The sequence below is a fragment of the Pagrus pagrus genome (genome assembly GCF_965226575.1).
Source record: "Pagrus pagrus genome assembly, chromosome: 24".
NCBI lineage: Eukaryota > Metazoa > Chordata > Actinopteri > Spariformes > Sparidae > Pagrus > Pagrus pagrus.
The window spans coordinates 18,122,974-18,194,025 of NC_140206.1; the positions used below are offsets into that span (position 1 = coordinate 18,122,974).

The following is a 71,052-nucleotide window of genomic DNA, read 5'->3' on the forward strand; positions in this document are numbered from 1 at the left end:
TTTTATTTTTTATGTTGGTATTTGCAGTTGGTGATACTTGGGAAATGTAGTTTCGTAAATAGTACATGGTCTGAAAAGTTTGGGAATCTCTACACTATTCACTTTATATTATTCAGAAGGACTTTCAATTTAAAAAGACAACAGGCACCGATCCCAGTTTTTACTTTCTAAATCTCCTAAAAGCTGTCAGCGGGGCAGTACAAACAGGATTGTGTTACAGTGTAAAAATTGGAACACAATTTCAAAGCTTTCACATATTGTAACACACACAGCCAATACACTATCCACTTACAGGAACTAAATCATCACTGGCACTCACAGGATCATTTGTAATGGTTTTAGAAGGCGCTGTTGTCCTGCTGACAGGAACAACAGGCCAGACATCACTTATATCAGTTCTTTTGGAAGGCAATATCAAATGTTTGGAGGACGGTGGCACTGCTCTATTTTTGCTCTAAGTATTCAAGCTGAAAAGCTAAGTTGCTGCTTGCTAACAAGAAATGTGATGCGACTTCGGAACACAACCAACAATTTAAGGTATGAAAGTTTTTCTCGATTCAGGTAAATGTTTTTTACATTTCTACTTTTACCAACTCTTCCTGAAGCCATTTCCTTTTGTTCACATTTTTGAAAATGCTCAAAATACAGAGCTTGTGTATATTTACTTTGTTGCTTCGCTCCTGTTTGCAAAGAAGAACAGGGCATACACCTCGTCAGACAAAGACACAACCGGCAGCTGAGTTTTTCTCATGTTTGTTGAGTTTTTGTTATTGAGCAGTCGAAGTTCACAAAACCACAAGTGCAGTTAGGCCGGATGAAGAAAATGCTCTGGCGAGACAGAAGCGATGAAGTCAGCAGTGTGTTGCAAAAACAGAATGGGCTCCATGTCTATGTGCTCCATGTCTACGGACCTGTGCTGCCATCACAGCAGCATCTGATCCCCGTGACAAGTTCACTCTGCCTGCTCTGTTTCCTGCAGAAAAAAAGCATTATGTCTGTCAAGCCCAGACACTGATGCCATCATACTAACACAAACAATCCCTGTTTTTCTATTTCAGCACAGCATGTCATATGTCAGGTCTGGCTTTCAGTGTCAGTAGAGCGACATGGAGGGAGAGACTGCCAGTGGTTACAGAATTTCCCATTGGGGTTGAGACAGCAAAGGTTCTGGATGGGAGAAATAAGCCCAATTCAAAGCCATTTTGTGCATACAAGCCACAATTTGTGTATTATCTCTGTGAAACATTAATGAGCTTAGGTTTTTTGTTGTGGCTTATAATGGCAAATGCTGTTGTTGTAGCATACTGACCTTATGGTGACTAAACTAATGGTCTCACACAATGGAACAGAAGAGCTGACCATAGATGTGCCATCCCTCTGTCACATGCTACAGGGGAGGTTCAGGGTATGATGGTAGTGTCTGACTGTTCAGTTCCACAAAATCAAAAGTGGATTAACTTTGTTCACACTTCTTTATAAAAGGAACCCATTTATAGCACCAGACTAACATATAGGAATAAGTTATAGCACTTAGTGTATGTCCGTGTTAATACAGAGATTTTATATAAATATAATGTAGAAAATAAACTTTTATAATATAGTATGTGAAACACATTCTCACTCCTGTTGGGTACAATGGTAGAGCAGGTTTGGTTATTAGCAATTAATAATACCCATAGTAATTATTAATAATAATAATAAAAGCGTTAATATAAATGAATAAACACAGGGCACCACCCTGGACTCAGGGACCAATAACCAAACCAAACCAACCAAATATTTGTAAAATATTTAAAATGAAAGGAACAGTGAAGAGAATTAATCCGAGCACTGACTGCTGTTACCACAATACACGTGATAATATAACTTATTTATCACAAGCAAAATTGATGAATAAAATAATAATACTTCTATTAATAAGTAGCCAACTACAACTACAGTGAATATAAACCTAAACACTAAAGCAACTCAAGCGACAAGCAAACAAGCATGTGGTGTGTGTGTGTGTGTGTGTATGTGTGTGTGTGCATGTGGCAGAGTGATGATATTGTGAAGATCATGTCACGCGAGCTCAAGATGGCGGACATGATCTAATGGGAGCTAACGCCATGTGCCGGACCTGGATATGTCACGCCAGGGCTGTTCAGTGGAGGTGACTGTGAACAAAATAATGGCGGAATGGCGCCTGCCGACCTAACACGTTGGTTTTTGGCAGAGCTGAACTCTGGTGTGTGTGATACTAATACACAGGTGTCTGGGTGAACTATGGCGTGGAGACAGTTAACGCCATGTGATCTGTTCACCAGAGGTGTGTGTGGATGAGCGTAGGTGTTTGTACGTGTGGGCTAGTAGAGCGGAGAAAGGCGGACATACAGTGTCCGCCTTCCTCCTGAGGAAAAGTCCACTGTATGACCATCCAACAACCTCAGCCGGCACCTGTAATCAGTCATATTCCGGATACATACTGTCAATCCATCCAGCCATTACCTAAAGCTGTTTATCCTGGAAGCCGGACTTTGAATCCACCCTGTAGCTATTGCAGCATGAAGTCAAATTTGGCCACCATGAAAACTTTAATTTTGAATAAAAATAAGTTCTTTAGACGTCTGTAAGTGAGGTTGAAAAGATGTCTACAATTACATTTTTAAAAACTTTAATTTTGAGCCCTGTAAGGATGTCACTTCAATAATGAAAGCTGAAAGACGTCTAAACAAGATATCACAAAAGCATTCAGTCTGAACATCTTTTCAACATTGACAAAGACGTTGACTTGTTTTTGCTCACTGGGATTGGATGAGAAGCTGCGTACACCTTGGACGGCTCACACGGGAAACAAAAATACATACACAAATAGAGAATCATATCAACCATAACAAAGGCAGAAAAAAGTTCAATTCATATGCTCTTACCTCCTTCATATGCACTCTGTAATCCTTTACATACAAGTATAATCCTTGGCCCATACATTTTTGTTCATTTTATCGGTCTGTACTGTGTGTCAGCTTCTGTCAAATGTCAGCAGCGGAGAGAAGCATCGTGGATTCTAAGCCCTGGTATCACATATGAAACCTGAGGCTTTGTGCGAGGCCTGCTGAGGGCATCGGCATCCACCCTCTGAATGAATCCCCCTGAGATGGAGACTGAACATGTGAGAGTTGCAGCTCATCCCTCATTATTGATATGTAGAAGGCCCTGTAGGCCTTCTATTCACACCACCCTGTGATTCCTCACTGTCAGTTTTTCTTTATGTCTGCTATTTGCATGATACACCAGGGATACAATCCCTGAAGGGGAAAACACGAGCGTCGCACTTGTCTTCTGCTGCTGGAATATCACACTCTGTCTCTCTGTTCACGGACTTGTTAGTGTAACAATGAGCAAAAAATGATGTGATGGCAAATAGAAGTCCGTTGACTGTTGAAATTACGGTAATTAGAGGGGGCCATTTGTGTAGTTTGCATAAATTAAGAGTTTCCCTCATCGCTCAACAGGATTTGTCCGTGTTCGGGAGGGAAGGCAAAACTTCCTCGGCAGCATTTTTTGACAAGGGCCAAAATCAAAGCACAGTAACGATTACTAAAACATCAATAATAGTTAAAGAGCACATTCCCCTTGCTAATTAGCATGCCGGTGTCACCTTTTCTCCGACTCAATAACGTGACTGTGTGCATACAGATCATGTGTGGGTGTGAAGCGCTCTGCTAATGACAGCATTAGGCATCGTGATTATTAACTCCAGATCTGGTCAGAAGCCCAATCCATACATAATTGTATAATATCTTCATAGCCCACAGCTGATTAAAACTGTGACCACGGTAGTTAATGTGTCATTATGGAGCACACAGTTGAACCATATGCTGCCTACTGTGACCTTGTTGACCAGTCAGGCAGTATATGAAGTTAGTGTGGAGATAAATGAATAAGGTTAATGGGTAATGTATATTCAGGCACTTGACCAGAGCTTGGAGACATTTTATTCCCGCAGACTGCCATGATGTCTGTCCTCTGTCACACACATGTAGAGCAGAAAAGGGAGGAATTCCTCAGAAACTCATGGAAATGTTGAGCTTTTTTTTTGCATTCCATGCTCACTAAAAAGATAAACATTTCAACATCGAAAGTAGTTGTAGCAATTGTCCAACTTTCATTAGTTAATATTGTTGACCAAGTAATTTATATTGGTTTGGTTTTTAAGACAATCACAGCTAACCACGTCTGATAGAAAATGTATTTGTATACTACGAATTTATTTGGAAAGTGATGTTTTGAGAGGCAACATAATTGGTGCCTGTATTATCAGAACCTGGTGCCAAGAGGGTTTTTTCAAATAGAAGGAATTTGCCTTGTTATTTTAGTGCGCAACAATAAACATGGTAGATACAAAGGGAAAAAATAGAATGCATTACTACAAAATAGGGAAAAAACTTACTTTATTAAATGTATCTAAAAGATATCTGTTTCAATAAGGTTTAGGTCCACAGCTGTGGGCAGTGTTTCAAAAAAGTTTATCCAGCAGTGGAAGGGGTCAGCTAGAATTTTTCCTGCTGCTTCAGGCTACTGAAGGATTGATGGAGCAGATGAGGACGACTCAATGCTGGCTGTGTAGAAGTGCACCATCACTGACTTTTGAAGGTTGAACTTACGCTGTCACAGAATGTACATCCTCTGCTGTGCCATCTTGGTGAAGAAGTTTATGTCCAGTTCTCAGGAAGCACAAGAACTCCTCAATATCGACTGTAACACAGCGAATACTCGAATCACATTACTCGAGTTTGATCATGGGGTTATTAATTTTTAATCTTGTCTACTCACGCGCTAACCACGAACACGCGGCATCCAGCTTGGTGAGTTTTAACGTCTAGATGACTGCAGCTTCCAGCACTACCTGAGGCTGACTGCCTGTCCATCTGTGAGTGGCAGCTTCTTAATTGGTGTTTTAAAATCAATAAATAGTAAGTGTGACCAGCAAGTAGACTGAATTAACCTGTCGTACCACATTGGTATGAACCCAAAACTCGGTAATCTGACTGCAATAAATCAAAAGGATTCCAAAATAACAACATCATAATGCCGTCTTGTAAAAAGCCTGAACTCATGCTTCGTCAGGTCTGTCAGCTAGACGACTAGCAAACAACTTTTAAAATGCTTGTTCCCTGAATGGAGTTCAGAATCGATCAGAGCTATGCTGTGCTGAGATATATTTCCATAACTTACCAGGTAGTCTGACTTCCTCCACGGCGGCTTCTTATTTGTCCTGTCTCCATACAAGTAGATGTGTTATCATACAGCTCTAGCTGTCCGCAAACAGCCGTTGTTGTTCATGTTCAATGTCCGGACATAAGCGGCGTGAACGTCATGACGTCACTGTGAACATCAACGGCGATAGGCAGCGTCACGTGACAGCGTCCGCTTGAGTTCAATATTTTCAACTCACGTGACTGCACGCTTGATGCGATTAGACTTATCGTTGACTTTGTATGTAATGTAGTCATACAAATAACTCTCGTCACATTTGGTCTGAACTTGGCATTACTGCTTGGTGTTAATCGGTGGAATAGTGTGAAACGGCTGGTAAGAATACGGATCAAGTCATCCATGTGCTTTCTAATGTTCAGACATTGCTTCATACCAGTACAAGTGGTCAAAAACACCTCAGGGTACCTTTAAATAAAATGTACAGTAATAACTATTTTAGGCGCTTGGCCCATATGGAAGGAAGTCCACTTTAGTATGCCATCTTTATTTCAGTGATAATCGGAGCTGTTGGATCAAGGCTCTCATGATCAGCACTGTCTGCAGAGATGATCTAACTTCATTAGAAATGATAAGAGACTGCCCTCACACACACGTAGACACGCACCTCTCACAAAAGCCTGGGGCTTTATTTTGTATCGCCACAGATCGGCAGCTCAACACTTCAACCGGACCGTCTCAAAGAGATAAGAATCTTAAATTCTCCTCTGCTGTCTGTTTTATCTGCAGTCGCTGTTAATGTGGCTCATTATGCCCGTAGACTGGCTTTTAGCCGGAGGTAGAAAGATGGAGGCCACCTTCAGTCTCTCCACACCTCACACCAGGATGCAGCTCATACCTCCGCTTTCTCGTTCCAAGAACGTCAGCAGAAGTGTGTGTTTTCAGAGCCATGTTTATCCAGAGAGAGCTGCTGAGCTCGCTGCTGTTTTCCAGCTATATCCTGCTCTCTCCCTGTCCTGTGCATCAACACCTGGGAGCTGTCTTTAAAAGCATCACTCAAGAGCTCGGGGATGGGAGCTGCTGACAGAAGCAGTAGTATTACTCATCACCTCCACCCACATTTCTCCAGCCGCTGCTGTGATGCATAACATCTCCTGTTTCTAATTGGTCCTGTGGTTGGCCTGCATGAAGACGCAGGTTCTCTGCTCAATAATTAACAGAGTGTATCACTGCAACTACAAGGTCTATTTGAATAATCGTAATAAAGGTATCATAAACACTTGAAATACTTGTTCAGATGTGTAAGTGTAAGTATAATTGTCACTGGGTCCTAAGCACACAGCATATATTGAAGCTTTTACTTTTGAAATACAATTTTAGAATGAATCTTCCTGAGGAATGAAGCAGCTGCAGCTCCAAATCTCGAACATACCATAGCAATAGTGAATCATAACAATATTACAGAGGTTTTAGTACAGAATACTGAGACAGATGTACAAATGTGCCATTTTGACTGATTTTGGCAAATTTTGGCACCATCTGTGCCATTTAATATTTCTCCGGTACCAAACTATATATTTCACCTATATGTCACCATAGATGCTCAAAAAATAGCCCAACTGGGCTCCGCTGGTTAATGTATGTTAACAACACGGCTTGCAAACCAACAAAGTTTTTATTTATTAATTTATTCATTGTCCATAAAGTCCATGAAATAGAACGTTATAAAAAAATAAAATATACATGAGTTTACAGAGTAAAAAATCGATGATGAAAATAAGAAAAACAATATTTTTTTTGTCCACAATCTCCTTTAGTTCTTCACCCACAATGCAACTTGACTGCCAACTGGCAGTTCAGAGATTCTGGGGTGTTATGCTAGCAGAGGAGCGAGCTATGGAGGTCTGGAAAGTAAGTGACCACCTGAGGACATTCATCAGACACATTCACACAGCTCCCTCTGGAGACACAAATGGCTTTATGTAACTTTCTTCACAAATAGTGCTCGTCATCTGTTGTTTATTGGCCTATACATTAACTATTACCTCTGCCAAGGAGGTTATGTTTTCCAATTTGTTTGTTTCTTTTTCAGCAGAATCACGGAAAACCTACTGGCTCAATTTTCATGAAACTTGGTGGAAGGGTGTAACATAGGCCAAGGAAGAACCAGTTGAAGTTTGGAGCAGATCCGAATGACAGACGGGATACATAACTTTTACTAACCATGTGAGATAGCGCTTCTGGCCTTGGTAGATTAAATGCCATACATCATATATAGTGCCAAGGCATATACTGTATAGTGGTTGCACTTGCAGATTTGCATATTGGAGTGGACTATTGGCCTTGCGGAGGTCTGTGCTCTCCAAGTGCCCTTCTGGTATTGTCATGGCACAGGCAGTACCGATAAAATGATTTGTGTTAGGTCTCAGGGATCTGGTTACTAAGCCTTATGGCCGTACCAGCTAACAGGCCATAACATGAATGCCTTGTGTCATTTTCACATAACCAGATGCAGGCCTTAGCTGCAACACGTGAGCTTGATTGTACCTCTTCACTCATTGTCTGCAGCGTCACTCACGTGCGTGTTCTAGACTGTTCTCCCAAGTCATTTCAGCACATGCGCTAAAACAGTTTCCGTTCATTGTCAAAGCCCTCCAGCAGCCGTACTAATTATGGTGGGAGCAAAGAAGAAAGTCGAAGATGTTTTTACTGTAACGTGTCACAGAAGTGACAGAGAACTGGCTCCTTTACCATTTCCAACGTGGTTTCTTTAACATTGACAAAGTTTAATCATGTGGTTATTATAGTAACCATGACATTAAAGGTCCCCCAACCTTAAGAACTTCATTTTAACCTTAACCACAAACTAACCAAAGATAAATCAGTCAAAGTTCAATCAGACAATTCACAACAACCACTCAAAACCAACAGGGCAGAAAACAGCTGAGGTTTACAGCGTTCTCCATCTCCTCTCTCTCTCACTTTGCTGTTGTTCCCCTTCTTTCTGTGGATTACTACCATACCAAAAGGTATATTTACAACTACGAAAAGCAAGCAGGCTAACCAAGTCCTCTGCTCCATTTCTATTTTAAATGTGTCCGAGCATGCAGTTATGTCACTGCAACAGATATTGTGGCATATTGAAACAGTAAAAGTTAAAGCTGTACTTATAGATATAGGACGGAGGAAACTCTCCAGAGGAAACTTAATTCAGTTTCTCAAATAAATATTTGTAGATACTGTAGCTCTGATGGAGCTCAGGAATCATCAGGAGGATGACCACTTCATGAACCTGAACCTTTTTGATGTGCAGAAGAACAATAATTAACATTAGATTCTGACCATTCCTGCCGGCTTGACGATAGATTTAAATAATCAATGGAGTTAAGCCGCTGTGCCTCGTGCTTAAATGCACACAGAGGACCCATTTAATGTTTCTGCTGCTGGGGGATCGCTACATGTAATGTCATCAATATGTGTCTCTGTATTATTATTCAACCAACCCGCACCCCACCTGTCATTAATCACAATGTTGATTTTTATGACCAGGCGTCCTGATCCTCAGATTATCCTGCAGAAAACTGCAATCCCCACATCACTATATATGAACCCGCCCCTGCATTGCACCTTTAGAGGAGAATTAACCCCAGAATTTTAATAATGTTGATAGCATAATTCCATACTCATCAATGCAGGCTAAAGAGACAATACAGCTATTAGTATTACACTTCAATAAACTTGGTGTACGTACAAAGAATTAAATAAATGAACAATCAAATAAACAGAACCAATAGCAGTTATAATTACTATTAATTAATTAGACCCTCCTTGCACATGTTGATAAGACTCTTAACCTCCAGATGGTTACACAGTTTCCAAACCAGAGCTGAAGTCAGATCGCTGTAACATTACCAGAGTAGAAGGAGTTAATAGCTCTTTCATTAAATATGCAGTCAGAAACACTGCAGCACCCCGACAAATCAGTCTTATCTGATAAGAAACATTTTTGAGGGTCAAACTGAGTGTCCTGAGATTCCTTCCTTCCCTAATAAAATTCCTGGGGGACATTTAAAATGGAGAAGGGCATCACCGCTGAAGGTGTAAAAGCTTGTTTCACACCACAGTGCACAACAAATAGGCACTCTGGCAGTGGTGAGTTGTGCGCCTGAACTGATTGCTAACCAGAATGCTCACCACTCCAGACCAGCGGCCAACGCTTTATCAAGGCACACAGAGCTTCCACCTTTGCACTTAACACTACATTATGGTTCATAACTCATAATGGAGACCTCTGGGAATATAAACACCCTAAAAAGAGGAACTGGTTGCTTTGCCCTAGGAGGAAGTGTTATTACTTTTGCTGAGTCATGAATAATGGATCAAGTTGCTGTATAATCCCTGTGTGATAACTACCATGATCGGCGTGGAGGGAGAGGCTGAAAATAGAGGCAGAAAACAAAAAAAGACGGATGACCTCTTTTACAGGATCATGAGAGCGATGCAGCAGCAGCCTTCCCCCCCGATAACCCCCAACCTTCCCTCTACCAGCTGTGACATACTCGCCCTTTTACATTCACATCATCCGTTTTGTTGTTTGCAAATCCATCCACCTTGATAAAGTGTGCTCTGCGAGCATGCAGGGGTCCGACTCGAGTTGTGGAGGATCACTATAGCAACAGCGGCTATGGGATGTTTTATGTTGGCTGCAAAATCAGCCCCCTATCCACTGCATAGATGGATATCGGTAACATCTCTTAGGTAAGTGATTGTATTACAGCGGTTGACGGAACTAAAGCACATCTATTTCAGAGCAAGGTTCTTTGGATTGTGTTAGAGAGCTGAATAACAAGCAGATCCAGGAGCAGCCGGTCCAGCAGCTGTAGAGCAACTGCTCCCCCAAATGACAGCAGGCGGTACTACAAGTCTCCTGCCTTCAAGCTCCCCCTGAAGAACTGCTTGTTGTCTCGGAGGACACACCTACGCATCAGATGTAATTCACCGTGCTCACACACACTCTGCACCATGTACCCCCACAGACACACACTGCGAGAAACAGCTAACCTGCACAAACACAAACACTCCCCCACACAGACAAATGTATGCACCTTACTCATGTCCACAGCAATGTTTAAAAAAAAGACACCATAACTAAAAAAAAAAAGCAGCCTTTCTCCTCCCATCCTCCAGTTTCTAATGACTGCCTTTTGTGGCCCTTTTTAAGGATGAAGTACCAGCCGTTGTCAGCAAACTGGCTGGCTGAATAGATGTTGCTACCATGGCCTGTGTTCAAAAAGCTTCTTAGAGTCAGCCGATGTGAGGGAGAGATTTCATAGAATCAAATCACTTTCTGGGCCAGTGACAATCAAAGTCCTTCAATTGTCTAAAAATCTCTGTAGATTTAATAATTGTTCTGACAGACAAAATGTTCAGTTGTTCATGTCAGTTTATGAATTATTTTATAACACAAGGTCTAATAGTGAAGTGCTATTTATACAGTGATACAACAATAATGTGCCAGAGTTATTAAGTATGCCTGAACATCCTTGCATGGTAAACTTTAACCTTTGTTTATACTGACAATATATTTGGTTTGCTATAAGGGTTGTACATATTAAACTTGGTAAGCCTGCAGTTCACCTGCTTCGCCAAACTCACTCCTCTCATGTCAGCTCTTCCATTGCACCATACACACACTACCTGACATGCAGTTGGTGTGATCCCATCTGTGCCGCACAATGCACAACGGCCTGTAGAATGTGACACTTTTGTTCTGCTTCCTACTTCTGTTTGCAATTCAGTCCAAGGAAAATTTTCTATTTTTTGGTTCCAGCCTCTCAGCTTCCTCTCGGCTCGACTTCTGAATCAATTTACTTTTGTTTGAAATGCTGGGGAAAAAGACTCCCGCACACTGTCCACTTCACTTGCAATTCAGTTTAATGACAACGACGTTTCGGTACTTAGACCTTCATCAGGTTATCTTACAAGACAATGGGGGAGGCTGTCTTAAGTAGGGTTGTAGACTCATGTGGATCAATCAGACAGACATCCTTCAAAATCATCCTTCATCTCCCATTGGTCCACAAAAGGGTAACAGGGAACCTGACGTCACATATCCACACTTTGGTAAACAAATCTCAGACACAGGTGTTTTTCCTAAGGAAACTACAAAGGGAGGTTTTTTAGCCTACAACTATCTACTAGAATAGGTTAACACGTTTACTGTCTGAGAAACACAGTCCCATTATACTGTCCAGGTGCAGGATTGTATTAACCCTCTGTCTGAAACGCTTCGCTGTAGCCCCGTCCTCTTTAAGGCCATCAGTCTGACTGTTCAGCTCACACAGGTCAAAGCCAGCAACACTCTTTGTGTCTCCAGTCAGCGATGCCAGTGCTTTTAGCTTCCAGTTAGCTGCACGTCTACTGTGAATATCACCACAAAAACCTCTTCTAAGCCCAAAACATCACCCCTGCATATGTTTTGTTGGGCAAGTTTCTTCCAAAATGTAACCTATTACATTTTACTATCATTTGAGAGGAATGAGTTACTTCATAATATTACGGTCTGCAGAGAAGTGCATTACTAATTACACTATTTTTGTACTACTTTCACCAAATTTACAGCAGAAGTACGACTAGGCACTACAAAATGGAAATAATATATACATACGTAATCATATAAATGTTTTAACTTTTGTCAATATGGACAAAACACACACACTGTATATGGTTAGATCACTTAGATTCTCCACAGTTCCTTTGTTCAGTTAATTTAAAGGAAACCTCAAGAGAGAATAATTCATTCAGATTTGCAGACGTGGTAAGCAAAAGAGGATCAAATAGGGTTTTTCATCAAATTAAACCAAGCTATATATTATTAAACCAAGTTGAATATTGTCTAATGAAGTCCATCGCTCACTGCCAACTTCATTTCTCAATCAAAAACACAGAAGACATATTTTCTATTATTCCTGCTCAATGTAGTTGGGTATGACTGTTTTCATTATGTTGCTACAACATGAAAGTGTCCCCACCGTTTTTTATTTAATTGCACAACAGGACAGCCTCCCAGTTTGGAAGGCCAACTGGCTCTTTCATGTATCTTCACTGACATGACAGAAGCAGCTGTTAATGGCCATCAACATATCAATCACGATGGTAGCAAATGATTTTCTCTATCCAGTGGTGTATTGATGGGAAGTTGGGTTGCAGGGGAGCCAAGCTATTTCCATGCGTTGTGGTCCCACCTCCCACCTCATCACAGGCGGTTTTAGGGCCCAGTCAGATAGAGCGCAGTTCTGCAGTGAGAGGCAACTTTCCAGTTGTTTTCTAAACGCAGCTGGTGATGATAAGTTTTGAATGATAGTAGAAGGTTTTATAATCAAAAGAGACCAGATTAATCCAATACTGTCCTCCTCCATTTTATAGATAGACACTGTAGATCCATAGATAAGCTTTGTAAATGCCTGGTTGCACTTCTGCGGTAACTTTAGTGAATGTAATATAAAAGTAGCGTCATTAATAGCATATTATTCTACACAGATTGTAATATTGTAAAGTAACATTACTTTCTAATGATGGTAATAAGTACTATGTAATACATTACATTTAGGAAGTAACTTAACCGACACTGCATTTAAAGGGTCAGTTCACCCTAGATCATAAAGAAATATATTTACTTGTATCCCTTAAGGTATTTTTCTCTCACGGTTTTGGTTTCATTTGCGGAGGTTTTGAGATATGCGTCTTCAAAGATCTGTGGCCACTTCACCTCTTCACCGCCTCTTCACCTGCAGACATTTTGACATGTGACAGTAGTAAAGCATGAGTGTAATTAATAAAGTGAATGAGGGCTGAATTCCTTTTAGCTTATTCCATTTCAGGGCTCTGGTACCTGTCGCACTGTCACTGTCTCTGGGACAATAGAATAGAACAGAGCCATTGTTGATGTCATTGGTAACACCCATGCTTTCTATCAAGAGTCAAAATGTCTTCTGCTGCTGCTGCTGTTACAGTAGAGGTCAATGGGATTGTGTTTGTGGTGCTAACAGCATTGAAAAATCTGTCACAAAAAAGTTTTAATATTCACTCATCCTACTCAGATAAGAAAGAATCCAACCCAGTGCCAAGAATTTAGAATGCACATATACTACTGTACTGTACTATATACTACTGTATATAGATACAAGTCAGTCTTCTCACTGATGGTCTTGTTTGCTTAAGGTCAAATAGAGGCACCAGTATTAGATTGAGACTTTAACTGGTTTAATAACCGGTTGAAAGCCCCTTTCAGTGTTTTAAAAATGATTTCACTTTGCAGTCTGTTTTTGACACATAGTTAGAAATGGGGACAGGCCACCAAAAAATGAAGATTGTCTCTGGAAAACGGGGACATCTGGTCACCCCATTCTGATGAAAGTCATCAGAAACTCCAATTAGTTTCCTCACATCTCTCTCTCTCAAATCATCTTGGTATAAAAAAAAAAGTAGAATAATAAAGCCTCAGCATAACTGTGAATTTTAGGGCTCATTAGCATCTATTTGCACCTACTTGTGTCTTGAGTTTATTTAGTCACGGCACCACTAAAGTTTGCTTTGCATTCATAATTTGTGTATCATTTTAAAAGCTTTGGCCATCTTTGATTTGAGCATTTACTTTGGTGAGTGCAATGTTCAGAACTTACAGAAATAATAACAACCCAAGTTGTATTAAACATGAGTTTTTACTTGGATAGTTAGATCTACAGAACTGTTGTTAACAGTTTTCATTTTTCAGAACTTTATAGAGAGCAATTTAATCCTGAATAAGGCCCTCACAAAAACAAACACAAGTAACAAAAAAACAAACACATAACAAACACATAATAAGCTTTCACATCTAGTAAACAGACAAAAGTGAAACCAATTATACCTAACTCTGTGGCCTTTTTTTGCCTCTGTAAATTATTATAAGCCACGCAGTTCTTATTACACTGAACAGTTGTTGCTGTTATAACTTTACTTTAAACACAATGATGTGACAGCTAATTAAAGAGAAAATCTCCCACACACAGAATATGTCACAAACTGTTCTGCGGTTAACAACAAGGTTTCTCGATCAGAATGAAGGAAAACCTCAGTTTTATATTTGTATCAACCCCACTGACACAGAAACAGTGTAGAAATGCTGGTACAGTATATAAACTGCTAGAGTAAAGAAAAAAAAACATGTCAAGCCAAATGTCATTTTTTAAAGAAAACTACAACGCTGAGCGGCGGCTTGACTTTTACGGAATAGTGGCCTAACCTTTTCAGGTCGGATTCACAGGGGAATAGAAATAAGTGAGAGAAAGGGCATCTGCATTCTGCTCAGTGCGCCGGAGAGAGGCTGTTCTGCTCTGACAGAGCAATGTCAAAGCTATGTGATGACTCTTGGACCGCATCTAAAAATATACTCATTAGATTAGACTTTAGCTGAGGAATTAATACAAGAGACGTCTACTAGAATTTGGCTTTTGGTACAAACATAGTCATTGTCACACTACCAGGCCTTGCTGACTTTCTCCTCTCTTATAAACACTAGGCTGACAAAAGTAACATAAATTCAGGTTTCTAAGTGCTGTATTGTAGCCAACTGGACATGTTTCAGACTTCACCCAAGAGGCTTCTTCAGTTCTAACTAACTAGAGGAGAGTTGCAGGCTCCTCTGTGTGGGAGTGTCCTTACAGAGTCATTAAGGACATGTGTGAGCTCTGAGTTTCAGAGTCGTTAGGGCCACTTGTGGGTCGTTGAACCTAGCCCTGGCAACCCACATTAGTCTTGTTGGGCCTTCATGTGGGTAGATGGATAGACATAGACATAGTTATATTTTATATTAATGTAAATCAATCTTGGTATTGTGTTTGTGTTGTTATTAGTGTTTGGACAGATGCTTTGGCAACATTGTTGTTAAACTTTCATGCCAATAAAGCCACCTTTGAATTGAATTTGACTTAGATGGATTCTACCTACTCAACCTAACACTCTTCAAACCCAGCTGGCAACAGATGTCAGTATAACATCAGAAAGACGTTGGACAGACGTAAAATGTTTGTCGGAAAATGAAAATCAGTCAAAACCCAACGTCAGCTTCACATCAAGACTAACATTGGAAACATGTTGAATTTTGGTTTGAAAAATTGGGTTGATGTCAGAACGCATCACTGGCTTTATATCAACCTCCAATGTTGTAAACATGTTGCATTTTGAAATTCGGGTTGACGTCAAAATAGAGAATAGAAGAATTGAGCTTCTTCACACAGTCACACGCTTATCCTCCTATGTCACACGTTGAGAATGATATATTGCCCCTTTTTTATTTCTTCCCCCTCTAATATATTTCCTCACTTGCTGCTTGCTGTACTTAGGGCCCTATTCTGCCTCTGATTGGCTTACCCAGATATTAACCCTAACCAATCATCACTCCTCATGCCCAACTCCAACCAACCCAATGAAAGGCAATGAGTACCAGGAGAAAACAATCTTTAGCCAACAGTCTGCAAACATTTAAAAAAATATTGTGAGCTGAGTAATGACCGCCTTTCAACTGAAGTGGAAGGTCAAACGGTAGGTAACCATCTAATTTTGATATGAATTATGTTCTTCTTCTGGATTAATAAAATGCATTGTAAATAGTCACCACAATTTACAGACTATGGGAAATAATATCGATCCGGAAAATAATTTCTTCTGTAACATAAATAATAATAGCTGCTACTACACAGAGGAACAGTATAATCAAACCATTAAGACAGTTAACTGATTATCAGTAATCAATGTTTTTACTTGTACTTTTTCATCTGCAGGGATTTCAATGTTGATCTGTTGAATCCAAATAAACAAAAAAATACTGAAGAATTCATCAACACTATGTACAGTATGAGCCTATTTCCAAAATGACCAGACCCAGTAGAGTAACATCCTACTGTGCCACTTTAATAGATAACATATTCACTGATGACATAGAAAACAATACAAAGAGCGGACTATTAATTAATGACATCAGTGACCATCTACCAGTTTTTACAGTCTATGACGTTAAACAGTAAAAAACTCACCTTGGCTAGAAACCAGAATACAGACCAATGAGGACAGAAGAATCAATGAACAATGCACTCAAACATGATTTACTGGCACAAAATTGGGAAATATTATACAAGGAAAAGGTTAGTGACAGTGCATATGAAACATTCTTAAGAATATTCAGATCATTATATGATTCAAATTGTCCCATAAAACAATATTGCAGAAAACATAAATATAGAGATCATCCATGGATCACCGGGGATCACAAAACGCCTGCAAGAAGAAAAATACACAAAGATTTCATAAGACAGAGAACTAAAGAGGCAGGAAATAAATATAAAAAATATAAGAATAAGTTTACTTATAAGAAGATGTAGGAAGGAATACTACAGTAAAATATTAGATGATATTAAAAATAATGTTAAAGGAATATGGAATATATTAAATAGTATTATTATACATGGTTCAGGACAAATAAGTTATCCTCAGTATTTTACTGATAATGATAATGAAAATTTTAATATGGACATATGGTAAACAGCTTTAATGCATTTTTTGTGAGTGTTCTTAATGTAGACTGTGTATGAACATCTTTCTAGTCACTAATTTACTGATAAGATTTCTTGCATGTTCACTGGTATACTCAGAGTAAAGACAGAGGGGCTGCTCCTACCTGCCAGCCAGCCACACCCACCTCCTCACCTGACTCACCTCACCTGGACTCTCAGCTGCAGCTCATCTGCAATCAAGCCAGAGCTCCTCCAGCTCACTCACTCCTTGCCTGATTGTTACAGAGGCAGAGAGAGCGGCTGGCATGGAGGTGAGTGAGAAACTGAGCAAACATTGATAAAAACAGTCTAATCCTAGTGTTAATTTAAAATGAGATATTCCTGTAAATCTGGCTTCAAACGGCCCCATTTCTTTTGCCAGCGACTGAAATTCCCTTCCTTCAAAGTCTCACTCCAAACCTTTGGTGAAACTTGGCAGACGTGCTTTTATGTTGCATGGTTTTCATGTATTTCAGGCTTAAGCAGATGGGTATGTAGCACACATTTTATTTGTTATGGGAACAAGGAACAGATAAAAACCAATACTTCTCCTAATGGTCCAACGGTGTAAATGTAGTGCAACCTTTAATGGTTGCTACTGGCGACCGGGAGGATGACGTATGAAAGGGGCCAGAAACAACTGACAGGAATATCCATTTATTCTGTGCTGCCCCTTAGAGTAGATGGTGCCAATATGAAACATTACAAGAGCACTGAAGCCTACCAGTACCTTCAAAGTGGTGAAGAGGGCTGTAAGTTACTCCACCAAGTGAAAGATCCGGTATTTTGGAAGGCTGATGTTCAGCTCAGTCAGTCCAGCCTCTGCCCAGCCACATCAGCTGATAATAAGAACTGAGATAAGAAATTCTAGGTTGTCATCTCATCATGATTCAAGTCGGTGGTTCAGTTCTGTCATGTGTCATGTTTTGCTTTTCATTTTCATTACCTCCCTTTGTCTTCTCAGCCTCTTTCTGTGTTCACCTGTGTCCCATCAGTTAATCACCCCCTGTGTATTTAGGTCCTTTACTTCCCCTCTCTCTGTCAGTTTGATTGATCTGTTGTCATGCGTCTCAATCCTGTTTAGCCCTGTGTCCTTCCTGTTCCTGCCTGCATTTCAAGAGCTTTGGTTTGTACTTTTATTTAGTTTGTTATGTTCCGTTATATTCTGTGGTGGATATTTTGGTGCTTGGTGTGGGTTCTTTTTCTGTTGTGCTTGCAGAGGTGCATTGAGAGGCTGGGCGGAGCTTCCCACTACAAAGCTGCTGTCACACGCTCACCTGCAGCAGGTTGGCAATCAGCACCTGCTGATAAAGCCCTGCTCTCCACACAGCTGCCAGATCATTTCATCAGTTCGATGTGGTACAAGGCTCCTGTTAGATCATTGTTTTCTATGACTTCTAGTTGTGTTTTGCTCTCTTAGATATCTAACATTTTCACATGTTCTCTCCATGACCAGTGTTCACCAGCACGCCGACTTCGTGTTTCCAACGCCAGCTCTCTGCACTCCACTTCAGCCAGCGGCCTGACTCTGTGCTCACCTGAGTCTCACCTCGCCACGGACAAGCGCCATCGTGAGTGGGGACGCCGCCTGGGACGCTCTACACCTTCACTTTCTAAACCATTGTGAAATCAATAAATTACCTTTTTATGACCTACTTTCAGCCTCATTGTCCGCTTTTGGGTCCACACTCCACCAACCGAGCATAACATTTGTATTTTTATAGTTTTTTGTTCTTGGTTTAGCGTTGCCTGTTCCTTCCATTTTAGTTGCTGACTTTTGTGCTTGGACTTTTTGGACTCAACTTTATTTACAGCTTGTTTTTTTGTTCTGTTGCCTGCCTGTGTGTCGCGTTTGTGTTTTTTTTTTTTTTTGTTTAACCTTAACTTATTTGTCTTGTCAACTGCAAAATAGAATATTGCAAGATCATTTACCCATGCGATGTAGCATAAGAACAGTTGAAACTGTGCTTTAATGTACAAGTTATACCATTTGCATGTAAAAATGAGCCAGCAGAGATTTGGTCACATTTTCAGAAGACCTAATAAATTCAGATTTGAACCAAACTTCATGAATGTTTTTGTGACAAAGTATGTGTTCCACTCCATCACAGGAAAATGAGAGCTGTAGAAATAACTGGTAGTGAAGACATGATATACATGTTCTTTGTCTATGTAAGCATGTGGCTGTATATTTAACAAGGAACTCAATTCAAGATCTACTTATTGGCCTTTTCCAGGCCTTTCAAATGGATGCCATTGGTGTCAACTCAGCGGTCATAAGACCACTCTTAATTACCAACCCCTGTCCGATGTTTTACATTGAGGATAACTGGAATGTGTATATGCTATAACTGAATCCAGAATTAATGAAATGAATCAAATGAGCAGATCAGAAATGTAAACATGATAGAAAAGAGACATAGTCTGTCTAATCTAGTCTGAATGTTGCTTCTTAAACTGTTCACTGTATTTTAATACGTTCTATGAGCTCTAAGGTAAGTTATATGTTCTTTTTTTTGTTTAAGGCCACTTCACTGTTGTGGCTAATTATACAGGCATCCCTGCTCAGCATTTTCAAGCCAACTGCGATCAATAAAAATATCAGCCCACTTTGACTAGGGGCCTAAGCAAAACACTGGAATGGCTAATGTCAGTCTGTGGATGTCTTTCTTGGTATTGATCACTGTTTGCGCTCTGAGGGGACTTGCTACGTGCTCTCATGCTGTGATTGAGCATTGGAAATTGAACACAGAGAGGGAGAGAGAATGCCTTGCGGCTGACTGTTAATAATCAGTTTGTATGTTGTTCAAATTAGTCAGGACATGACATCTGTCTCCTTAGAGACTTGCCTGCCCTGCAGCATACAAGCATGAAATGTTGTTCCATGTGTTATGTGTGAAAAAGATCCCCAATGAAAATTCTACGCACCAGAGAAATGTGACAGCAGCAGATTGGAAACAAAACATGTGTGAATCCCCTGGTTTATTTAAAATAAGATTTAGCTCGCCCAGACAGCAGCTTCTTACTGACAGAAAGCAAATAATGCCGCTGCAATTATTAAAAATCTCACCTGTAGCAAGGCAATCTTCAAAATGACAAGCCTGTGAGTTTTTAAAGATAAACCTCTCATCCCTGAAATGACTATTGGATTTCAGGGATCAACATGTTTGTTTGAATCAGTGTAGGAGCATATTTGTAGGGCAAATCCTGAATCATGTAAACATGACAATGAATACAAAAACAATAGTGAACATGATCATGTGATGGTCTCAAATGATCCTGGCAGGCTGCTTGTGGCTAAAGCAACACAGCCCTTTAAAGTGAAGTGTGACAGTGTCTTTCTATTAAAGAAGGGTCAATTTGCTCTAACCAAGCAGAAACAGATGCATCTGTCCCCACTGTTTTCACTTTCAGTCGGTACAGAAACCAACGTAGCCCTGCTAGGAGCAGTTTGTAGAAGGAATGAGGTGATGAGTTTATTTCTGTAAATCAATCAAAGCTCCAATTATACTTTTCTTCAAGTTATGTACGTGACGTAACTTAACTACACTACATAGTATGTTAAAACAACCAACTGTTGACTTTTGGTTTCATACTGAACACAAACGGTGGTCTACAGGTTAAAATCCCAATGACAGTTTAACCAGACCATCCACTCCATCCTCCATCCTTTGCTGACTTCATACTTCTTCACCTGACTTCCTCCTGTGCTGCTGTCATAATTACTACAGCCACTAGAGGTTGCCAACTAACAACAAACATCAATATGGATGATAATAAGCTGCCTTCTTAGTCAAGCTATGTGGTTGTTTTCTGATAGGGATGGGCTGTCTAGGACGCACATATACAAACTTCATACAGAAGGAACAGGTGTATACAAAGCCCTTTTTGTTGATACCGAGGCCTAGATAACTTCAATAACAAAAATTAATTAAATGAGTCTATGTTTTCATTCATATCATCAGTGCAGTCCCCAACCCCTCCTTCTCTACGCTGCCTGCACTTTCCCTGTCCTCATAACTGCAACTTCCACTATGTTCAACATCTATTTGTGTTATTTATTTTGGGCATATAACATTACAACATCAATAATTTAGATCCACTTAGCCTACCTCGTAGGAAGACTATACTGCGGAGGGCTGGCGCACCCAGATGTTCCTCTTTCCAAGGATGAATTAATGGAAGTCCTCACAGCTCATCTGTAAATTCATCTCAACTTTGATTTCGACCAAGTTAAATGAGTTAAAATCACTCCAGGCACCTTTCATGGTGGAAAAAACACACTTGTAGTAAGCACTGCTAACAGGGATACTTGGCACAAAGTACAGGAGCTTGGCATACTGTACTGGGAGAAAGCAGACCTGTTCTTTAAAGCTTGGGCCCAACGCTCACCTCACCTCACCTCAAGGTGAGGCAGACCTCTTTCAGAACACAGGTCTCATTCTAGAGCTCATCCATGTCTAGAGTGCCTTCCATTTGGGAACAGCCCGACATTTCGAAACACCTCCATTCCGAAACCCCTCCATCCCGACACATCCCACTCCGACACACCGCTGTTCCGAATCCGACTTTCAACTTCCAATTACTTCCAATATGGTTAGGGTTAGGGGTTAGGGTCAGGGGTACCACAATAGCCTTTTCGGAATAGCGGGGTCTTTAGAAAAAATGAGAAACCACGCCATTACGATGAATGGAAGTCTATTTTCGGAACAGCGGGGTTTCGGAAAGGCGGGGTGTAACCCTTCCATTTGAAGGGTGTATACGACTGCGGTCAGGTGCTGGTAGTTGATTCCTTGATTTTCATTGAGGTTGAAACACAGGATATTGCACAGGTTTTCAGTTTATGAGCTAAGGAAGACTCTGCAGAGCCTTTGATGTTGAAATCAACAGAGGAAGAGGCGAAAATATGGTCAACGTTTGCTCCGAATTAAGCTTTTTTTTGCACTGCTGGAGTTGAAAAGCCTTTTATCAACGAAAACACTCGGCTGAGGTAAGACTCTCACTCTCCCATTCTGAGAATTGAAGCCAGTGCAGGAGTGACGAAAACCGTTACTTGAATGGCCACTTGAGGCTGGCTCCAAAAGTGAGTCAATCCCCATAAGAGCCAGTTAAAATGCCCAACTTTGCAGCAGAAACAAACACGTTTCCAGCCTGGTGTAAACAATGGTTTTGGCCTCTATACCAAATGTATCCCTTCATGACAACTGTAGGGGGATGAATCTTTATTTAACTCATTTGAACTATATTAGTTGAACATAATTAGGGGCATTGCTGCTTTAAGTGACAGGTACCCACGAGCTGGCTGCTCGGCTTCAGCTCAGCTAATTTCAGTCAGTGAACTGATCTCTGATCTCTTGGCTGTATTCATAGTGTTTTTAACGCAGATATCAGACAAATAATATGACTTTCTGTGTGGTTAATTGGACTAACGCCAGGATCAGACAACACAAATTTATGCCGATTTTCACACATTTGGATCGTGGCCGACAAATTTCCAGTGTCGGGTCCGATTATGAATGTCGGGAACGACGAACAGATGTGTAGTGTAACTTAATTGAAGGACAGTGATAATCCACGACACCACGACAAAAAGTCTAGCATGTCAGAAATGTTTATATCTTCCTGCCTAGTTTGACATCTCCTACAACATACTCCTTGATGTTGACCAATAGGGTGACAGAGTGCTCTGACGTGTATATGTAAAGTAGAGGAATGGTTCGTTGAGCTTTGGCAACAATACCCCTGCCCTTTTTGATGTTTTCTCGAGGGACGACCGTGACAGAGTCAAAAAAGAAAAATGTTGGTGGGAAATAGCAGAGGCCCTGTGAGTAACTTGCTTGTCCGAAAAGACCACTAGCATCAAACACAGCACTTCTGTAGCCATGATTGACAATTTCCTGTCCCGACTCCCAGATGATTGGTCGGGGTCATACTCGTAGCTTGCCAGTTTCTGACCAAGACACGGCAACAATTTATGCCACCTTGATTGCTTAATCTGACGTGGTGACCATCGCGAACTACATAAATATCGTGCAGTCTGATTCCAGCATAAAAGAGTGAGGGCTGGCCACCTGTGTTTTGCCTGCAAGCTCTGGAGGAGACTGGAGGCTGGAGGCTCCAGAATCTGGAAGAAAACACCAGGAGCTGAGGAGAGGACAGAGCTGTTTAAAGTTTTGGGATTAAAAAATGGATATATAGTATCTTCACTCTCGCCTGCCGTAATGAGCCACGGAGGTGCCGAAATACACTTTAATGTACAGTTGCCCACTTAATTGACTGCTGAATGGTGAGGAAATGTCTCATTACCTTAGCTATTTAATGACAGCAGAGAAGAGATGGGGAAAGGAAAAGATGCTACAGGCATGAACGCATCACCACCCTGGTTAAAAAGGCACAGAAAAGGCTCTACTTAAGGAAACTTAAGAAGGCTCAAGTCCAGAGCCAGATTCTTGACAACGTTTACAGAGGAGCTATGGACTGGAAACATCACAAACTGACATGGTTCTTGCATAACCCACCAAAAGATACGCAAAAAAGATACAGAAGTATCCACTGCAGTTTCTTTCCTCTGGCTGTGAGACTCCTCAACTCATCCTCCACACCCCACTGTATAAAATGATTTGTTTTTCATTTTTCCTGCTATGCAGTATGAAGACTAAACTTAGTTTCATTTTACAACCCCAGCGTTGTAAAATGACTATGAATTAACTTTTACTTTTAACTTTTCTCTCTTGAGTCCCACAACTTTATGGAAGTGCTATACTAAAGTGCAATTTAATGACCGCTCCATTACTAACTGTGGGCGCACAGCAACCCAGCTGCACATAATGCACTAGAGAAAGTCGGTATGTTAATCTTAAGTTCAAGAGGCTCTTCTCAAAGAAAGTAAGATCTGAGGTTGGTCAATGGGGGCACAAGAGAGGATTTTACACAGATTGAAAGTCAGTCTGTTGCTCTCTATGCCAGATTTACAGCAAGATGCTCAAGTGGTTGTAGTTCTTGAAGACCATGTGTGAAGTGAAACAGAAACAGCTCATATGAAGCCCATATCAAACTTGAATATAGTTATTGACAAAATCTGTAAGGCAAGCCTGGAGACTGTGTTCTAGTGGAATGTAATGTCACATGGACATGAAACAAAGGCAAGATGAGAATGTGTTTCGGAGCTAATAATGATACAAAAGCCCTGGTGTCTGTTCCTCCCGGTTCAGAGATGGATTTTCAGCTTTATTTTTGGAACAAAAGATAAATATTTAATCAGTCTGAAAAACCCACAGTGTGAGGACACAGTGTTGTAACTAGCTTCAAGGTTTGGCAAGTAGCAATAATTCATAACCATTGCTATTTGATGTCTGTAATTTTATCAGTAAAAGATGGGGTATTCTGTGCCTGCTAATGGGATGAATATCAGAATTAAACATAAGTATATCTCTGATGAAAGGAGGCCCAACAAATGTGGACTCTCAAAGAAACTATGTTTTAAATTTAATGGCCTCTGTTGTTTGAGTTACCATCAGACCTACTGTCAAGTTAGACTCCTTTTCTTCCTGTGATCTGGTTGGTTTTGTGAGGTGACTTTTTCTCAGTTAAATATCAGTGCATTTTTTGATAGCAGCCAAGCACCACATCCTTGTAGCACAGCGACGAGGAGTACCACCGTCTCATATCAATGCAAGGGAGTTAGACACGCCCTAAATGCACTTGCACCATGCGCTTTAGACCATTAGTCCTTAGACTCTCTCACCCGGAGTAAATCTGGATTTCTTCTGGTTTGAACAATGTTGGAAACATTAAGTACACAATTCAACAAATAACAAAGGTCTAGTCATTTTCATCATCTTAATGCAGAATTCTTACATATTATATCAATCAGCTCGTCTTAGTTTGGTTTAAAGGAAGACACCTGAATCCAGAAGGTGTAAGGTTGTATCTTTCTGTTCATACGGAAAATAGGTGTAATAATATTTCCTTTCTTGACAGTTTTCATTTATTTAACACCCACAGGAATATATCAGCAATCAGCTAGCTGGAAAATGTAAACATCTAGCCCGACCCTGACCACTCTGCCAGCTCCATCCCCGATATATACTGAGACCCTATCACAATGTGGGCAGGATAGGGTTTAATCTGTGTTTGATCAATGTCATTACCCAGATAATGTGTCTAGATACTGATCATAGCTGATGAGATGGGGTCATGTTTTTTAAAACAAGCATTTCTTTCAGGGATGATAACTGTATGGTGAAGAAGAAGGGATGTAGTGCACACTGAGGCTTACAAACAGGCCAGGCTGTGTGTTGGTCATTTGTTGTGACATGTCCAAATCGAAGCAAAGATTTGGGATGCTGCAGTCTTGTTGTTGGATGTGAAGTTGTCCAATTACACCAAGAACCCAAAAGTTTTAGCTCTTTTCTTTCAAGTACTTGTCCCATTGTAGAAAGCGATTGAGTTTCGACTGGGCCTAAATGTGATACCGTTGGGGTTTTTTTTTTCTTCCTCCCCCGCCTGTGTATCCGTTCGAAGAATCACAATTACTGTTTTTCCTCCTTCCTCCTCCTGAAGGATATCCAATTTTCCTTTCCTTACATAGTTTGTCCTCCATTTTCCAGAGGAGACACGGTAAGATTTCAGAAAGTGCCAGAGACGACGGGCTACTGCTCAATCCTGTGATCGATGCATTTGTCCTTCTTTGTACATATGCGCTGCCTCTGGATATTAACATCTGAACTCAGGCCAAAACTGTGCTGTCACTTCAGCCTGAGCTCAATCTCTGCTCAGATTTAATTCAATCAAGGCTGCTTGTTGTGTGTTTGTGCAGGAAAGCAGCACTCTTTGTTGTGTGCCAGTAACTAATCTTTAATTAGCCTCAAAGGGCCCGGGCTTTGCAAACAAAATTCTTCTAATACCGAGCCGACATTATGATGAATCATGTACCAATGGTGAGTAATCTCTCTCCTCTCCTCAGTGATATGACAGGTACATGTTTACACTGTGTTGATGTGATTGTCCTAATGGCCTTTCAGCGAGCCATCACCTCTCCCCTCTCATCTGTCACATCCAGTCTGTTTCTGTTTTTCTTCTTCTTCTGTCCTCACACCCACATGCTATCCTTCCATCGCTCCCTCAGCCTCTCAGCTCTGCTTTCAATTTCACTTTGATTTCTCCCCACTATTGCTTTGGCTCCGCGTTTCGTTTTTTCGATCTACAGGAACTATTTGATCTTTTAACAGATTTATTTTATCTGTATGACCTTGCGATGTCTTTCCAGCACCACTTGTGTGGGGATATAGAGGGGAGAGGTGGAAGAGGGGGTTGCCTTTTCCTCAATCTGCCCATAAAAAAAAGCCTTTAAAACTTTATCAGCTGGCCCGAGCCCTGAGAAGTATAATTACCCCCACTGTTTCCAGCTAAACACAGAAACACACAGCCCACTCCTCACAGTGGATGAGACTCAGATAATGTTCCCTCCAGCAAGTGCCTCTTAATTATAACTTTTCTCTGGATAATGAGAATGATATCTGAAATTGGACTTCTTCATTTCTTTTATCCTTGAATTTCATGGATTCTGGGCTTAGAGTATGTCCCATACATGCGCTTTCATTGCCACAGGCTTTCCACTGACGAACCACCAGCTCCTTTATCAAGGGGAATAATTAAATCACAGCTAAATACTAAAGAATCAGGAGTTTTGACCTCTACTGGTACTCGGACAATGTTGAAGGAGTCAGGGTAACGTTGCTTTGCTGCACGTGTTGCTCTCCTTGGCTTCTGATTGAAAAGAGGCTCTGAATAAACAGACAAGGTCACATCACAGCAGCTGTAACATTTTTTTCAGCTGTGTTTTTCAAAACCTGTTCTACTCTTTTATTTGTTTCATTTTACTGTTTACTGTAGCAGCACATTCACTCATGGGAAAAAACAAACTGCTTTCTTGCATCCAATTGGAAAATCTCCGACAGGACACGTTATTTAAGCTGCTTTAGGGCCTGATCACACAGGGACTCGTTGTTAAAGATCGTTGTGTAAGATAATATGAGATCGAACTTTATTAATCCTGGATAAAATTCTTGTGCCAGAGATTGCCACAAAAAATGACAGTACAATAGAAAAAACAGGAACAACCAGGAAGAACGTCTGTGGAGCTCGGCTGCACGCACATCCGGCCTTCAACTTCTAAAAACTGCTAGAAAAAAGCAACCTGCAGCCCAGGTGAGGAGCGCCCGCCAGGCGCAGCATACGCTAGGAAAAGAATGGTACTGCTTTGTTCATTGTGTTTCTAGCGATGCGTCTCAGTGTGATCGGGTTTTCTGCCAATTTTTGCTGCTTCCTCTGCTGCTTCCTTTGCAGCCTGACTTAAGGCCTCTGCACACCAAGTATGTTTTCTTTTTGTCTGAAGTCACGTTTAAAAATAAATACAACCTCATGTTGTGTCAATCTTGTTTACACACTGACTGAAACTTTTGTCCATCATTCATTTTTTATGGAACTGGTTCGGTTTTCTGTGTTTTTTTTTTACATCCGTCAAAAGCCTTTAGAGGGTTGTCTGACTCTTCAGAGCCATTAAAGGAAAGAAAGAGTTTAGTAAAACAGACTGATCTCAGGACAGTAGTTGTTCTGGGATCAGTCTGTTTTATTAAACACCATGATCTTGTCTGAATATGTCCAGATCCAGGTGAAACCAGCGTGCACTCTTCTGATGGCCCAACCTTACACATAGTAGTTTGTTGAAATTGGTGGTATTCTTTTTATTGTGTGGTTCCATAGACCACTGACATCCTGACATACACCCGGGAGTGATCGGGATCATTCTGAGGTCCTTCATCAGCAGGTGAAACTCTCCTTGTTCTTGTGTGGTTTTCAGGATCGGATGGACACAGTAATTATTTCTCTTTGTTCAAGAAGTTAGAGGACCACAAAATCATCTTCACTACTTGATGACATTGTTTTGTGAACAGTTAAATAATGTAATCTTACAGCATGCTGCAGGGTTTCTCTGCTCAAATGATACATCATTAAATTAATAACACATTGACCAGTAGTGGACTGGCATGAAACCTCTATCACACCAGGGACTTTATATAGAAACCCTTACTGTTTTATAATAATAATCCAATTACATAAAGTATTAAACGTGTGTATGCGTACATTTTTGCTTTGGATATTTTAATTACAGTTTTTACTCTATCTTTGTTTGAGCAATATTACTAATCCTTGACTTATTGCTAACTTTAATTATGTATAAGGACTCAATCATCATTCTACAACTAATAGACCTTCAAAGAAGATCACTCTGAGAATAAGGAAAAAAAATAAATGTTTTCAGTCAAATCATCATTAACTCATCGTCGTGAGAGCTCGTCATGCTGTGACTCATTCCAGACAGTGAAACATTTCTGCTGCCTCAAAACCATCAATGGCATCTTCGTCGACTGTTCACCAAACAAAATGCATTATCATCCCTTCCATTATTTCAGCAGCCCACAAACACCATTACCTCCTCTGACTGAGTTAAGCTCTGCTCCTTCTTCACAGTGTGTAACCCACCTAAGCCACTTCAGGCTATACATAATCATAAGCAACACTAAAGGAGCGGGAAATTTGTGCTGACGTGCCAGGAAAGCAAGGGAGAGCAAAACGCAGAGAATCCATGGAAAATAAGTGCTGACTGAAGGGTTAGCAGAGGAAGAACTGCACTCCAGGGACACTGCTTTAGGTGGAAAAACGACACGGTAGCTAATAATAAAAGTGCACTCTGGTTTATTATTTGGGTTTTTATATGACATCCTGTGGGAGGAGTTTCATTATTACTTTTTGGGTTGAAATTATAGCCGCTTTGTTCAAATACTATAAGTATTTAAGATGTTCAGGATCTTCATTCTGGAGAATGTGTGGCTTATTCCACACAAAGACATGATTTTTCTTGTGTTTTCGAAGCAGCTGTGGATGAAAGGTGTGTGTTGTGTCAGACCAGTGTCCTCCAGTCTTACCTGACACAAAAGCTGCCACAGCAACAGACTTTTAATTGGGCTCCTGTGTTTCTGTGAGTTAGAGCTTATGTGCTGAACAAGTTGTATCGTGTATCATCAAGAGGCCACAACAATTAAACCTTATTGGTCTGATATGTCAAAGGAGACAGGAGTCATTCCTCACATGTACAAAATGATACAGAAACATGTCTCTACTGTGAATGGGCCACTGAAATCTGTTGGGTAACCAGACCAGATCTGACACTCATCCTTATAATTAAAGTTTAAAACAGAATTTGCAGAATAAAAAATGCTGTAATCTTGAAAAGTATGTACATTACAGAAATGTAATGTATGTATTACAGACTGATGTTGAGAATGCAGTGTTGCAAAGTTTCTTAATAGAACAAAAACAGGCTATTCAGAACTCAGAAATTGGTCTGTCACAAACAGCATTATAGAGATGTAAATAATCTATAAACATAACACAACGTTAACAAAAAAACTGTTAGCATTGTATTTCTTAGCGTGCCTTAGAGGGAGGTAACATTTTGGAAAATTTACTGGAATAAAAAAGAGGAATGTTAACATGAAAGCCTTAACCACTGATCTAACCAGGTGGATCAGATAACTGTATGCTATGCCCCAAAAACCTGCCTGACAGTTTATCACTGCCTGGCTTGGCTCAGGGTCGTGCTGTATTCGGGTCTGAGTATTTTTTGACTGCAATGAGAATATGGAAATATGGATGGTTTTCAGGGCCAAAACTAAATACATAAATAATGTAATTATAATCATATATATTTAAATTGTTATTATAACATTAACAATTATATGAAAACATGCTTATTTATTAAAACGCATTTATTCATACATTTACTTATCATTTAAAGTAATTATTTACTCATTTATTTTTATAAAACTATATATTATATATTTTATTTTATTTGAGCATTCAATAATCTAAACATTTATGTATATATTTGGCTTCGGCCCTTAAAACCCTCCATATATATCACACTGGACAGGCTGAACTAAACAATGGCTCATTTTCCTGTTAGACCACTTGGAAAAAACTCCCCCACACAGTAACTTAGAGTATGACATTTAACAAATGTATCGCACAGACCTTGACCCCCATCAATACTGAATCGATACTGCATGTAAAACAATGAAGTCAATTAAGGCGGACTGAAGGCGGATCAAATATTCCCTAACGGGGAGGTTTTATTTTGAAAATCGTGAGCGGAAGCGGTATTGTTTACCGTTTCCGGCCACTATCCTCCGTAGCCACCGATTTGAGCTGCTCAGGAGCCGGTGGTGTAGTTTAGTAACAAACCTTGGCACGTGTCCTTTCATCACACCGCTGGTCTCACCTCTGTAGCTAACAGTAGCCACAACTCGTCAACATGAGCTAACGCCAGAGGTTTTCCATGTGAGACTGAGAGCACGGTACGTCCCCTCTTCCCTTCAGCTTGACTAACGTTACAATGGTAACGTGTGCTAGTATTTTTCTCTGCTGTTTTTCCGTGTAAATGCTACTGACCAGTTATTATGTAATAATTATTAATGACCAATGTGATATTCACTAGTGTTATAAAAGTCCGAAGGAACCACAGTGAGTTCAGCACCGTTGTCAGCTCGGTCTGTTGTCTCTCATTACACAAACTTTCATCCATCAGTGTGTGTCCTGTAGGTGCAGACGATATGAAGCTTTACTCTCTAATGGACACAATGTGTCTCTTTATGCTTCAGCTGACCTCTACAGTGCAGAGATACTCAGTGGTGCTGAGGTGTGATATGTTTCATTGATATGTTTCACAGGCTTCTACACTTAACCTGATCAAATCATACAGAATGACGTTTCACATAAACATGCAAGGTCTTAAAATTCCTCCAATATTAAGTAATGGAGCATATTTGATCATCACATTATTATTATCATATTATTATTATCATTGCTGTTGATGTTGTTGTTACTGTCATTACTAGTAGTAGAGTTTTACCAGAACTAGTTGATTGGTTTAGCAGAAACCAGCAGAGGTTTGGGTCCCTTTTAAAAAACAGCCTGTGTATTTCACCTATCAGTGACAACATCAGGACTAAACAGTGAATTCACTAAGGCATGGACACAGGACCTCTGTGGGTGTCCTGTGGACTCTTTGAGACCTGTGGGTTCAAGGGTCACGTTGTCCAGCCCTACACCATAATAGATACACTGAAAGTAATATAATTATCTTCTTAATCTTATCTGACTGATGACTTGTGTCATGACTGTGTGTCTGTGCAGGTGCTGAGGATGACAGTTGTGAACCTGTCCTTTGCTGCCTGCGGCTTTTTGGGGATCTACCACCTGGGTGCCGTGGGGGCCTTTCTCCGCAACGGGGACAAGCTGATGGGCTCCCTCAGGGCCTGTGCGGGGGCCTCAGCCGGGGCCCTGGTGGCTGCTGTAATGATCACAGCCCCTGACAAGTTAGAGGTAGAGTGTTCACCTCCTCATTCAGTCTGCAGAGAGAAAAGAATTAGAGGTTATACACTAGTACTGTGGTTAATAAAGTAAGGTTGGGCGAACCTTCAGGGGTCTTTGAGGCGTTTTACAGAACGAAATAGGGATATACATTTTATATAATTTGTGAAAAAAACACTGAAATCAGAAGGTTTTAGAGTCACAATTGTAGTCATATTATTCACCGTTACCATTATTATCTCCTCTTCTGCAGTGCTGACACTTTTTTGTGAGTGTGGAATTAAAGATTTTGCGAGGCTGAAGTGCCATTCTCAGATATTCAGCATGAAAGATTTGACATCCCAGCTGGAGGACTGACTATCCTCTTACTGTAAGATTTAACACCCACTAGCAAAAAGAAGTATAAAGCAAGATCATAATATTTGGAGAATACACGGATAACTTCAATTGAAGTTGAATTTATATAGAGATAGAGGATAGAAGATGATTCTCAGTCATCTAGGTCATGATTTGTCCATCCAGCTGATACTAGAACATTTTAATTAATGTTGCTCCAGGACCGTCAACTGACCAATCACGCTTTTGTAATGTCATAGCTCAGCGACTGGGAGACAAAGACTTGAAAAATAGGCACATCAGAGAAGTTATTCTTTCAAAGGGTCTATTTTAACCCAAACCATGTTTTTCTAACCCATACCAAGTATTTCTGTTGCCTAAACTCCACCCAACTGTGACAGAAAACTTAAAAGAGACTGAAAATAATTGGTGTATAAATAATGAGTGAATAGTGTAACAAATAATAATGTTCTAAACAGGATCCTAACTCCTGAGTGAGCATCATATATTTAACCCATTCAAATGCAGTGGCCTGCTGTTAACCAGTCGGTCCTGTGTACATCCATCACTGTTTTGATCAGGCACCAAACAGGACAGAAACAGACAAACTCAATGCCAAGAACAAATGATGGCAATATATGTTTCTAAAAACCACAGATATGTTGAGCTTTATATGTTTTATGTTGCAACTTTACATTTCTTTAGGTTCAATTTTCAATGTTATGCTGTGACAACAATGTGTTTATAGACTGGTTGAAAATGTGATGTCATCTCGAACTGTGGTCTTTGGCTCGATAGCTGACTTCCAAAACAACCACACACAATAACCCACAGGCCGTCACTCGGATGAACAGTTAGATCAGTCATATAGCAACATTTCATCTTTTTTCTTTTTCTTTTGTTTTCTTTCATATAAAGTCTACAAGTAACAATACATATTATTATTATGCTATTATTAATACTTATGTAGTCTTATTAACAAGCATCTTATAAGGACTTATGACCTCACGCTAATTACATGGACCTTAATACAATGTGTTACCAACATGGTTTGTTGTTGATTATTGTTGCTTTTTATATGTATTTATTTATTCAGCTATCTCTTTACCTACTGGTATGTGCTATACATAATAGTGTTTATTTTGACCTATCTTTGTTCAGCTTTGTTGTCCTTGATTCTCTCAAACGCTGAAACTGATTTCTATTGTGACCACACTACCAGCCATCCAAAAAACTGAACATGAAGCAGTTTTATTTGTGTGATATGAGCATGTGGGTGTAACTGAATGCGGTGTGATGTCATCACAGTGTTTTTTTCCTTCTCTTGCAGCACTGTAAAGAGTTCACCTACAGGTTTGCAAACGATGTGAGACGACAGAAGTTGGGAGCCGTCACACCAGGATACAACTTCATGCTCACACTACGGTAATTACTGAGCAGACATCACTGAAACACTGATGTGGGTCTGAGCAGTCGTGTATGATGTAGCACAACTGTAGACAAATATAAGATTTGTATAAGGGGTGTCAAAAATCACGGCACAAGATTGTGTGATGCAAAACCTTGCAACTACTCACAAATGAATTGCAACATGAACCAAATATCAGTTGGTGAGCAGTGTATGGTGAGGACAGTGTGGGACGGTGGGAGCTTCTTCTCTACACGTCAGAGCATCAGAGTCCTCTTTCATTCCAAGATGATAAGCAGGTTGCATTTAGATACACAGTGAAGTACAGTGGGGGCTCAGGGGAGGATGTCAGTCTGTCCTACTTTTAATCCAAACTGAAATTTCTCAACAATCACTGGATGCATTGCCATCAACTTAAGTGCAGACGTCCATGTTGCCCTCAAGATGAATTGCAATAACTTTGGTGGTCCTCTGACATTTCATCAGCTCAGAATTTTAATCTCCCAAATTCTTTGGTTTATGAACAAATACCTGCCTAACTAAACTAGACTAAAGTTATTCAGCCACAGCTGCTTTTTGTTTGCAATCTCGAACATTTCTGGAAGCGGTAATTGCAGGTGTATTATTGGACCTCACTGCTTCCCAGAGATCCAGTGTCGGCTGTGTGAAGTCGGTCAGTAGCCAGTTGGCAGCTTTGCCACGCTTCCATAACAACGCCACATGAAAGCGACTTGCACTTGTTTTTAAAGTTTCATCATCCGCTGTTAACGGTATTTTCTTTATTTGTTTGGCCATGAGCGTTAACAGTAACGTTAGCAGAGACCAGGACAAACAAAACTGTTATGGCACGTGCGAACCACCTACTCTCTCTGGCTGACCAACCACTGCTGGGTGAACGTGTCACTAACTGTGGGAAAGTCCCCACCAGCACCCATTTATATTTAGAAACAATATATTGGCAAAAAAACAGGAAAACAAGTTAATAATTACAATCATTTAAGCACCTGTGCAAATAATAGTTTTAATTGTGAGGCAGCTATTGTGGTAATTTGGGGTCATTTCAAAGAATTTTCTTATATGTTACCTGGTAATTACCACCTTTTTACCAAGTGTAACTGAAACACCTACAGTATAATAACAAAAACATAAAACCCTCATTAGTATTTTGGTGGTCCGGTCTATGTTCAACAGATTGAGTAATATAATAATTACATGTTACTGTACAAAGCCCTGTGTTTGCAATGCCTTGTGGGGTTATTATTATTAAAATGAGCATCTGTGTGTGGATACTCTCCAGGGAGGGGATTGAAGAGATTCTACCCACTGAGGCTCACAGTCTGGCTTCTGACCGCCTCTACGTCTCAATAACGCACTCTAAAAGTGGCAAGAACCACATTGTCTCCAGGTTTACCTCCAGGGAGGAGCTCATACAGGTACACACCCCCACTCTCTAAACAGCACTGTTCCCTGAAATGATTGGATTATTTTACATCCTTGTTTTCCATCATTCTACAAATGCTGATTTTGTTTTTTATTGCTTTGACCAGAAAATGAGTATGACAAAGTCAACACTTGTGTAATGAATGTCAGCGTACTGTATATCAGCAGTGGCTTTGACGGCCTAAATATAGCCATCGTCTCCCCTTTATGTGACATTTACAGAAAGAATTTCTCATGTTAGTTGTGGACAAGATCAAAAATGTTCAGTGTCCAGCTACCTCCTGCTGAAGGCTTCAGTGTTAACTCATTGACTGTCCCCACTCTCCAGGCTCTACTGGCCAGCAGCTATGTGCCTGTCTATGCTGGACTGAAACCAGTAGAATTCAAAGGACAGGTAATGGGCTCATTCACTGTGTTGGGGATATTTACTGTCTCATCATTTGTCTGTCCAAAGTATTAAATCAACTATTTTGACTGTATGAATCACGTTAAGGCACTGTGTTTGTAACCTGCAAAGTCAGACAACACACATGATACAATCAGATATGATACAATAAAACTTTATTGTAAGTTTCCACTGGAATTCATTCATTCATTCATTCATTCATTCATTGTTTTTAGTGGCAATTGCAGGGAAGGCTGAGACAAGGGGTGGTTGGTTGGTTGCAATCTGTAGGATTTAGGACTGAATCCTACACACTGTACCTTTAAATGTCAGGAGCCAGTGGTAATGTTAGTCTGTCTGTAGTGAAAAATATCCATTTTGGAATGATAGGATGAGAACACACTGCTCTGCTTTCCTTCCGAGTTTCCCCAAATGCAAACAGCAGAACTTCTGTGGAAGTCTAAAACATCATTTTGCCTTAGTCTTAACTTTACTTCTAGACACTGTATGACCTGGGAGTCTGGCAGTATCATAGCTTGATTTTGTTTTATTAGAAATGGATTGATGGAGGGTTCACCGACAGCCTGCCAATACTGCCCGAGGGACGAACCATCACTGTGTCTCCCTTTGCTGGAATGCAGGATGTGTGTCCTGTCCACAGAGGGTCCTTCAACACTCAACTCCGACTGGCCAACATGAAAGTAATGGTGGGTACTGTATTATTTTTATTAAATTGGTCTGAAGAGGGGAATCTGACATACGTAAGGATTCAAAGATCTCTATTGTTTTCATCCAGATAACTGGTAATGTTGATGTAAAGAAGTAGCACCATTCTGACAAGCCATGCCATTAAATATGCCTTTGCACTCAGTTTTTAAGGTTTGGGCCAGAGAGAGATCCCTGCATTGATGGTATTTGTCGGGGGGGTGTTATGGCTGGAATACAGCGAGCTGAAGAAGTGATACATGATGAATTCTTCCTTCTTTTAAAGGTGCACTATGTAGTTTTTGGGAAGAAAGATCAGAAGAGAAAGATCTTCATTGGCTGATTTCTTTCTACCTAAACAAACTAAATAAACAAAATCTTTTCTACGCTTCTCTTCTTTCTACAAACAGTGTTCTGGACCTTATTTTTCTCTGAGAACAGCTTGTTTATTCAGTTATGGAAAAAATACATATTTCTGAGTTTTGAATTTCTTCTACAAAACCACAGAGTGCCCCTTTAATGAGCACCATACAGCCTGGGGGGCATTCTTTGAAATCATTTTATGTTGTTTGGTTGGTGTGTTACATTTTGCAGACTTTAAAGGATAATTGCAGAGTTATTTATCCTGCCATCAACAAATCTGGTTAAAAAGACTGTCTCTCTCTCAATACTCTCTGACTTTGCTACCACGTCTGCAACTCTCAGCCCTGAGGTTATTAGTTCCTACTGAAGACATAAATCAACACAAAAATATGTACTTTCTTTTTTTAACTTTCTAATTTCTTAAAACATCTGGTCACTGAATTTTTTTTTCAAACCGTACTCAAACAGAAGGAAGTAGTGCGTTTGTTGGGGTCTATTGGTCAAATTGGCAAGTTAATCCACATTTGGTGTTCTAGGGTGTTTTTCCAGCAGCAGGACTGGTGTGATGTTGTAAATGGTTAACTGGTGAATCTATGTTTTTCTTCAACAAATCCCATGTGTAGACCCAAACCAACAATGAAGGCATCCCACTAACAAGTATTGTCTGTATCAAAGCCTGATAAAGCCTCAATCCTCTGTGCCACAGAGCTCCATTGTTGTCCAACAACTATTCAGAACACATCAGTGAGTCACACTGTTTATTGCCGTGAACACACACTGTAGTTTATTTGACACATTCACTGTCCTGCTGCTGCAAATACTGTCAATCCACAGTACACTTGTAATAATTAGTTCCAAGAACAACTGTTGACAGTGTGCTCTGCGGATTACCAAGAGGATCATGGGAAGCTATTTCTTGAAAAACAAGTTGCTGTTGAAAAGAGTTATTACCAGCCCTGACAGTGTGGCTGGTATTGATTTCACCTTGTGTGTGTGTGTCATCATGGTAGAATGAATAGAACACCTATTGGGGTTAGGACGGGTTGAGTCAAACCATGCCGCACCGATTTGCATTTCTATTACCAGATTGACCGCGCCGAGTCGAGCCAAGCCATGAGACGGTCCAAGTGCACCCACCCAGCACCCAAGGTGGCCACGGCGACATCGCACAAACACGGGTCCCTCAAATGAGCCTGTGTTGCTAGTACTTTCTGCTGTATTTTAGTGTTTCCTCATGTTTGCTTCAGATGTTTCAGGAGTCATGTCAAGTTACTGCTGGTGAAAACCCAGCGTTTCCTGATTGTGCTGCTTCATAATTAAGCTTTCAAATGACTAAATAACTCCCTGCTGCAGGGAGGAAGAGTATTTACAGCCGCTACCACTACACCACTACACAAGCCAAGCACGTCATCAGTCAAAGACACTTCAAGCAGGCAGCCCTGTTGTAATGGAAACGCAAATCCCCGGGCTGATGTGCCAAGTCAAACCAAATAGAGCCAGGCCGGCAGATGAAATCGACCACAGAAGCGGTTTTGAGTACTTTGCCAGGTGTTTAATGTCTGTATGTCTGTCTGATTTTTGTCAGGTGTGTAGTCGGATCAAAATGGAGGTTGAGTTTAAAGATGGGTGTAACCCACAAGTATTGAGGATTCATTTACTAATGTAGTAATGACTTCTGAGAACTCATGGGTTGTCACATCAACATGTTGACAGCTGTTGCAGGAGGACTCCCTTCAAACACCCCATTTGAGAACATGCGCTGGCAAAAATCTGTCCACATACAGACTGTTGAGCCGGGCCTTTTTTTTGTTTTCCATGTCTGCTATTAACTTCTTTAAGAGTAAATACTGCATGTTACTTTCTGTCGTTGTCACAGATTTTCATGAAGACTTGACCTAAATGTAATATTTTCCTGTTTCCTCAGTTCTCCTTGGAGAACATCAAACGTCTGAACCAGGCTCTGTTCCCTCCATCCACCAGAAGCATGCAGTCTTTATGTGATGAAGGTTTCAGTGACGCTGTGAGGTTCCTGAAGAGAGAGGCCTGGATGAGCTGACAGTCAGATTCCCTCATGGAAAGAACTCTAAGAACGAGCATGAAGTACCGTTTACAGAATGCATTTTATGAATTTTAATGTATTTATTTCTGGTGTGATTTTAGTTTTTCTTCAATAAATACAAAAAAAAAATCAAGACCAAGTGTTTCCATGGAGTGATGTTATGGAGGCGCAGCTCTGTGTGCACTGACTGGTCTGTGAACATCACCTGTGTTGGTTTGTGAAGCAAAAAGATGCTTTTTTCCAGGATCAAGGCCTCAGTGTATATTTATACAGCAGAGCATGGAAGAGTGTGTGTATCATTGTGAGCCTCCATCAGATAAGTGTTATCACACACATTCTGGACCTTTTCCTGTGCTCTATGTGACAGCAGCTGGACATGATGAAAAGCCCTCATGTGAACATGGACTCTTCATCAATTTTCCAAGGAGGCATTTAATTTCCCCCCACTTGAAGCAGTGGGAAAAAAATATTGGATATCGCAGCACTTCACAGGAAGTCCATGCTGCTGTCACGGATGTTGGAAGCTCCCCCAGGACACGAGGGGAGAGAATCGTCTTTGAAGTGCTGGACGGGTTTCTCTGCTGCTGGGTTGCTGTTTGATTTCCTCCAGCGTCAGGAGATGTGAGCAGGTTTTCCATCAGTTTTCAGCCAGTTGAACTGGTATGTGAGAGCTGCTCCTCCCTCAGGACAGACTCATATGTTCCAGGGAAACATACAGCCTGCTGCCTCACTGAGAAGAGGCAAATTGATTAAGTAGTACTATCTACACACAGCCAGGCTGTTAATACTTAAAAGGCACCAACTGGAACATTAAATAAGACCTTTGTTTAATAGACAGACGCCGGTGTTTGGGATTAATGACAGACCCTATGAGCATTAACTGGCAGCTGCTGGAGCTGGCGAGCTCTGGTGGAGACAGCAGTGGGCAGATCCGGAACTTCTCGAGGAATAAACACCTGGAGTCGAGGGGAGCACAGTTTGTTTGCTAAGCTTTTGGGATGCGATCAAACTCACACAAGTAAAAACTCAAACGATCACGCGATCAAACTCACGCCAATAATGAGAGGAGAAATTAGCTTCTCTTAATTCACTAGCTTCCAGCTAAGTGGGCGTGTTTCAATAACCAGGTTTTATTTGGCTCACTTCAGCTCCATCCACACTCCACCTCTTTGCCCATTAAAGTGTTAAAAAAGACTACACCATGTGATATTGGGTGCATAGTATTTTTAATTATGCCTTTTCTCAGTCTTAACAGTTTTATGTCAAGCTTTGAGTTGCAAAAACATCTTTTTGATTGACAAACACTGGGAAATGGTGCCTAGGCCTACATCATGATCAGCCTATTGATCTAAATATTTATACAACACCACACTGTTAAAAACCAGTATACCAGGGAAAAAAATGTGAATTCTGAAATGAACTGACAACATAATGTGACTGTAGTCCAAGTAAGTGCAAGCTTTATTTATTGGAAATAAATTAAGGTTATTGAGTTATAGCGGATGGATTAAAAAAAGGTTTTCATTGCATTATGACTTAATAGATGTATTTTTGTCTGTTTTTTCTGTTGGTGCTTTGAAGCCAACACAAGATGAGTGTCTTGCATGGTACAATATTTATTCCCATAACAATTGAGCAGTCCAAGCTTAGTTCAAGTCCAAGTGCAACCACTGAGGTAGACCACAGGGTACGGTTGAAAAAGCAAGTAAAAGCAGTAGAAGTTTGGATCGTATATGTTTTGAGTTCTTGTACAGTTGCTTGTGTAGACATTCAACAGCTAGCAGCTTTGCTTCAGGTGTGTTATCAGCACTAACATCAAGACATTCTTTAATTGATACCCAGCCCTATTTGACTCACAACAAATTGTGTTATAAAGCATTATGGAGTAAAAAGCATTATCAACATTTTAACATCCAAAATAGTTCTTTGTATGTAAACCAAATAAACACACACACAAACAGATGTACCAAATAGTGATTCCCTCTGGTATTACATAATCCCACCTGCTGGTTCTGGTAATGAGGCTCAATTAAGGCACCCCTTAAATTACACTTTCCACCCGGGGTGGAAGATTCTCCCGCTTGTGTTTTTTACATGTTTTGTTTCGGCTCATCTAGTTGGAAAATTCGCCCTCAGTAATGAAACACTGGTCTGCCGTCTGGAAACAGGCCAGCTAAGAGAGCGCATTTATTAGTGTAATTATTTAGCTGCTGACTTCACTGTACAGTACTGCCAAACTCCACGCACCTGCAATGTGTTACTACTGCGATAAGCACGTTGAAACCCACTGAAAAGCAGAGTGTCAGCTCGTTAACGTGAATGTTTGAGCTGCACTGAGTCACTGCAGGGAGACAGTCCAAAGTGTCGCCATGTAAAACACTGTATTCATGGGTTTGACACTCCTCTTGAATAAATGCAGTAAAAAGTGAGTCCATTGTGGTCCGCTGAGGAAATAAAATCCCCTCAGGTCTGTTTTGTATAAGAGTCAAACGTGCATGAGTCGTGCTTCTGCCCATGTCTAACCTCATTTTGGGGAGGGTGATTATGGCGTGTCTGAGGCCTTCAGGGTTCAGCGAGAAAATTATGTTTAAGCCAACAAAATCACAGCTATCAAAGACTTTTCCTGCTTACTTTATTTATTCAGGATCTTCCTTTCCTTTTCCCACTTCCAGCTGAGACAGCTGAGTAAGAAGGGAAACCCTTACTCACAAATCAGATTTCAGCGCAGCCTCTGAGCCTGTTGTCATGCTGCTATTAAAACTTTATCCTACTGATGTGACTCCAACTCCACCTGCAGTTTTCCTAAGAACCAGCTGTCTAATGGGCTCATCAGGAATCCCGGGGCCTCATTTATAAAAACAGTGTGTAGGATCCACATTAAAAGTGAACGTGCACGCGAAAGCCAAAAATGACGTGCCGCAAAAATGAATCGGATCTATAAAACCTCGCAAACGCACGCCTGCAGGCAGTGTTCCCTTTATAAATCACAGTCCGCATGGAAACGTGTGCACATGGACTGAGTGTCATATCCCGTCCAGTCAACACCCACATTTTACATTGTGACTTTTTTTTCAGCTTTCCCATTGAGATCAAAATCACGCTTACAGGAGAGGCCTGGCCACGGTAGCAGCCATACAAGAAGACAACATATTAAAATGCAACATATGTACAGAAATACAAATGTACTAAGCATTGAAACGTCAAGCCTTAAAGGTGCACTATGTAGTTTTGGGGAAGACATTTTCATCAGAAGAGGAAGCTCTTCATTGACTGATCTTTCGAGTCCTACACATTGCACCTTTAACACTGATCAGGACGCATGATTGTGAAATCGCGTGAATTGTTTCAATCATCATTGTGACCCCTCAAATAACACCAGCCCTATTCTCTACTAAGGAATCATATTAAAAAAAAAACTCAACTTTGATTATGCTCTGTCACTGTGTTATACAGGATGTTCCACGTCCGCGTGGTAAAGCAGCCTATGATCGAGACATTTCCACACCCCAGGACCCAGGATCATCTTTAATTCATTTAAACATGTTTAAAGCAATAATTACTCAAAGTGCCGGTACAAATTACCTCGCAGGCAGGACCTGGCCCCAGGACATCCAATTAAATAGCCCCGTCTTACACTTTTATGGTGTAAGACGGGGCTATTTAATTGGAGGGGGATGAAAGCCCCTTTGAGAAGGTCACTACAATCAAACCATCGCCCTCACTTTCAGCAGTGATTCCCTTCATCTTCACTGTTACATGTTCTGCCTCTTATGGAACCGACTACTTTTGCTTTATGACTGCCCTCTTACCATGATGACCAGCCTTTAAAGGATTGCCAAAATACCTCTGAAGATCCAACCTACAATTCAATAACGGCTCAAACGCACATTTTCCCCTAGGATTGTTAACCCCTGAAATTACCTTCTGTTGCAGCCTAATGGCACCCTATTCATCCTGCTGTTACTGACAGAGCTGAGCGAGTGTGGAGCGGCAGGGCTGCAGCCAGGGCTTCCACATCGTGTTCCACGCAGATAGCTGGCTCTCCACAGGCTTCACCGACCTCCGATGTGTCTCCGCGGCCTCCTCCATCACAGCCAGGATGGCGTAAAAGTCCGGCTCAGTGTCAGGAGTCAGCGGCGTGGTCTCTGATGGGTCCCTTGAGAGATCGAAGAGCAGTGGAGGATGGTGGAAGGTCACGTAGTCCGGCGTGCAGAAGCAGACGTGTGTGTGGAAACAGGCTGTCTCGTTCTCTGGGTGGAAGTCTGGTGTGAAGTAAAAGGCTTTCCACACTGAGCTACCTGAAGCAGATAAATGAAACCAAAACGTGAAACTTCTTGCAGTTTGTATGTAGATGCACTGTCAACTTTACTTAATTGCAGCTCAGTCTCGACTCTACACACAGCGAATGAAGTCAAACTGCAGCTTTTGTTTCTACAATTAAAAGAAATAATGTTCAGGGGGAGTAGAATGACAACAAGCACAGTTTCAGAGGAAGACAACACAATTACAATTTGCAGTACATGTTCTGAGGGTTTGAGAGGAGGGAAAAAGTCTGTGAGTTTAAGACAACAAATTACACTTAAAACACACTTAAAAAGTCCTCATCGCCATGAAAGCGTATTAAAGGAATACGAAGCGGCAGCTAGCTTTGCCACACTAACAAAGACCAGTGCCTATACTGGTGTCTATTCAACAGGCATTTGAAAACTGCAGGAAGTCTTTTGAAAATAAGCCAAAGGCCGAAGCAATTACTGATAACCAGCTCTTTTCTGTGGGCAAAGACTGACAATGTTGCCGGTTAATAGCACACTTGGAGCCCAGGTATTCTCTGCCAACCTGCCACTACTTTGCAGAGGTATCCCTACCTTTCCCTGTATGATGTGGTCACCACACACATTCTAAAGCCCTATTCACACTGCCCTTTCAGTGCGGGAATCATGCGGCGATTCTCTGATTGCCGTCTGTGTGAGGGTTACAGATACAGAGAGGGGGGACAGTTTCCCTGCGGCTCTGATCCGCCTCCGGAGGTCGTATCAGAGCCGCAGCCACTATTGCGTTGTTGGAGTTACTGTCTCTGGCAACTTGTATTGAAGAACATCACAGCGACTGTGAGCCCTCCAGACTGAGACTTCAGTGAACTTTCCCCCAGGAAACAGCATCCCTCCCCGCGAGTGAGCGAGTCAGACAGGGTCTGCCGTTTACTGATGGCCATTATGTAATTATGTAATTTAGAGCAAAACATTGTGTGAAAGGGGCTTTAGTCTGACTGGTAACAAAGCAGCTGAGTAATTAATTGACAGGTCTCAATTGAGTATGTCAAAACATTTACTTTAAAAGAGCAACATGCTCTTTAAAAGCCAAAGTATGGATCTGGTTCTTCAATGTGATTGACTAGAAAAATGATGATGACAGTTAGACGGTTAGAGCTTTGGAATATTAAATCATTCATCTTCACTCACTACATCTGAGCCTGTTTCACCCCTCAGGTGCACATAAACTTGAACCTTCTATCCCTTATCTTTACAACACAGGTATGTGTACATGAAGCTCATACACAAGATGTTGTGGAGAACTCTTTATGCATCTGTCTGGGTGACTGGTTGAACTTACTGTTTCGGGGGTGCCATCTGACCGCATTCAAGTAGCTGTTGCAGTAATGGAACAGAAACTCATGGCTCGACCTTTGAACTCTCTCCTGAAGCAGATCCATGAGGTCATGACCATCTATTTCCCTTCAGACCAGAGAACAGGGATCAACAGTAAATCAGCTCTCTGACAAACACATTCAACTGCTCATTACTGTGAATCACAATGGCTGATGAAATCCTCTGTTTTACTTCAATACCTCCTTCTTCATTCAGACATGTGTCCTCTGATCAGATCCTGGATCACTGTGAGCCCAGAAAAACACTCCCCCTGCCTCTCTCTTTTTAAAGTGTGACCTAGATTTCAGGCTCTACTTGTTTTGACTGACATGTGGAAGGAGTGCCGCGTCACTGCTGTGCAGCCTCACCTGTCCTCTGGGACCGAGGCACCGCTCAGGTGCACCACTGTAGGAAACAGGTCCATGTTGCTGGTGGGCTCCTCCACCTGTCTGCCACCAGGGATGTTGCCTGGCCAACGGAGAATTCCTGGCACCCGGATCCCTCCCTCCCAATTTGTCGACTTCCCTGCTGCTCAGGGGTAAGAAAAAAACACAAAGTCAAGAATTTTTTCTCATCCAGCTACCAAATCTTGGCACGTCTGGTGTCGAAGCAGTGCTGGGTTGGTAGCTGAGGGAACAACTCGCTTCTTAGGACTGGTATCGTGCAGACATAATAGAGCACGGGACACAGTGGCTGCTTTACAGAACTCTCACTGCTCTTTGAGTCCAAACAGAAAAGATTACATCAGATCTGAATCCACACTGTAAACCTTTGTCTGGCAGCCAGTCTCAAAGAGTCTGCTGCAGACTCTCTGAGGACAAACCTGTTCACCACTAGTCTGAGGTGAATGAGATCAATAGTCTCATTTCCATATTTAATAATCCATTCATTTTACCTTACATTATATTTTACTGCTACATCGTTTCCTTATAATTATCCCACTGGGAACTATGCAATTTGGTACTAGACTGATTTTGGTTTAGTTATTTGATTTCCAGAATAATGTCCCTGACATAAACATTCATTATTTATTTATTTAATTTATCATTTGAAACTTTGCCTGCAAATAATTTCCAGTTTTTAATTTTCAGCTGACCTGCTGGGCTCCCTCTTAAATACTCTCAGGGCCCTATTTAAACGATCCATCGTGCATATAGCTCTAAAGTGCAGCGTGAGAGCGCGTCCAACTCCATTTTGCTAGTTAAACAGCACATAATCTGGCCACAAAAAGAGGAACACTGTGCGAACAGATTGTGTTTACACTTGTAATGAGTCATTGGTGTATTAAACCGATCAGAGTGTAATCTCCCATTCCCTTTAAACTGTAGGTGCACCTGAGGCATTGCTATTTAAACAGCGGCACTTGTCTTTGCTGAGTGACAGCTATTTGTGTAATTGTATTCAGGTATTTTAAATACAGAAAATACATTATTTAATGCTATTTTGTAAATATAATACTACATATTTATCCCTAGGTTTAAACTGTAAGGAAAAACAAAACAGTACAAAAGGTAGCCTAATCAGTCTCTAGCTTTATCCGTCCTTGTTTTACTATTTTGAACTGTACCAAACTGCAGTAACAGCACTGATCTATGTCTTTTTCACTGGTTGCTTGTTAAAGGGGCACTATGTAGTTTTGGAGAAGAAATTCAAACTCAGAAATGTATTTTATTTATAATATTAATGAGGTTATCATACAAACTCAGTAATATTTATTTTTTCCATAACTGAATAAACAAGCTGTTTGAATCTAGACAGGTGGCAGGGTCCGCCACATATAAACAAAGTTAAACAGTATAAATTGTGTTGTCCTTTAAGGTCAGTTTGTTTATTTAGCTTGTTTAGGCAAAAAAAAAATCAGTCACTGAAGATCTTTCCTCTTCTAATGAAATGTCTTCCCCAAAACTACAGAGTGCTCCTTTAAGTTGGAATTTTTAGAAATGTATTCACTCAACTGCAATTATATGTATTGCTCTTATATTTATCGGCACCGCTGTGACCCAACTGTCCAGTTCCCACAGCTGACAGCATCACCCAGCATGCAGCCCTGAACCTACAGCCTCCCGCCTCTAAATCTATGATGTGGGAAAGCAGCCAAGAGCATCTTTTTAATGTAGGGGGTGACCGTCAGATCCATATTGAGGCTACTGGCTAAAACTAAAACTGGCTTAATTCAATAGACAGGTCAGCAGTCTATCACACTACAGACACATTCAGACTAACGGACGATTAAGAGTCTCTTCTTCACCCAACCTGTACTGTGGGACTGTGTGCTCAGGTCAAACTCCACACAGACAGAACCCAGCCACAGGTTCTGACGATCTTGCTGCGAGTTGATAGTGCTAACCAGTGTGAGATGAGACTGTGAGATTCCCTGACATCTTCATCAAAGCTGGCTGGATGCCAACTGCTTCCTGGGGCACAGAGGAGCTGAGGCTGCATCGAATGGTTCGTGTGAACTACGTTAAGTGGGCGGCTAGAGGGCTACAGTATGGGGTCGAGGGTGAAGTGTGGGAAAGGCTGATTGTGTAGTACACGTGTTTCTGCTGTGAAGATGCAGCTTTGCTCTCTCCCAACAGGCTTTCCATATAAATCTTCAGTGCTCATTTAGTCCACATACAACAGCACTGAGATCTTACTGCTACCTCCACTTAGTCGGATATGGATTCTGAATGCTCTTTAAATGTGTTAAATATGTATTGCTGCAATAAATGCTTAACGCTTGACAAGTGTCCTGACTGAAGATGAAAAAGATCAGCATTGAATCTCAAAGAATTCCCGCTCCTCACATGCTGTACCTTTAAATATGCCATTCCATCCTCTGTGGACCTCCCCACTGGCAGAGATTTCCTCCAGGTGAGCTCCCTGGTCTGAAGTCAGATACACCAAAGTGTTTTCGCTCAGTTTGAGTCTGTCCAGAGTCTTCATGATCTGACCTGAGAACAGACGAAATATACACTGCAGTCATTTTTTCGCACATTACGAGCATTATGATGTCACAGTGAAGTTGACCTTTTGATATAAAATCACTCCTCACTTCATCATGTTATCCTATCCTAGTCCTAAGTGTAATATTTTGTTGTAATTGTCATATGAATTGTCGAGAAACGGCCAAAAACGTGTTTTGTGAGGTCACAGTGACCACCAAAATCTGATCAGTTCATTCTCGAGGGGACATTTGTGCCAAATTTGAAGAAATTCCCTCAAAGCATTCTTGAGAAATCACGTTCACAAGACTTGGACGGACAGAAAAACAGATAAAAGCCTCCGGCCACAGCTATGTCTATGAGTGAGTATATATCTTTTTCATATATATTGGATTAGGCTTGATTGTTCCTGAAAGGTAAAACTCCAGGCAGAAAAAAACAGTCCTCACTGGCCACTGCTGCTAAAGCATAATTACTGTCCACAGAAGGAAGTGGAGGAGGCTCAGATGAGCATATTAACATTTTGATCATCTCAAAGCTTCTCTTACCTCACAGTAGGGGGACACTTACAAGGATTCAGCAGACTAATAAAACAGTTTTTGCAATTAAGACTTCAATCCTGTAATGTCCGCAGAACTAAACATCTCAGCGGGAGTAATTCTGACTTTCACCCTTCAATCCCGAGCCCAATATCATGTTCGCATTCAAGGGGAGATTGTAGAAAAAGATCAGCTCGTGGTAGCTGTGCAGTTCTACACAGCCTGCGGCCAACTGAAAATGAGGTGCCGCACATCATCACACAGGATCTGTGTTTTCCTCTAAAGTTAGGGGTCATCAAGTTCTATTCTCGTTTAGTCCGCGTTCAAACCAACAGCACTGCACTGCGAAGGACAAAATCAAAAAAACGTTGTACAAACATATATTTCAAAGCGGTAGTTCTACAACATTATCAAAGCACGATGGGTTTAGTTGTTTTCCCTCCAGGTTTAAATCTGCACATCATGAATGAAAGAGTATGATTCAGTCCTGACGCTTGGGCTTGACTGAATTAAAGGGGACTGTGTGACCTTGGCATATAATACACACCATTTATTGCTGCATGCACAACTATGGCAAAATGGAAGCTGAAACTGAACAGGAAAGTGTCTCTCTGTCTAATATCCCTGTCACACATGACGAAAAACCGACAAAAAACAACTAACGTACAATCGGCATTCACTCCTGTGTCAAATGACCCTGCAGTAGGCACAGGCTCCGGCTCTGATTGGCTGTGATGGAAACACAACACCTGGGTGGACACGCTAATTTTGTCAGGCGTGACGCTATGACCTGTGTTGAAGTTAGGGTCACTGACTTGTTAATACAAACCCAAGAATAAAACAGAAACAAAGGGAATCTGCCCTCCTGGTAATGGATAAGGAGCCAACTGCCTATTTTTGGTGGGTTTGACACATTTAAAAAATCAAATGCATTTCACACTAATTTTGGTGTAAAAGTGGTATAATAGATATTTAAAACACACTGACATACAACACACATACACACATACTGTAATATAGGACCTTATAGGTGCGATGTGTAAGAATTTCAGTTGAAAACATAAAAAAAATAACAAACGATCATCAGAATGTGACGTTACGACGTCTTTGTATTGTGTCACAGAGACATCTACTGAAGTTAGCATGCTAACCAGCTAGCCTCGGCTGGTCAGAAACATTCTTCTGATCCCCGAGCTCCCAGTCCGGACTGCTAGCTGCACAGATAACTGAGCTAACTAGCTAATGGCAGCTCCAGTTAGCAGCGACCCCTCCCTTTCTGCTCGCCATGATTCCACAGTGCTTCCACAGTCATTTCATCCATTGCTAGTATGAAAGTATAGATTGATGCAACTTTAAAGAGTGACTCCACACTGAGTTTGCTGTCACCCAGTTGTGGTGTAGTGCTGTACAATAGTGCATGATTGGGCTGTACTTCACATAATGTACATGAAGAATACAGCAACTGCTATTTGGCACATCAAGCAGGAGGTTTAGTCTGCTGTAGTCCCTACAAACAAGCCAGCTACATTACCAAGTGATGTTGGCTTTGGTCAGAAAGGAAGTAGACTTGAGTTTTCTACCCCGTAGAGGTCAGTAAAATGTTAGCATACATAATTCTTTTTAACTATTAGCGCAGCTCAGGATGATGCCTCCGGATTGAAAGATGCTAGGATATATAAAAAAAAGCCAGGAGGAAAAGGAATTAACAATTCTTCTCCCATTCAGCATGAAAACAAAGCAGTTATTACCCTCTCCCTTTGTGCTGACAACATCCTCCTCAAGCTAAAATAATTGGGGTAATTACACATTCATTAGGAAAACAGCCGCCCACATTCAAACCATTGTGGGTTCTTGTTGCGTGGAGGCCATCCTTGAGACTGAACAGCAATTAGAGCAGAGAGAAAGTGGCATATTTCAAATGATTTTAACAGAAGTGTATAATACCGAAGGACAAGCTGTTGTGGTATGTTATTTCAGTTTAGACAAGAAATGTTAAAATGGTGCACTAACATTAGACCTACACAAAATACCACTGTGATGGAGCTGTACTGTTTTGTATTACTAGTTTTCTCTGGCCAGTCTTTTGCTGTTACATTCTGTGGCTTTATAAATATTTATTAACATTCACAATAATCACTCAAATTCAGCAGGGAGAGGTGTGCAGAAAACAGCTGCTAATGTTTTGCAGCGCGCTCTCTTTTTCTCTCTAATTGAATGTCCCTTCACTGTCCTGCCAGTTCCTTTCTGTCTGTGGACTGCTACAACAGTGGGAGAAATGGAATCCAGGCTGAAAGTAGAGGAAGCGGAAATTAAAACGATAAGCCTGTTAACTCTATTTGATTTCATTTCATTTCACACGTTTTATCAAACTATCTCTTTGAAATGGCTGGTTTACCTATTCAGGATAGGATAGGAAGTTCGGTCTTCTTGAGATTATAAGGCCTACAAACAATCGTGAATTGTCACGATGGTTTGTTATTTTATGCACTGTGACAGAAAGTCTCCCCTTTTCCCTGCTTTGGGAAACATTTGATAAGACAACATGCCACCTGTGTAGGGAATTGAATGAGGCTTTTTTTTTTTAAATTAAACATTTGAACCAACAGGCTTGGAGCTGAAAGCCTGAGGGGAGAGGAATCAGAAAGTCTAGAGAGACAGACTAACAGTTCCTTAACAATCACAAAAATATGACTTTCATCAACTCTGACCCTGCTGACCTACCCACACTCCAGTCCACCTCGTGGACAGCGTCTCCGTAGATGCCGTGAGGGCTCGTTCCTCTGAACGCTGCTGAAGCGAACATGGCTGTGTGCACTTGGAGGAAAGAGAAAAACAGCAGGAAAGGCCTCGCCGAGCTCCTGGAGAAACAGCAAATACAGTTAATTTACTGGCACTGAAATAAATATGGTGGAATAAGCAATGTGACATTTCATATCAAAGACCGTCATTCACTGCAGCTTTATGTTATTATTTAAAGAAACACCTTTTTTTTCCTCGTCTCTAAAAGTGCTTTTTTTGAAATGCTTGTTCTCCAAAGTGCTATGTGCAGCATGGCATGAGAAAAGTTTGATCATTAAACAGGACCATCAACAAGATGAACAGTTTTCTGATGTGGATCAGGGACGTGTACCTCTCTATGAAGTCTACTGCCTCATTAGTCATCCTCTGTGTCAGGTTTTCAGATGTGAACGGCTGCTCCACAACTTGGTGGTCCCTCATGAGAACACAGTTGAAGTATGGGATAATCTGGATGAATCCTGCTATCAGACCTGTGACCACGACCGTCAGAGACAGCAGGCTCACGACCAACCCTCTGCGGATGGTGATGACGCCGCTGTAGTGGAGCAAGGCTGCGGTGACCAGGACAACACTGAACGTCCCGTATGGTAAATATTTATGGATCCTGAACACAGTGCCGTGTCCAGGCTGGCAATCTCGAAGGTTGGTCAAGGGGATACCGAAGAAATAGTTAAAGCCGTGTCTGCTGGGGTGGTGGCAGTGATCGTCACTGCTCTCACAGTTTAGTCCAAGGTGCCATTTTCCTGGGAACAACAGCAAATGTAGAAGAAAGTACTGTGTTGTAACTACTGCATGATAAAAAGACATTGAATGCCACGAGAATTTCAAGAGTGACAGTGTAAAACAGGCTCTTATCCGAAAAAGAGCTACTTTCTTGCACGACTGCTGGGCTAGAAGCACTCTGGGAAACATTGCATTCGTCTGACACAAGAATTTGACTAAAAGTGTTCAACCTGCTGTTGGTGGAGCGAGATGTGTCTGCGCCCCCACTGTGTCAACAACACTCAAAAGAATGAGAGAGCTGTGTTCTTCCAAACATGCACGGTTATCTGTGCGAATGCAGCTTGACTCTCAGCCCAACCCAATGCACCGATGTAGCAACTTGAATTGTCAAGTATTTGTCTGGATTTGCCAAAGACAGACAGTCCTGAATGATGATTTCATCATTAAACTATCACTCAGTTTATTTTACAATTCACTTTATTGATATCCAAGTATATGGATATCCCCTTGCCCCTACCACTTATCCCTACCCCTCACTTTGCGACTTCACGTCTAGGGGTAGGGCGTCCTGATTCTTGTTTGGACAGACTGGTCGGGTCAAGTGTTAAAGCTACATGACCCTCAAAACAGAGACATTTCAGAGGCACACTTCAAACCAAGAGTTATGAGGGCGTTCTGTTCATTCAATACATTATGATCCATTTCTTTTTAATGGGCATTAAACAATCGCTGTTTGTGTGCTGGTGTTTCGGTACATTACATTGATGGCATTTGATGCCTGTTACCGGTCAGGTAATGAAGCAGCATTTTTTTTTTTTGTTTGACGATTTCAGTTTCATTGATAGTGTGAAGTTGTGAATGAATTGCGAGTGTCCATGCTTTTCTATCTCCATCAGATAAATGGTGAACACATTGGGGTAATACCAGGATTGTCGCAGTAACACAACAGAAATCACCACAGCGGAAGACGCCGTGTTGAAAATGTTACGGTCGTAACGTAAACGCCATCAACATTAAATGATGACATATGAGGGTCCTAAGGGGTGGTCCCATTCCATAGGGGGAGATTTCACCCACTACCCCTTGTAACTCTGTTCTGAGGGGCAGGGGGTTCACTCGAAAAAGAGGGGTAGGTGTACAACTTGAGAATGGGGTTGGGCCTTAATCTATCTTTTCAAACCCTGCTTCTTAACATCAGGGTGAAGGATTTTACAAACTGCATGTGTTGTTAAAGGAGCAACAACTCTGTTCTTAAACGCAAGTACTCGAAAGACAATTTCCCACAGCCCGTAATAAATGCAATTGAAAACCTTTCGCACAAATCAGAAACATAAAGAACATTATAAAGTTGCTATCTGCAATAAGAGTCACACTTACAGGATAACTCCACATATTTGACATATTAAAGTGTTCTAATTTGAGGAACTGTCCACAATGAGTCCAATAGTGCTATAGAAGCACAATGAAACTCCTGAATAACACACTGGAGGCAATTTATCAGATTAAATGCAGCTTCCTCTTGAGCTAAAAAGACTTTATACTACTTTTTTCACATACACAGTAGAACTCCCAAAGACCTGTACACACACTCTAATGTGTACAATTAGTGGAGTTACCCTTTAACTTGTGAAATTAGGGATAATGGCTGTGTACCGATAAGAGCTGTCTCATAGCCTTGTTGTTTGGCAATCTTGGCAAAGGTAACCTCTTGGCTGGGAAGACCTCCAGACGCTGCATTAAATATAAAAACCCCGGGCCTGTCACTGCCAGCTACACCTGTTACAGAGAGGAAACAGAGGAAAGAAAATATTTTAAACCACATGAAACTGTACGGCTGTCCCTTTCATAGTAAAACCAAAATATCCTTTGAATGTGGATGTGACCGCCTCGCTTAAACTCTTCTATCTTTCTGCATGTCTCTTCTGACGTCCAGCAGCGCCAGTGTTAAGAGGGCCGTCAGAACTGATTGGCTGCACCTGAAGACGGTGTGGCCAAAGGATAAATGAAAGGGCTGCTGTCCCTGACATGTTGTCTTTGATGCTGAGCAACCTGCCTTCACTTTAGATGGTTTGTGTTAGTTTCCTGTACTTCTACCAGACACACACATTATTTATCCAACCACTGGTGCCTGTCATTCCCATTAATCACTATGCCGTTGTTATGCTTAGTTTCATAAACTCTTTTTGTCTTTCATTGGGGTGTGGACCGGTTTGCATCATAGAAAACGAAAAAAAAATTGATCTTGAACATGTGTCTGAATTCAAAATGACATGAATGTCCGCACCTGAAATAGTTAGGTGAGTGAATACAGTGGGCAGCGTGTGGACTGACCTCATCCAAATCCATCCTGCTAAATAATTCAGTCCCTAAATATACGGGCCTTCTGCCAGAGGTGGAGTAAAAATCTGTTTAATGTGACAGTGTTTAACAGTTCTATTGGCTGTGGATGACGCCTGCAGACCAACATAAAGCACTGTGTCAGTCAGTAAAGATTTTCTTAGTGTAGATGTCTTTGAACTGGCCTGATCGTATTGGGTATCGTCCCGTGAGGAACGCTGCCCTGCTGGGAGTGCAGAGGCTGGCTGCAGCGATGTGGTGGGTCAGCTTCACCCCTTCCTGAGCCAGCTGGTCAATATTGGGGGTCCTGCAAATCACATTCATTAGTGGTAAACGGGCAGGTTCAACATTCAGAGAGACAAATGGAAGACTTTTAATGCTGCTTTGAGTTAAATTCAAGAGAAACTCAATCAAAATTAAGAAAAAACATATGTTCTGGAGGAAGGAAAAAATACAACACATCAGAGCCGACACAGCTAGCTTCCCAGTACCCAGCCCTTCCAGTCACTTATCCTCTGTGCAAGAAGATGATGTGCTGACTGGTATCGGAGGCAACTCCAGCACTGGAGATGTAGGGCTTATTTCTGTTTTCAGAGATCAGAGATTCAGACCTTGATTGATTTGTTTGGGAAGAGGGTTTACTCGAGGGAGATTTGCCAAACCCAGCTTTGTAACAAACTGAATTTCTATCTTTTGTTGTTCAGTGCTGAATCACTGAAGGATGGTGCTTTTTGGTTGAACTCTGGAATCTTTATTTTAAGTGAAGATTGTTTGAAATTGTCTGACCTGTGAAAACGGTTTAACCTGTGAAAATCCACCAGGGAAAAGTCAAACTTTGAATGAATGAAATATATCAGTGTTTCTCCTGTATATACACCTCTCAGCAGCACACACAAAAAACACAAAAGCAGAGGAGACAGGAGATAAGGAGGCTGCGTTTTCTCTTAACTAACATTATATGATTTTATGCTATGGACAAGAGAGGATGTCTGAAACTAATGTTACATTATCTTGCATTGTAACACGGTTGCCAGTAAAGCTTACAGTAGAAACAGAGAGGACTGGCTACTGAGTGTGTTAAACAAGGAACTTTTTTGCTTACCTGAACATATCAGCTCAGCGATTATGACAACAAACATCGGGTCGATTCCTGATTATCATTCTCGCAGGAGAGAAAAAAATCTGTCCATCAACTTAATGTGAGCATCGCAGCAAATGCAATACTTTGATAGGAATAATGTTACGCAAGTTAACACTTCCAACATCCACATTAATATAAAGACGGCATGTATTCCACATCAATCGATTGTTTTCCTCATCCTGGTGGCCTCACTGATCTTTCTAAAAGATTGTCAAAAATGTAACTTGTTTCATCATTGAACATTAAATTTAAGTTAATAATCACTGTTTGAATACAACAAGGTGGTGATGCTAATTCATTTTAGAAAAAAAGGAGGGTTAAGACTGAATAATTGGAAGGATGAAATCCAGTCATCCAGTTGATGTAAACAGGGGTAACACACACTAATGGCTTGTTTGTCAATTCACATAGGTGTAAATCGCAGGGGGACAGTGGGGCCATGAGACCCCATCCTGAGAAAATATCATTTACCCCCCCAGTATATCACTGTAAACACAATTAGCAGTGTTTACAGGAGCAATGTAGTGTTCCTCAGCTGGTGACAGAGTGTTTGTTAGCAGAGCTACAGCTTGGTGTGTCCCTCTCACAGAGTTGTCCCCGCCAAAGTCTTTAATAGATTTTTGCCCTTGCATGTTAGAATCTCCAAATGAGAAACCTTGAGGATGCCGCACTTTTTTCTTTCTGCACTTGTCACCTCCGCTGTTACAACTCCATCCAAAGGAAACACTGAAAATACATCTCTTTTTAGAGAAGATATGAAAATGCTTGTGACAGTTGTCTGGGCATAAAACCAATGATCTGTTGGTCTTCATAAATCCAGATGTGATAGTCTAGCGTGTTGGAAAATTCTTTTTTAAATCAAATTGAATTGTGACCTGAATTAGACAATAATGGAAACTGTTTGGCGTTAAACCATTCCGAACGGGAGAGTTTATAATAATACAATCATTAAGGGATGCCCAAAATTTGAAAAGGTAGTGATACCTCTGGCTTGGTCATGCATTCATGGCAGACACTGGTGTGGCAGAAAAAGCAGGTTTCATTCATTAGCTGTGACGATCAGATGTGTTTTTGCCTGGAAGGCTGGTCCAGCTAGAGTCAGGATGCCTGCCTGGAGGCATGAGTATCAGATATGACTGCCCGAACCCTCCCCGGGACAATGGTGTAATAAGTGGTGACAAGAACCACAGTCAAACCACAGTTGTTACTCCATATTAGGGAGGAAGGAGGGAAAAAAGATAGCAGGTAAAATAGAGATGAAAATCCAGTGCTTTCAGGTATTCAGCTCTAGTAGTAGCAGCCAGCAGGATTGCAGGTTGCTCTGTGTGAACGACTGTTCCATGTGAATCATCTTCCTAACCCACAGCAGTGAAACTCAACTGAAGCAATCCAGACTCAGAGAGAAAACAGCACTACACTTTTACCTCAGTGTTGTATTGCCGTAGCAGCCCAGGTCTCCAATTCCGAGGTCATCCACCATCATCAGGACAAAATTGGGCTTGCTGCTTTCCTGAAGAGACACACAGCACACCACCACGAGCAGCAGCAGAGAGGGTGGCAGCCACGCCGACTTCATGTTGTCAGAACAAAAACACTAGAGGAGAAATCACACCAGATACATGTGGAGTTTACAGATACCACAGATTCTCCTATAGCAGCCAACAGCATCCACATATCCTGTAGTTTCCTCCCACTCACTGCTGATGCTTCTGAGGGTGGATTATGTTATTGAAGATGCAACAGAGGTTTATAAAGTTTCCACTACTTGGATAACATTTCACTGAAATTATTAAAAATGCCAATAGCATTAAAGAGGCACAATGTAGTTTTAGAGAAGAAAATCCATTTTTTAAATATATTTACAATAATAATGAGGCAATAGTACAAATTCAGAAATATTTATTTTCTCCATAAGCGAAGCTAGAAAAGTGGCAGGGTCTGCCACATATAATCAAAGTAAAACAGTATGAAATTGTGTTGTCCTTTAAGGTCAGTTTGTTTGAAAACTGGCAATTAAAATAACGTTAAATTGATCAGAAATACAGTCTAGACCTTATTTATGTGCTAGATGGCTATTTAAGCTGGAAACGGCTGATTTGTAACAGAACATCTCCTCAGGTTTACAGAGTTCCACTTCCAGCAGCCATCACTACTGTGGTCCAATAGCACATTGTGTTAGCTAATCCAAGTCTGTCGTGTTAAAGGGCTAATTGATCATTAGAAAACCGTGTCAGCACAGCTGAAAACTGTTGTGCTGATTAAGGAAGCAATAAAATTGACCCTCCTTAGGCTAGTGGAGTGTCTGGAGCATCAGCGTTTGTGGGTTCGACTTTAGTCTAAATATGGCCAGAAAAAATGTACTTTGAAACTTGTCAGTCTATTCTTGTTCAGAGAAATGAAGGCTGTTCAATGTGAGAAACTGCCAAGAAACTGAAGATCTCATCCAACGGTGTGCGTACTACTTCCTTTAAAGAACAGCACAAACTGGTTAGTGCAATAGAGAATAGTGATAGAAGTAGGAGGCTCTGGAGTTAAAGACACAAATCAAGGATGCTGCATGAAATGTCCATAAAATTTAATGGAACGTTTGGAATATAAATTTAGGCTTATATATTGGAAAGTTCAATGTAGGAGGCCCTTGTAGTAGTACAACAATATAGTGAGTATAGAAGTGATGGTAACTAAGTACAATTACTTTACAATTACTTTACAAACTAAGTACAATTACTCAATTACTGTACTTAAATACAATTATGGGGTACTTGTACCTGAGTATTTTCATTTTCTGCTACTTTATACTTCCACTCCACTCCTTTTTGGAGGCAAATATTGTACTTTTTATTCCAATATATGTATATGATAACGTTAGTTACTGGTTACTCTAAGCACAAGTAGGACCTTTTTTTATTGTCTTTCTGATCGTCTGCAGCCTGTGTGTTTGAACGGGTTAATTTGCAAAGAAACTGAGTTTAGTAAATGTGTATGTCCTTCTTATACAGAGCCAAGCATAATAATGATGTGATCAAAGTAGACATCTGTTTCCTGTTTTTACAGCTCAAAAGCACAATGTCTACACACCTGTTATGAAACCAAAAAGTCACAATCAAAGGAAATAATAAGACTAAGAACTTAATGTGAATTTTGCTTCAGTAATGTTCACACACAATCAGATTATAAAAAAAATCGACCATGTCAATAATCAATCCATAGTATAAAGTACATACATGTACATGTAAATGCATGTGTACCTTACTTTTACTTGTTCTTCTGATACATAAGTACATTTAATATCAGATACTTTATAATATAATAATATCAGACTTTTACTCAAGTACCATTTGTATACGTAACTTTCACTTTTACCAAAGTAATATTTCAACAGGGTATCTTTACTTTAACTGAAGACTGACTTGTGTGTACTTTTTGCAACAACGCAGTATAGCATAGCAGTATAGCATATTGTTATTTTGTATTACTTAGAGGCACCTCTAAATACAATAATGTGTAGTATGAGTACACTATAATATTTTAACAATAATAGTCATAATTATAAAAAATGTGTGTAGTAAATAGTATAATAACACAATAGTATATGATTAATAAATGATAATAATAATAGTATTAATAGTAGTAGTAAAGTATAAATACCTCTAAAGAGTGCCTCACAATTGTACTTAATTACACTCCATCACTGGGTCTGTACATTTTAACACTGAGATTGTTAATTGTTCTTTTCAGTGGAAAAATGTACTTTATATTAGTTTTAAATGGTGGTTATTGGTCTCCTTGATTGCTAATCATTTTTAATAAGTTTTTTTACATTGGAATATTGATATTTTTTCCTAAATGTGGATAGATCTACTGCAACACCTTGAACCCACTGCCATCATCTAAAAGACTCATTAGTACTCATGATGCAGGCTCTCAGTCCTCCAGCCTGCACAACAAGTCTGACCTGACAGACTGACAGCTCTCCAGCTGAACTTTGACTGCCTGCAGACACCTGCTTCAGATATGTAATAAAAGCACAGACACCAGGAAGTCATCGCTCCACACTGTCCCCAGTGATCTCGTGGGTCGTGTCACCAGACTGGTTTAAGATGCCAGGTACCACCGGCACTATTCTGAATGTAACGGACGCTCAGGTGTTCCGCTCTTACCTTCAGTCCTTCTCCTGTCAGGCTCAGCGAAGCACATTCAAACTCTCCGGAACACGAGATTGTGTGTATGGAAATTGAAAATCTCGCGATATATAGCTTGAAGCGTTAGGTTCGCCGGCATACAAAACAGCACTTCCGGTTGTGAGTTTCAAAACAAAACTTGACGGATAGGTGTGACGTTCAGAGGATAAATCAAGTGAAATATATATTTCAGACTCAGGGTCCATAGCAAGACAAACACAAATACGACAACAGACAACACAAACAGTAAAAGAGAATAAAGCTAAAAACATAAATTGGGTTTTACATAGTTAATATCAAAAATAAAATGTACTATAAAGTTAAAAAAAGACAACTGTACCAGTGTCTCCAGAACAGAGAAATATATGAATTAACTGTAGTATTTGTGAGGTGATTTGATAACAGGATCTATGAAGTCAAGATATATTATTCATTAAAGGTGACATGCAGCAATCCTTATAAAGATATGGCCACATCACTGTTGAGAGGAGGACTGGCAGCCTACATGAAGTTGAGATTAACACAGTAGTAGACTGGCTGCCTGTGTGTTTAAAAAAAATAAAGATGAAAAGATGATCCTAAAAATAAGTCATTGAACTTCAGCTACTATGTGTAATTTTTTATTTTAATTTGATATTCTTATGATCTGTCATCATTATGATGATCATCATGAACATCGTTACGTTTTAATCCCTAGAGCTAATTTTGCAGCATCGGAGATTTATGGAAAGTGTACATAAGACTCTGGGTCTTATCATATTCACAGTGGAAGAAGCCTTATGCCTCCTGGAATTAAAGGGAAATCTATAAATCTACAGTATAGAGATTTTACTAAGCCTGCACATCAAAGACCTCTCTTCCTTGAAGGTGCAGTGTCTTGAGGTTGTAAAGAAAACTTCACCAAGCTGCAACAGAGCAGAGACACAGAGACATATCTAGTCTTGTTTGTACTCTCGCTCTCTCTCTCTCCCTCTGTCAGGCCACTGATATCAAGACAAGGAAGCTCCTCACAATGCATGGAAGGTTGCACCCGAAGCCCAGCATCCAGAGGTTGTACACTAAGCAGAAGAAAGGAGGCCAAGGACTAATGAGTGTCAGAGCCACCGCCCAGGCTGATATCCAGGAAGATGGCCCCGAGTGATGAACTGCTAAGTGAGTACCTCAGGCCGCAGAAACTCAGTGAGGAGGAGAAGGAGAAGCAGGAGGAATATCAAGAAATCCTGCCAGTGTCTGGGAAACGCTGGACTGAAAGACAGCACAGAGGCACGATCACGGCAGCACAGGAACGGGAGCTAAGCACAAGATCGATTGAGGACGGGGATCTACCACACCAGGCAGGACCCCAGATGCAGGCTGTGCAAAGATTCCCCTGAGACAATGCAGCACCTAACAGCAGGTTGTAAGATGCAGGCAGGCAGGGCATACATGCAGCGCCATGACCAAGTGGCTGGAATATTGTGCAGGAACATCTGTGACGAGTATGGGCTGGAAGCCCCGGGGTCATGAGCAAGCCAAGATCTGCTGGGACTTCCAGATACAAACCGACAAATTGGTGATAGCTAACCACCCAGACATAGTTGTGGTGGACAAACACCAGAAGAAGGCAGTGGTGATAGATTTAGCAATCCCAACCGACAGAAACATCTGAAAAAAGGAACATGAGAACAAATACCAAGGGCTGAAAGAGGAGCTGGAGAGGATGTGGAGAATTATAATTATGCTTACCTATTGTTTGTGTTCTGCTGTTATATAATCTTTTCCTCTTGTCTTTAAATGTGTGATTTTTTTTTTTGATTTTTTTTTTCAGCACTCAACGTTTCACATCCATCAAGAACTTGTAAGTGCTGTAGCTTTTTAATTTCTAATTCATGGTCGAGTCATACTCAGCCTCACCATGTTTTCAGTCCACACAAATGTCAGATGTCCTTGCTATTCAATTAGCTTTCTAAATCTATTTCATTTTTCTTCCTGCACCTTGTGTTCTGATGAATTCAGGAGGCAGTGGAAGTGTGGGGAAACACTGGCATCTGTTGTTTGGGTCAAACATTGCAGGAAGAGTGAATATCAAACACGGAGCCCCTTTAAGACACGAGTGGGTTAACCACAGACCCTATTTCAGGCATCTAACAGAAACCAATTTTAAAAACCTATCGACTTCAGGAAGAGGGAAACAGAAGTGCAAAAATGCAAACTTATAAAAGGCTTGTGATTAGTCTTGTGTTGCTTGACATTAGCCCACAATGTAAGAAAAGCAGTGTTAGTTGAAATCATTGTTAACATTAACAACCAACATCCACACTGACCAGTGCCACTGAGCTCACAGCTCCAGTGGCTGAAGCTCAGCTGCTCCTCCTGGGGCTGGGAGAGGAAGACTCTTTGTGATACAATTTGAATGATGTGCGGGTGTGTATTCAGATAATATCATGCACTGCTGCCTGCGTGTGCGCATCTGTTTCTTGAATGAGTGCACTGCGACAAGGCTGACCACTTGATAGCTTGCGGTGCACATAATAGACCATCCGCACTTGACTACCCTGCTATCCATCTGCCATGAATCTAACAGTAGGCATCGTGTTGAGCAGCCAAGTCACATCCCTGCAGGTTTCTGCCGCTCCCGCTGGGCATGGCTCTTAAAAACACTGCTCTCTTGTCTGTACTATCTGATGCATTAAAGCTTTTTTCTTCTTTCAAGGCCTCTTCAAAGACTGCTTGGTTGTCAGCCCTCTCTAACACAAAGGCTGGAGAACAGAGCCTCCTGCAGGTTGAATTGCTAGAACACCTACCTGAGAGAAGACTAAGGCATCAGACGCATGCCGATAAGTTTGTTGTGAACCACTTTGAATTAAAACAGCACTATGGGCAACAGGGCATGGCAAACGGCAACACATCGGTCTGGGCAGTAGCCCTACGCTTCAAAGTTTGACGCTGTAGGTACCCATCAAGCATCACTTCTTGAAGCATCTCTCTAGTGCAGTAAAGAGGGAGAAAAGACCAAATCCGAACCAACCATGGGGTGGTTGGATGGGTCATGCACTGGTCATGCACTTTTCTTCCAAAGAGTGTGATTCGCGTCCTGTTTGTGACCAACAATCAGTTTGTAAATTACGTAACTTAAGTTATGTAAGTGACGTACTTACATCACTGATGTTATATGATGAGACTGAACATACAGTTATTTTAACCCATAGTATTTTCCTAAACCTAACCAAGGAGTTTTTATGTCTGAACCAAACCAGGAACTGTTTGACCACGTTAATAACAGTCCAAAAGGCACAATATGTCATAATATGTGAACTGTTTTGAAAGTCTAACCGCCACAACCAATACCAAAGACATGTTTGTGGTTGACCCCAAAAATGCACTATAAATCAGCAAACAAATTCCATGTGCCTCACTACTTGCACAGTCCATATTCCACACTGGCAGGCGATTTCATTTGCATTCATTCGTGTGTATGTGACTCCGGCCTCAGGTCCCTGACCAAGCTGCCATATTTGACGAGGTGTGAGTGAGAACATGTTGTCTTTTTCTGGGGGAGAACCCCCAGACCCTCGCTTTGGTTTCGAAATTCTCCCTATTTTCTGAGGTGTCAGGTTGGCATGTATGTTGTCTGATCACCTAACTGCTCATGCCTCTCTTACCTTTTGTGACTTGTTTTTACGGATTTCTCTATGTTTCCAAGCAAAAGAGTGGTGCAGGGATGACGTATTTTTGTAGGGGGAACAGCTCGACGTTCCGAAACACCTCCATTGCGAAACCCCTCCATCCCGACACACCCCACTCCGACACACCACTGTTCCAAATCCAACTTTCAGCTTCCAATTACTTCCCAATATGGTTAGGGTTAGGGGTTAGGGTCAGGGGTTCCACAATAGCCTTTTCGGAATAGCGGGGTCTTTAGAAAAAATGGGAAACCACGGCATTACGATGAATGGAAGTCTATTTTCGGAAAAGCAGGGTTCGGAAAAGCGGGGTGTAACCTTTTGTAGGCTAACCTGGAAGTTAGCATCGCACTGGTTCCCTTTGACAAAAAGCCTTTGGGATTTTTGAATTGGAAAATGGAATATTGTCAAAATAATCTCTGTGGCAAACACAAGTTTATGATACTTACACGTTTTGTTCATCAAGATAATCCTCTCAGATGAACACCACTTTGTGATTTGTGAAGCTTGGATTAAATCGCTAGAAGTAAAAAGCTAAAGTTAGGCTATAACAGACTGCATTAGGGTCGCATGACTTAAACGTCCCCAACACTAAGCATCTTACTGCACAATTACTGCACACATTTGCGGTGAATCAACCAATCTACAAGTTGTAGGTCAGAGTTAGAATAATAAAAGAAAAAAAGAATAGAGAAGAATAATTAGCAACTAAAGTGGGCCCGTAAAGACGGACTAGTGAGTAGATGAGTCTCTGTGTTCAGTGTGATGACAGTTTAATGTCCCCGTCAACCTCTGTAGTCTCATTTAGCCACCGCTATTTTTAAGACACGTAAGCGCTTTATAATTAAATTGTGGGACATTTAACGATGTGTTTTATTTTGTAGAACAAAATGTGTAAATATCTTCAGCCTGTGGTAACCACAGACCTTATTTCAGGCATTTAACCGAAAACCAATTAAAAAAACTAATTGACTTTGAGACTCATTGCTACACCACTCTATTATTAGCCTACAGCCACTGTCATTACATTACTGATATATGATGGACAAAACTGCAAAAATAAGACCTAAGATGTGAGTTAATGCTTTCAGTTCCTATCATTCCAATCAGCTTTGCCATTTAAGTACAGAACGTAAGACTGTTCAATTTGTGAGGAAACATAATTTAATTTCAGAACTTTGAGAGAAACTGCTTAAGAATCTGGATTCAGAATTTGATGGGAACAGATCTTAATAGTTTTAATTGTCGGCATGAGATGAAATAAAAGGGTGAATCCCCTTTTGCAGGACTAATAAAGGAACTGATTTCTGTTGATATAATAATTATCTTAATCTCAGTTGAGACACACTTGGCCTGAGTTTAGCCTGGAATCAAACAAACCCGATCAAGCACTTCACATTTGACATTTAGATTTCAGAGGGTAAATTTAATATAAAAAAGGAAAGTAAAAATGAAACTTTTATTTTGTCAGCATCAAGCTGGAAATCCATCCATTTTTTATCACCTTTGGCAGTTATGTAATGTAGACAATTATTTGACATTTTGAGGATACCACGAGATGTATAAATGAATATCAGCTGCACAGCAGTAACAGATTATGTTAATGAAGAGGTGGGGTCTGGGAATTCAGACACATAAAAATAACAAACTTTTCCTTTCTTTTAGTCAAGAGTGGCTCCCACAGAAAATCCTGCACCATTTAGGGCTCCAGCAGTCCGGTCAGTGTGTTTGGAGGTCAAAGTTTAAGTGTACCTGGTGGACGAGAACAGTTGTATACTTAGCTGAAGTAGCAGGTCAAGCACAGCATCCCACGCAACCCTTCGTGTTGTGGATTCACCTTCATGTCCTCCCCCAGTGTCTTGCTCTCGCTACACCATGAAACAGAAGCACCTTAGGGAGGTTGGCATTCTGAACAGGTGCCCAAATCCCAGCAAATAAGTCAGTACAGAGGTGCAGAAGCTCAACACTGAGCTCCACAGATTCTCCATGTCTGTGCTCGGTGACCGTGACCAACTCACGGCCACAGGTGAGGATTGGAGGAAAATCAACCGGTAAATGGAGGGCTTCGCCTTGTGTCTCCCAGCTCTGTTTTCACCAGCACAGGCCACCAAAACAGTTAAAGATGTAATGCTGTTGAGTCCAGCTTTCACTGGATGGAGACCTCGCTGAGTGTAGTTTATAGAGATCTTTGTCCCCGGTACCTGTAGGTGATTGTAGTAAGGTGAGCATAAATCAGTAAGCTTTGAATTAATTTCCCTCCTTGGTTTCTTTTAACCCTTAACCCACCTAACCCATATGCAAATGAATAAACAAACACAGACAAAACTATTCATACGCTTGTTTTAAATGTGGCATTGATCTGTTATTATTTGTGTTATTTACAGTTCAGCAGTTTTGATGAAAAACAGATGAAAATCCTTAGAGGTAAATGAGAGGGTGCTGCAGTGTCACCAGCAGGGTGCAGTGTTGTTAAGCAATCCCAAAGGGATTTTGGAGCATCAGTCACAGGGTCAGCACGCAGTAATTTGATGTTGAGCAGCACTGCAGGATGCTACAATGCTTTGTTTGACCTAACACAGAGGTAACTCCATAGTGTGATATCATTAGGCAGCTTTTATTTTATTTATAGTTTTGGAGAGGAAACTTAAACTCAGAATTTTATTATTTACATTATTAATGAGGTTATAATACAAACTCAAAAATATGTATTTTTTCCATAAATGAATAAACAAGCTGTTCTCAGAGGGAAATATGGACACAGAACACTGTATGAAGCTAGAAAGGTGGCAGGGTCCGCCACATATAAACAGAGTAAAACAGTATAAAACTGTGCTGTTGTTTATTCAGTCATGAAAATGGAGAGAGTTTGTTTATTTAGTCTGTTCAGGCATTAAAAAGTCTGTCAATAAAGACATTTCTTTCTGATTAAAATGTCTTCCCTAAAACTACATAGTGCACCTTTAAAAAGCAATGCGTCCTTTCACTAGGGAGGTCCATGGACAGATTCCAGGTTTTCAACCTTCAATAAACAATCTTTGAGCATTTCTTTGGATTTCCTTCCATTAGTGTGATCATCTCAACATTTTTCTATCCTAACAACTCAGCCCAGTGTTGTTCAGACAGCACTTTAGCTTGACATCTAGACTTGTCTGGAATTGGGGGCAATGTGCATTCAACAAAGACATGTAGGATGATTCTAACTGGTGGAATGGTGCAGCTGTAAACAACATTTTGGAGAGAATGCTTCACTCAGTGTGAACATTACATAGCATCAGAACTGTTAGAGAAAGTAAAAAGGTTTGTGTTGAATGTTTGAATCTTCAGGGTAAGGGTCTTTAACACGAGCAATAAAAATAACATGAGCTCTTGGATACAGTGAATATTGAAGTGTGCGACTGAATATTGATCAGCTGCCACACAGTTAGAACAGCCACTGGTCGTTTAGCATCACTCTGTCTTGCTTCTCTTTCCGTTTATGTGCCTTACAATGAAAATGTCTTTCTTGTACCCAACGAAGGAACACTGAAACGCACAGTTCAAGCTGTGTTAACGTTGATACACAGCTATACTGCAAGAGTTCAATGATATCAGCCATTATTAAAGGGTAACGCCACTAATTTTCTACATTGAAGTGTGTTTACAGGTCTTGGGGAGTACTACTGTGTACAGTATGTGAAAAAAGTAGTATGTAGCCTTTTATGGCTCCAGAAGAAGCTACATCTAATCTGATAAAATGTCACCTCCAGTCATGTCACTGAGTAGCTAAGTTGCATTATGGGTAATGTAGGCAAACGCTTCTGAAAAGCAGTCCACTGGCCTAACACTGCACTCCTATAACACTGTTGGACAATGGGAAGTTTAAAAACAAATGATCAAAATCTATACAGTAGAACCAGAGATATCACCACACACTCTCCTTCCTTTTCTAAACCTGGTGCCAAAAACCAGCTTTTTTAATTCACACCTAATTCAACCCCTAAGCGCATGTAAAAGCTTATGACACAAAGCAGGAAAAGCTGATCGCTTCGAGGTAGAGAGAGGAGAGAGAGCATGCACCTTGGAGTGTGAGCAGCCTGTCAGATGAAGAGCTGCAGGCGACACACCTTACAACTACTCTGTAAAACTCCTATAGTGTTCTGATCTCTTTGAAAGAACGGTGTGTGTTTTTTGGCTGCACACCAGCTGCTTCTCTGTTCTGAACGTAGGTGTCACCAAATCAACCAGGATGGAGAGCTCGAGGGTTACCACTATTCCTATCTGAACCATTCATGATTAGATCACGTAATCTCCTATCATTATTATTATTATTATTATTATTATTATTATTATTATTATTATTATTATTATTATTTTACACAGGAGAAGCAACCTGATAGGAATAACAACCTGACATGGTTCCTGCATGACAGGACAGCTCTACAGCAGGTGATTAAATCCCCTCAGAACATCACTGGTACCCATCAACTGAGCCTCAGCAACACCCACCACAGTCACAGTCTGTTCACCCTATTGCCATCTGGCAAAAGATACAGAAGTATACACTGCCAGACCACTGTCATTATTGTTTTCCTATCTGAACCTTTCACAATAATATATACAGTGTACACTCAATTTGGTTCTGCAGCCCTGCTGGTGTTAAATGACTGATAAATGAACCTTTAACCTTTAACCAAGTAGTAAATATTTGTCTGATCGAAGCGGAAACTAATATCCAAGGCAATCGTGCATAAACATAAATCATGAAAATATTGTGTTCTTTAAGTTTCGTACACCTGAATAGTCAAACACCCACTCAGTAAGAAAATCTAACCCCTGCTGACACCATTAACGCAGCAATGCTGCAGACAGCATTTCACACACATTAAGATGCAAATTTGAGTCCAATAACACTGAGAACATCCATTCTTTGCACACAGCGTTTTATTGCCATCCAACACAGTCGGATCATAAAGATCATAACAGCAGGTTATTACTTAAAGGAATCAGTACTTTTCGAATGTTCCCGATCCAAACGGTGATCCAAACACAAGGCGTAACAGGATAGGAACATAGCAGACATACATAGAATACTTGAGTTGATGCTTATACAGAGCAAAGGCTACAAACATGATGCACATTTCTTTCTGTTATTTGCTTTGTAGAGGGGTCTGAACCACAGCAGATGGCTGATGGCTTTGATTTCCCTCAGAGCTAAATCAAACACTCTATAAAACCTTAATGGAGTTATGAGACAGCATTCCTGTGTGTATATACATTATACAGTGTGTGTATGTGTGTGTGTTGTATACACACACACACATGCAAGCACACGAAAACTCCAGGTCAGAGCCATGAAAGGCATCTGCACCCTGAGGCAGTTTGAGAGATCTGTACCCGGCTCTGACGGCAGAATTGGGGCATCTGTGCATGTGACGCCGGGGAGATGCAGATGAACGTGCACGTGAGTCAATACAGCACTGCAGTAACAGAAAAACAACACACACGCAAAAGTACAAATAAAACAGACTTAATCAAAACTCCTGACCCCCGGGGTTTCAGTCATGCAGAGAGAAACAGTTGAACGCTGTCTCACAAAGAAACTTCACTGAAGAGCAAAGATCCAATAAGACTGAAAATACATGTCTTTTGACTCAGAAGTTAAAGAAAGTGAATCTGCACAATGATTTGTTTCCTCTGATCATGATGATGGCATATTCATTTGATTTCATTCAGTTTTGTATCTGCATGTATTGACTGATTGCAGAGATCACAGGAGGCTGCTAAAATCAAACTAATTAGCTGGATGTTCAGTACTGGCACTTTGACAGACTCCACATGTTGATTTCATTTGACTGTAGGAAGGACATGCAAAGGTTGGGAGCATTAATTTAGAGGCTCAGTTCTCTGGCCAACACCGATGGAGATCAGTGTCTGCAGTCAATTTTCACAATGTAACCAGTTTTACAGTTATAGTGGTGATCCTGCACACATCACTTCCTGTGCAGCCAAAGGCCAGTTTAAACTGTTAGACATCAGCTGGCATCACAGATGTGTTGTATTTTATTGAGGAAATCACTGATGCAGTCACAGATTTTCATAGTTTGTTGTTATATTCAAGAATTGAAAATGACACTGTAGATGTAATAAATATTACAGTGCCTATAAAAAGTATTCACCCCCTCAGATGTTTCCCCTTTTATTGCTTTTGTGTAAATGAATCATGGTCAACATACAAAAGATATACAAAAAAAACCCATTACAGAATAAAAGTAATGTCAGTTAATTAAAAATATATCATCAAATAAGTGATTGCATAAGTCAGTACGTAGTAGATGCACCTCTGGCTACAATCACAGCACTGAGTCTGTGTGGATAGGTCTCAATCAGGCTTGCACATCTGGACACTGCAATATACTCCATTCTTCTTTGCAAAACTGCTCAAGCTCTGTCAGGTTGCACGGGGATCGGGCATGAACAGCCCTTTTCAAGTCCAGCCACAAATTCTCTTTTGGATTGAGGTCTGGGCTTTGATTCAGCCTCTCCAGAACATTCACCTTGTAGTCTTTAAACCATTTCTGTGTAGCTTTCACTGTATGCTTTGGGTCATCTTGCTGGAAAATAAATCTTCTCCCAAGTCGTAGTTCTCTTGCAGATTGAATCAGGTTGTCCTCCAGGATTTCCCTACATTATGCTGCATTCATTTTACCCTCTACCTTTACAAGCCTTCTGCTGCCGAGAAGCATCCCCACAGCATGATGCTACCACCACCATGCTTCACGGTGGGGATGGTGTGTTTGTGGTGATGTGCAGTGGTTGGTGTCCGCCAAACATATCGTCGAGTCTGATGGCCAAAAAGCTCTTTTTTGGTCTCATCAGACCAAAGAACCTTCTTCCAGTTGACCTTGGAAGAAGGTCCTACATGCATTTGGGTGAACTGTCAGCTGCTGAAGCTTTTAACTCCTTCAGAGTAGTCATAGGTGTCTTGGTGGCCTCCCTCACTAGTCTCCTTCTTGCATGGCCACTCAGTTTGTGAGGACGGCCTGCTCTAGGCAGATTTACACATGTGCCATATTCCTTCCATTTCTTAATGATGGATTTAACTGAACTCCGGGGGATGTTCAGTGACTTGGAAATGTTTTTGTATCCATCCCCTGACTTATACTTTTCAATAACCTTCTCACGGAGTTGCTTGGAGTGTAACAATCCCTTGAGACACATTCACTGCACTCAGGTGATCTCCATTTCAGTAATTGTGAGACTACTAGCACAATTAGCAATTTCTTGGACCTCTGTTGAAATAGGTCAGTAACATTAACATTCGTTAGCTATACCTGCTTCTCCTTTGGGGGTTCCAATGGTGGCTGGAGACCAGTCCAGCTAACACAAGCTGGAAGCGGGATACACCCTCGGGGGTCACCAGTCAGTCACAGGGCTGACTCATTGACCCAAACAACCACTTGAGGGTTATGGTTAAAGGTTTATTTTTAAATCTAAAGCAATTAAGAGGTGCAAATTAACCTAGCCTGCATGTCTTTGGACTGTTAGAGGAAGCTGGAGAAGCCAGTGAAAACATTTTCTGACATTTCCTCGCAAACTGTAATTACTGTTGGAAAATTAGTATGTAGAATTTATAGGAGACAGGGTTGTATAACAACTTCCTGTCTTGTTTGTTACTGTTAATCAACCTATGACCATCTGTGCTTGTTGCTTTGTTTTTTCCCCTCTTTATTCTTTTTTCCATTTCTTCTTCTCTCCCATCCTGCCTCCTGCCCCTCCTTTTGTCTTTCTTTCCTCTGTCTTCTTCCTTCATGCTTTGTTTTTTCCCTCCTTTTAACACTGATCTGACTCTAAAAACTAAACTTTCCTCTTCCTCATACTTTTACATTGGACACTGCAGAACATTTAAAGATTTAATATGTAAGAATTCTGCATTAAAATGTCGACCAGACCATGGTCATATATGTTGTTGAGTTGTGTACTAACATTATCTCAAATGTTTCCAACAATGGTCGAACCCAGAGAAACCCATAAGTTTACTTAAGGTAATGGTGCGTTTCATTTGGTCCTCTCTCTCTCTCTCTCTCTCTCTCTCTCCCTCTCTCTCTCCCTCTCTCTCCCTCTCTCTCTCCCTCTCTCTCTCTCTCTCTCTCTCTCTCTCTCTCTCTCTTTCTTCAGAGCAGATGTCTAACTTTTGCTGAGGTGACAGGTTGGATTAGATACAGCCAACATACCTGACAGTTCCACACATTGTTTAAAACTCTGATTAATGACTGCTGAGCATGTCAAAATAGATGATCGTCCGTCAAGTGAGAAACTCATGGATTCATACTCTGAATTTAGTTTGAATTTTAATATTTCTCAAAATGAAGTCATACAGTATGAACACAATTGTTTTTATTTGCCTAATAGACACTGCCCGAGCCATACAAACACAATAATAAAACACTAGCCTCTTCTAATACAAGTTAATGTGTGTAAATAAATGCATCAAAGAAAAGCTAATGAAACAATGGATTCATGGGTGATCGGCTGAGTAGTCAATCAAGAATCCACAAGGGGGAGGCTGTCATTGTTTGTATTTCTTTTCATAATTGTAGCTTTTTGTTGGAGAAGCAGAGACTGTTAATCACTCAATTCCTCCCTTTTTGCTTTTTGTGCTATTGTGCTATCATGCTAGTTTGAGTTCTGACTTTATTTGACTTCTTCCTTCTTCTACAGTGGCCTTCACAGGACACACTAGGGGTAATGTGCTATTAAGCCCAGTTAGCATATAAGCCCGCTTGCACCTTCTGAGTCAGTAAATACCATACTTTTCTTGCTGTGTGTTGTTTCTTTCCATTAAATGGCTTGCTATGTAAATAAAACTTTATATTGTAAGTCAATCAGATTTGTCAATATTGAGTCATCAAAGCACGTGTGTGACCTGTGCATGCTGATCCCAGAAGAAGTTACCCTCAGAAGGTAACTTTTTCTGCATATTTCTACTCCTTTTTTTTTGTAAGCATTCGTTTCTTATATTTATAATATTTAACTGATTTATATTTTATATTAGACGAATAAGAAGATAATATTAAAAGACAGAATATTACCCAAATTATGTACATTACTTTACCACACCAATGCAATAGCTACATAGTAAGTTCCATTGCATTGACATAAAGCATTATAAGCATGTATAGCTTGTATTTTTGTTCAGGCCCGGGTACAGA

The 71,052-nt window shown here is 40.8% G+C and overlaps 2 protein-coding genes and 1 long non-coding RNA gene across 7 annotated transcripts; 2 read left to right on the forward strand and 1 right to left on the reverse strand.

The window, feature by feature from the left end:
• Positions 1-16,930: 16,930 nt before the first annotated feature.
• Positions 16,931-18,845, forward strand: LOC311253192. Of its 4 annotated transcripts, none has more exons than XR_014621640.1 (3): positions 16,931-17,053; positions 17,866-18,140; positions 18,238-18,845. It is a non-coding gene; the product is annotated as an uncharacterized lncRNA (long non-coding RNA). The 4 variants fall into 4 exon arrangements; XR_014621641.1 differs by having other exon boundaries at positions 16,943-17,053; positions 18,001-18,140; XR_014621642.1 differs by lacking the exon at positions 16,931-17,053 and adding an exon at positions 17,078-17,271.
• Positions 18,846-30,024: 11,179 nt separating this feature from the next.
• pnpla4 (patatin-like phospholipase domain containing 4) lies at positions 30,025-38,043 on the forward strand. 2 transcript variants are annotated; one of them, XM_084346982.1, is made up of 8 exons: positions 30,025-30,199; positions 30,503-30,540; positions 31,038-31,226; positions 32,881-32,975; positions 34,256-34,391; positions 34,727-34,792; positions 35,338-35,490; positions 37,776-38,043. In XM_084346982.1, exons 3-8 carry the CDS (start codon positions 31,047-31,049, stop codon positions 37,905-37,907), a joined length of 762 nt encoding a protein of 253 aa, XP_084203108.1. In that variant the 5' UTR covers positions 30,025-30,199; positions 30,503-30,540; positions 31,038-31,046; the 3' UTR covers positions 37,908-38,043. The 2 variants fall into 2 exon arrangements, with proteins under 2 accessions (XP_084203108.1, XP_084203107.1); XM_084346981.1 differs by lacking the exon at positions 30,503-30,540.
• A 1,097-nt stretch (positions 38,044-39,140) lies between these two features.
• sts (steroid sulfatase (microsomal), isozyme S) lies at positions 39,141-58,251 on the reverse strand. Its single transcript, XM_084347574.1, has 10 exons — positions 58,182-58,251; positions 55,446-55,615; positions 53,066-53,187; positions 52,197-52,319; positions 50,152-50,563; positions 49,743-49,879; positions 46,354-46,491; positions 43,924-44,083; positions 43,521-43,642; positions 39,141-42,208 (listed from the first exon to the last, which is right to left on the reverse strand). The coding sequence occupies exons 2-10, from the start codon at positions 55,595-55,597 to the stop codon at positions 41,871-41,873; spliced, it is 1,704 nt and encodes a 567-aa protein (XP_084203700.1). The 5' UTR covers positions 55,598-55,615; positions 58,182-58,251; the 3' UTR covers positions 39,141-41,870.
• Between the last annotated feature and the right edge of the window lie 12,801 nt (positions 58,252-71,052).

Bases quoted from the DNA above. Each gene is read 5' to 3' on its own strand.
- pnpla4 (XM_084346982.1), top strand. From the start codon at position 31,047: ATGACAGTTGTGAACCTGTCCTTTGCTGCCTGCGGCTTTTTGGGGATC. The intron at 34,392-34,726 runs GTACACACCCCC...CCCACTCTCCAG, and splicing joins CCAGGGAGGAGCTCATACAG to GCTCTACTGGCCAGCAGCTA. The intron at 34,793-35,337 runs GTAATGGGCTCA...TTGTTTTATTAG, and splicing joins CAGTAGAATTCAAAGGACAG to AAATGGATTGATGGAGGGTT.
- sts (XM_084347574.1), bottom strand. From the start codon at position 55,597: ATGAAGTCGGCGTGGCTGCCACCCTCTCTGCTGCTGCTCGTGGTGGTG. The intron at 49,880-50,151 runs GTACACGTCCCT...CTGTTTCTCCAG, and splicing joins GCAGTAGACTTCATAGAGAG to GAGCTCGGCGAGGCCTTTCC. The intron at 46,492-49,742 runs GTAGGTCAGCAG...GTCTGTTCTCAG, and splicing joins CGAGGTGGACTGGAGTGTGG to GTCAGATCATGAAGACTCTG.